The sequence below is a fragment of the Heterodontus francisci genome, chromosome 2 (genome assembly GCF_036365525.1).
Source record: "Heterodontus francisci isolate sHetFra1 chromosome 2, sHetFra1.hap1, whole genome shotgun sequence".
Classification (NCBI taxonomy): Eukaryota; Metazoa; Chordata; class Chondrichthyes; order Heterodontiformes; family Heterodontidae; genus Heterodontus; species Heterodontus francisci.
Window position 1 is genome coordinate 101,820,331 of NC_090372.1, and position 72,089 is coordinate 101,892,419.

The 72,089-nt window shown below is 45.0% G+C and overlaps 1 protein-coding gene across 2 annotated transcripts; it reads left to right on the forward strand.

Moving 5' to 3' along the window:
• The first annotated feature begins 11,950 nt into the window (after window positions 1–11,950).
• On the forward strand, window positions 11,951–37,483 carry LOC137379734 (anterior gradient protein 3-like). 2 transcript variants are annotated; one of them, XM_068051048.1, is made up of 8 exons: window positions 11,951–12,031; window positions 12,109–12,240; window positions 17,521–17,584; window positions 21,465–21,517; window positions 29,275–29,351; window positions 32,293–32,356; window positions 33,974–34,057; window positions 37,180–37,483. In XM_068051048.1, the coding sequence occupies exons 2-8, from the start codon at window positions 12,141–12,143 to the stop codon at window positions 37,227–37,229; spliced, it is 492 nt and encodes a 163-aa protein (XP_067907149.1). In that variant the 5' UTR covers window positions 11,951–12,031; window positions 12,109–12,140; the 3' UTR covers window positions 37,230–37,483. The 2 variants fall into 2 exon arrangements, with proteins under 2 accessions (XP_067907149.1, XP_067907140.1); XM_068051039.1 differs by having other exon boundaries at window positions 12,016–12,240.
• Window positions 37,484–72,089: the final 34,606 nt, after the last annotated feature.

Consider the following 72,089-nt stretch of genomic DNA (forward strand, 5'->3'; position numbering starts at 1 on the left):
TCCTTCATATTTTTTAAACACTGACTCATGCACTTTGTTTTACCATCATGCTTTGCTCTCTTCTCCAAAAACAAAATGCGACCCACCCCAAACCCACACTCAGGTCAATTTTGGACAAGGGATAACTTTCACGTGGGCACACTACCCTATATCATCATAATGAACAAGGGATTGCAGCAGCAGCAGCATGCCGAGGGGAATCATGCAGAATTGCTGAGGATCACAGCTCACCAGTTACGACCCTCCTCAATATCTGTATAGGCCATGCTAGTCCACCAGAACCTCTCCAAGGAGCCACGAATCCAATGGTTGGACCTCTCCAAGGATGTAATTGGGCATCTGTTTCAACTTCATCACGAAGATTTGCAGCCTTTCTCCACTGAGACAACTGTTCTGTCAATGGCAATTAAAGTGACAGTAGCCCTCATCTTTTATGGCCCCGTATCCTTCCGGGCTGCCACACGAGATTTAATGCAGCATTAACCAGGGGTCTGTCAGGGCATTTATCATGCAGGTGATGGGCACCCACTTTCACAAAGCAGCTGAATTCTTCCATGTGAGCAGGTACAGCCACAGAGCCAGGACCTACTATAGGATACTTGGATTCCCCAGGCTGCAAGTTTCCACAGGGCATGCATGTGGCACCAGAGACATGTCAGTGAATAGGGAGGCGTTTCATTCTCTGAAGATCTAGCTCTTCTACGATGTGCATCAGGCCATGTCCTCACTCCTTGCTGCAAGGCGGCAGACTCTACAGGATGTCTTCTTTGATTGGCAGCAGCAGCACCTTGCCCTTCATGATGGTGTCCTCGTGTGCAGACTGTGTTCAAAACAGCTGTTGAATGGACTATTAGGTGCTATGATGTTGGATTCAAAGCTTGTGGGGTTTTTTTGGCAGCCATTCACTGGAAATGAAACTAAAAGCTCCAGAGAGTTCTGGAAGGACAAGGTTGATCCAAACCAGTTTGAAATACACAGTCATATGATCAGACAAATGTAACTGGAGCTCAGGTTTCAGTTTCAGAAGAATTCTCTACAGTGGATGGAAGCAAAAATAGCCAGCTGCTGTTTTAAAGAGACAAGCTGATAGCTGTTGTTTGTTTTAAAAAGACCGGCTGCAGGGCGAGCAGCCTGGACTCTGAGGGCTGACCACTGGTGAATATGGCTTATGGCCTGTTGTCTTCGATGACTAAAAGAATTAGCAGGATGGGTGTGGGTGAGGCTGAGGCTGTTCAAGAAGCAACACGATTGAACTATTAAAGGGAAGGTTGTATTGCTTGCTATTGACGGGATATCATTACATCTGTATCTACATCCTGGAGGACAGAACTCAGAAAACTACCTGAGGACGATCCTGATTTTGATGTACGTTTGGACTTTTTGGCACCCTCATGCTATAAGGGCTGCTCAGAGGATTCATAAGGACTCTGTTTGTTGCATGTGATAATTAACATGTAACCTTTATATATGTATCGACAGTGATTTAGTTCATGTTTAATATATGTTGCTTTTGGTTTGAGTATTAAGGTACAAAAGTGAAAACTTGTTCATTTGGTTTTTTTTTCATAAATTGGGGTCAGTTGGTGGTTTTGATTCTTTTAGTTTGTTGGTTGTCTCCTTTCTTCGACCCACCCTGCCAGGTGACAACACAGCAGATATTTGGGGCCAATAGGGCTTTGTCAAAAAGCATCACCTGAATTTAGTAATCCAAAGAAAAAGAGAGAGAATGCATTTATATAATCCCTTTCGTAACCTCAGAATATCCCAAAGCACTATACAGCCAATTAAATACTTCTGAAGTGTAGTTACTGTTGTAATTTTGGAAAAACAGCAAGCTCAAATAAAAAACAATATGATAATGACCAAATAATCTGTTTTTGTGATGTCAATTAAGGGATAAATATTGGCCAGGACACCAGGGAGAGCTCCCCTGCTCATTGTTGAAATAGTACCATAAGATCTTTTATGCCCATCTGAGAGAGCAATTAGGGCCTCAGGTTAACATCTCATTCAAAAGAGAGGACCTTCAACAGTGCAGCACTCCCTCAGAAGTCCACTGGATTGTCAGCCTAGATGTTTGTGCTAAAAAGCTAGCATGGGACTTGAACCTACAAACCTCTGAGGCAAAGACAAGGAGTGCCACCAAACTGAGCCATGGTTGACATCAAACAAATATTCCCTTTCCTACAAGAGTGACCTGATTATTATAAGTAACAATGTACAAGATAACTGCACAGTATATTTAAACAAAACATTTATTTCAATTACATAAAAACAATATGATGTGTCTAAATTATAGAACTTCCTACTCCTTTTTAGCACTGTGCTTTTCAATCACGTATAAACATGCTTTCCAATGGCCTACCCTAATGCTGTATCGAAGTTCACTCTGGGGACCTGTAGTGCAAGAGATAGCATGCATCCGTAAGGCTGATAGAAGGTCTACCTTAAAAAGGCTTTCCCTGAAATTCGGCTCTCTTCTCTTTGCCAAGTTACTGCTCTTAACTAGCATGGCAGTTCAACACCAGCCACCCCACACCCCGCCCCCACCCCCCAAAACATTCACTTGGTGATTAACTGAAGGTTGGCTATTAGTTGTGGAACTATATCTCAATGTAAGTCTTCAGGAGAGGCAAAGAGAAGAAAATTGGGGAAACTAAAACCATAATTTTGTCAATCAAACTGTTATTTAGGTCATGGCCACTCAAACTATTTCCAGCCCCTCTTGCCATGTCCTTCTGCTCTCTGATTGATTAAATGCACTTGATTTGGGAAGCACTGAGTCCCATCAGCGGCACTGCAGAACTGCTTCACTTGCAAAGTGGCTTTGCCATTCAGCCAGGGTACAAAGGATTGTGTCTGTGCTGAAACAGGGCATACATTTTATTGTTCATTTGCAGTTCAATTTTGTACTTTTTGAGGCAAATAGTCCAGCAGACATAGAGTCCAGTACTTTATGATGTGCTTGTGCTGTACATCGATATGAATGAATGTGTCTCAGACGTGTTACGACCTCAGTGAGATCATTAACACGAAAAATTACAAGATATGAACCCCCAGACCAATGAAAAGAATTACATGACAAGATTTCACTTTTTAAGACTCTTATTACAACAACTAAACTAAAAGACATCCTCATTAACTAAATAGTACTTTATAAGTAGCTGATAGCCCAGATTACAAAGAAAGGTATTTTCTTTACTTATTAAAATACTTGCAAACCTCCCACCATACTTATACAGTCCTCTTTGATGGTGAAATCCTTTGCAGTTACAAGTCCCAAACTCCACCCAATACCAATGGGTTGGATCTCCCAAACCTTTACAAAAATCAATGTCCTTTTCGCTCACTTCGCCGAGCACTTTTAACCTGGACGTCCGTGAATAAGGCGATTCCAGGTGATCTTGCTGGTCGTCTATTTCTCTGAAAGCTTCAACTTTCAAAACAGGTTCAACTCTTCACAGCCTTTTACTGTGTTAGGCTTCCGAGAGTAGGTGTCTCCTCTCTCTCTCTCGAGGCTGTACCCACTAGTTTCATCTCTTACAGTCTGCCTTGAGGTTGTAACCGCTGGTTTCTTCTCTTACAGCCTGTCTGCCTTCAGAAAATCTATTAAACTTATCTGGACTCAAAAGTCAATAGCTTATTATTCTGTTCCAATATACAAAGTCCAGAAGTCTGGTTTCACACAGCCACCTGAGCCTTCCATTGTTCCCAGGCATTAACATCTGCTTGGTAAATTTGCATCTTCTGAATCACTGACTCCTTGTTTTACAACCTAAAAGTCTGGGACGGTAGAACACATTGTTCTTCACATGTTACCCCTGCAGTCCCTTCTTTTCAAATTTGTCTTTGATCTGTCTTGTCCTTTAGCAGAATGGATGTGGGGTCACCTTACCTTCCAGACTCCATCTTCAACTTAAAATAAACAATCATGTTACAAAGTACAAAGCATTCATAACACAAGTTAATTATAATAGTATTCATAATCCCAAAGAACAAAAGATTAAGTTTATCATTGTGATTTTGTTGATGAATATGGCTGGAAATTTACATTGGGCAGGAGGCCCATCCACTGGCTGAAAAGTCGGTGGCGAGCCCGCCTCTGCCGGGTCTGGAGAGCCAGACCGGGATTTTTCGCTCCCCGGGCCCTTAATTAGCCTTGGGTGGGACTTCCACCTCCTTGAGGCTGGAAGTCCCACCTAATGGAGCTGCCGGCCAATCAGCGGGCTGGCAGCTCTTAGTCCCAGCAGCGCCACTGGGAGCAGTGGCCACTGCTGGGACTACACGCAGCCATTGGCAGCAAGAGGAAGGACAGCCCCAGAACTAAGGTAAGTTTTCAGGGCCTTTCCATGGACAATCGGGCCAGCCCCGGCAAGGCAAGTGGGGTTGATTAAGGGGGCGGGGGGAGTGTTGTGCATTGGAAGCAGTTGGGGCTTCGGGGACAGCCCTCTGTGGGACACAAGATGCCCGATCAGGTGGGCTCCACCCCCCTCAGCCCGCAAGAAGGCTGCCTAGTGTTTTTGAAGCCACAGCCGGCCACGAGCCAAGGGTAAAATACCTGCAGCAGCGGGTGGAGGCCCTTAAGTGCTAGTTAATTGGCGACTTAAGGGCTTTGATTGGCCTGGAGCGTAAAATTGCAGTGGGGGGGGTAAAGGTGTTGGGAACGGCACCCCCTCTCCCCAACTGCTCCCCAACCCTCCCCCACTCCCAGTCAATTCTACGCACCACCACCTCCCCCCACCCCACCCCACCCCCGCAGCCAGGCTGCTCATTTGGGGGGCATAAAATTCCAGCCGATATATTTACTTGCCAACCACCTATCCCAACCCCTCTACCTCCAAACTCCCACTCATTGAGGCATAGGGCTTCAAAGTTTTTGACACAGTTTTGGATGTCTAAAAATATACAGTAAATGTGAAAACATATTTGGGGTCTGTTACAGCAGAGGGCACTCTTCTTCAATTTTTAGACACAAATTTAACTCATGGGAGGGTGTTTCACTGCCAAGCTATAATTCACTTTGTAAGTTGTGAGATATAAGAATTTTTAAGCACCAAAAGGACACTGCCCTCAAATTGTAGTCTCATATCCATACCCTAATTTCATTTAAAAAAATGTTCTTCTACCTAATGTGATACAACAGCAGAAGGTGGCTGGAGACACTCATCAAGGTCTCATAAATTGACTATTATCATGGTTGACAGCACAGAAACATTTAGGGAACTTATACTGGGATGCAATCGGACATGCTGCAAATTTCCATAAGCTCATGGTTTTGGATAGCACTGAGGGCAGGAACATAGCAATATGAATAGGTCATTCATTCCCTTGAGCTTGTTTTGGCATTCAGTTAGCTCCTGATTGATCTGTATCTTAACTCCATCCACCTGTCTGCATTCCATACCTTTAATACCCTGATCTAAGAGAATAATTATACTTGCTTTATCGATGGTGGCCACTGGCCAGCAAACACCTTGAACAAGTGTTTGGCACCTCATTAGCATATACAATGGGCCTTATGCCTGCTTTCGGCAGCCGCCCTGGACGCCTGAAAAATGGCCCAGCCGAATTTTGGATCAGGCTTATTTTCAAGCAGGGCGTTACACCAGAAATTGGTCCTTTTTGTGCCCGTTTTATGCCCGTAAAATACACATGATGTGGTCAAATTTTTACCCTTACCTTTCTCTGCTGTCTGAGAAAAGTAAAATGATCTTAAAAAAAGTAGCAAAAAAAATCAACGGGCATAATTTATGAAGCTAAGAACTGGTTCTAATTCCACCTGAGCACTAATATGCTAATAGCACTCAATTTTCCCAGGTCATCTCATTTGTATCCTGTGTGCCTGGGCTAGTCTAAGGAACATGTTAGTGGTGGGAGCAGCAAGTTGCAAGTAAGTAAAATTTAAAAGTATGGAGACAACTAAAAGGGTTAGTCATAGTGGGAGGACAAAAATCTAGAAAATTCTTCAGAAGGGTCAAGGATTAACAGGCTTTGCAAATCTGAAGAAAAAGTGATTAAGAAATGACAAACACAAATGAAGAGCAAAGTATTCCTATGTGTAGGCTTGAGGCTGCAAATGACCAGTTATATCATTGACCATTCCATCTCTATGATGCCTGTAAATGCCTCATGTACAGCAGGAGGCATAGTTGTGCATTTAGCTTTCTGTTGATCCAAACCCAAGGAGGATGCTTATTTATTCCTGTTGCTGGCTAATCAAAACAAAAGCCTCCAAATATGGTTGGTGGCATGTTGGAAGGTGCAACCAATCAAGTTTTCTGTCTGATGATCCTCTGGCATGTCTTCTTTCATGCCATACCATGTAAAGAATAAATGCTGTTACAACAAGTGTGAGGGGCTAATAAAAACAAGAAATGCTGGAAATACTCAGCAGGCCTGGCAGCATCAGTGGAGAGAGAAGCAGAGTTAATGTTTCAGGTCTGTGACCCTTCTTCAGAACTGGTGTAAAGCGGGGGTGGGGCAAGAGATAACAAAGGAGAAGGTGTAGATAGGACAAGGTCACAGAGAATAACCAACCAGAAGGTCATGGAGCAAAGGCAAACAATATGTTAATGGTGTGTTGAAAGACAAAGCATTAGTACAGATAGTTCCGAGGAAGGGTCACTGACCTGAAACGTTAACTCTGCTTCTCTTTTCACAGATGCTGCCAGACCTGCTGAGTGGTTCCAGCATTTCTTGTTTTTATTTCAGATTTCCAGCATCCGCAGTATTTTGCTTTTATTTTAGTACAGATAGGGTGTTAACGGACTGAAAACTGAACAGCCGCAAATACAAACATGAAAAAAAACAGTGGGTAAGCAAACTGAACAAACTAAGATAAAGTAAATTAACACAAGAAGATATGTAAAAAAGAAAAAAGAAAAAATAACTAAAAATAAAAGTAAAATGGGGGGCCCGTCATGCTCTGAAATTATTGAACTCAATGTTCTGTCCGGCAGACTGTAGTATGCCTAATCGGTAAATGAGATGCTGTTCCTCGAGCTTGTGTTGATGTTCACTGGAACACTGCAGCAATCCCAGGACAGAGATGTGAGCATGAGAGCAGGGGGGAGTGTTGAAATGGCAAGCAACCGGAAGCTCAGGGTCCTGTTTACGGACTGATCGGAGGTGTTCCACAAAGCAGTCACCCAATCTGCGTTTGGTCTCCCCAATGTAGCGGAGACCACATTGTGAGCAGCGAATACAGCATACGACATTGAAAGAAGTACAAGTAACTTGCTGCTTCACCTGAAAGGAGCATTTGGGGCCTGGGATAGTGAGGAGAGAGGAGGTAAATAGGCAGGTATTACACCTCCTGCGATTGCAGGGGAAGATGCCGTGAGGAGTGGACCAGGGTGTCGCGGAGGGAATGATCCCTTCGGAATGCTGACGGGGAAGGGAGGGGAAGATGCCTTTGGTAGTGGCATCACGCTGGAGGTGGCGGAAATGGCGGAGGATGATCCTTTGGATATGGAGGCTGATGGGGTGGAAAGTGAAGACAAGGGGAACCCTGTTGTGGTTCTGGGAGGGAGGGGAAGGGATGAGGGTAGAGGTGCGGGAAATGGGCCGGACACGGTTGAGGGCCCTGTCAACCACAGTGGGGGCGAATCCTCGGCTGAGGAAAAAGGAAGACATATCAGAAGCGCTGTCATGGAAGGTAGCATCATCAGAGCAGATGCGTCAGAGACGGAGAAACTGGGAGAATGGAATGGAGTCCTTACAGGAGGCAGGGTGTGAAGAAGTGTAGTCGAGGTAGCTGTGGGAGTCGGTGGGCTTATAATGGATATTAGTAGACAGCCTATTCCCAGAGATGGAGATAGAGAAGTCGAGGAAGGGAAGGGAAGTGTCGGAGATGGACCATGTAAAGGTGAGAGAAGGGTGGAAATTAGAAGCAAAGTTGATAACGTTTTCCAGTTTGGGGCAGGAGCAGGAAACAGCACCGATACAGTCATCAATGTACCGGAAAAAGAGTTGGGGGAGGGGGCCTGAGTAGGACTGGAACAAGGAATGTTCGCGTATTCCACAAAAAGACAGGCATAACTAGGACCCAATCAGGTACCCATAACAACACCTTTTACTTGAAGGAAGTGAGTGAAGTTGAAGGAGAAGTTGTTCAATGTGAGAACAAGTTCAGCCAGGCAGAGGAGGGTGGCGGTGGATGGGGACTGGTTGGGCCTCTGCTCAAGGAAGAAGCGGAGAGCCCTTTGACTGTCCTGGTGGGGGATGGAGTGTGAGGGGCTCATGTACTTCTTTATCACCAAAATAAAGACCATCCATTTAGCAGCCTCTGCTGCTTCCTCACTCATTCCCTTGCCAATCAAGCCAAACCTCCCCTCAGGGCCTACCCCACCTTTCTATTTGTAAGCTCTCTTCCCTTTCTAAATTGTAGTCATCATCAATCACTCCACCTTTTCAAAGAACCCACCATCGTCCTCTATATTCTTGTAAACTGCCACCCCCAACTCTAACTTCCCTTTCCACTCAAAAGGTTTGTGATTGTATTGTCACCTCCCAAATCCATGCCCAGTTCTTTTGCAACTCCAAGTTTGAATCTCTCCAGTCAGGTTTCCACCCTTACCACAGTCCCAAAGTGGCCCTAACCAATGTCACAAATAACCATCATGCATTATCCCCTCTCAGCCTCTTTGACCTCTCTGCTGCTTTTGGCATGGTTAATCACATTATCCTCTTCCAACACCTCTCTTCCATTATCCAGTCCACATTTATAACCTTTGCCAGTTCTGATGAAAGGTCACAGACCTGAAACATTGACTTTGTGTCTCTCTCCACAGATGCTGCCAGACCTGCTGATTATTTCCAGCACTTAGTTTTTATTTCAGATTTCCAGCATTTGCAGTGTTTTGCTTTTATTTCTCTCGGATTGCCCTTGCTTGGATCTGCTCATACCAATCGAATCATTGCCAGAGCATCTCCAGCAAAAAGTTTTCTTCCAATCATTGTACCATTGCCTCTAGATCCATCCATGGCCCTTTCTTCTTCTTCAACAAGATGCTGCTATTTGGTGACATCATCCACAGACATGTGATCACCTTCCACATGTATACTGACAACAATCAACTGTTGTTCTCTACCACCTCTCTCAACTCTTCCACCATCTATATGCTATCAGACTGCTTCTCTAACCAAAAAACAATCTTGCACATGGTGCAATTTTCTCCAGATAAACTCTAGAAGACTGAAACTATTTTCTTCAACTCCATACACTTGTCCGCAACTCCAATGCCTCAAATTTAAAATTCTTATCCTTATGTTTAAACCCTCTATGGTTTCACCTCTCTTTAGCTCTGTAACTTCCTCTAAAGGTATGACCAACCAGTCCTCTCCACTCATCAGACACTGACCTCTTGTGCATCGTTTCCTTTCCCCAGTCTTCAGCAGTCTTGATCCATGGTTCTGGAATTCTCCCCTAAACACTTTTATGTCCCCACCTACCTCTCCTCCTTTAGAACCTCCTTCTTTGACTAAGATTTCGTTCACCCCTTATAACATTGCCTTCTTTGGCTCAGTGATTTTTTTTGCTTATGCCTCTACAGCTTGTAATTTTTACTGCATTAAAGATACCAAAGAACTGAAAGTTGTTGTTGTTGTTACTGCTATTTTTCAACTTTAGCACCCAGCAATAGCCTTAAGTAGTTGTATGCCAGGTACAGCGTTGGCCAGAAGTATAGTAAAGGTCCCTTCCTCTATTCTGTCCCAATAACATTCTCTACCTCATCCATAGAATAGTCCTGTTGCACCAGTGTGAATTTTGTCAATGGCATTATCATCACTGAACCTGTTACTGTCAACATCCTGGGGGTTGCCATTGGCCAAAAATGTAACTGAATCAGCCATATAAATACTGTGGCTACAAGAGCAGGTCAGAGGCAGGGAATTCTGTGGTGAGTAACTCACCTCCTGACTCCCCAATGCCTGTCCACCATCTACAAGACACATGTCAGGAGTGTGATGAAATACTCTCCACTTGCCTGGATGAGTGCAGCTCCAACAACACTCAACACCATCCAGCACCCCACTTGATCCAACACTGCATCAACCATCTTAAACATTCACTCCCTCCACCACCGGCGAACCATGGCAGCAGTGTGTACCATAAACAAGATGCACTGCAGCAACGCACCAAGGCTCCTTCGACAGCACCTTTCAAACCCATGCATCTACTACCACCTAGAGAACAAGGGCAGTAGATGCACGGGAACACCACCACATGCAAGTTCCCCTTCAAATCACACACCATTTTGACTTTGAAATATATCACTATTCCTTCATAGTTGCTGGGTCAAAAACCTGGAACTCCCTTCCTAATAGCACTATGAGTATAGCTACACCATGCGGACTGCAGCGGTTCAAGAAGGCAGCTCACCACCACCTTCTCAAGGGAAATTAGGGATGGGCAATAAATGCTGGCCTAGCCAGCAATACTCACGTCCACAAATGAATAAAAAATAAACTTTTACACCAACTAAATCCTCTCTGAATGTGATTTTCAATTTCTGTTCAGTTGTGACTAGTTTTAGGCTGTGGCCCACATTCACTAAGAACTAAATTGAGTTGGCGTAGGATATTTTTGGCCAGTAGTGTGCAGACTTTCATATGCTAATGAAGCTGGGTTTAGAGACTGATCCTAAAAGTTAAATGACAGGTGTGTTAACTCCTTTGTGTTACACAATCCTCTGAAGCTTTCTTTGAGCAAATTTACATTTTAAAATAACTGCCTGAACTCTTTGTGCAGTGAACTGCTGCATACTTAGATACAGCAACTCACCTGCTCCTTTTTTTCTCATATCCATCTCATCTTTCTCCGGGAATACATCTACTTGTCTTTATGTCATTTGCGCCAATGGTCTTCTCCATTAGTTAATTCAGTTGGTCCACTATCCTTTGTATGAATAGTTTTGTCTCATTTCTCTATTTACTTCTAAGCTAACATGGTAGGGGTTTTGATCTGCTTATCAGATTATGGAATTCTTCTACATCATCTTTATCAGTTCATTTATAATTAAAAAGTGCTTCTATTAAGTCACTTTGAATGATATTTGATTGAAGCGTGAAGGAAAAAATCTAACTAATAGCACATGCCACATGATGCTCCACTCCAGCAAGATCTGGCCCATGATTTTACATGGTCTTTCCCCTCTCCTACAACATGAAGGATTTTGAAACCTTAATTTGGTATCACTTAACCGCAAATTCCTGATTAGTCTCTGCACCTCTCTCGTGCTTTTCCGATTAATGGTGCTATAAGTAAAATAAAATATATTGTTAGTCTCATTTTCTACTGTCTGTGACCATAAAAGGCATAAACATGGATTGAATCTGTGACATAAAAAACATTATTCTTAGTTTTAAAATATTTGGCCAGGCAAGAATATCACCATCACCATCAATCATCACTTTTACAGTAACAGTATTGAAGATGTTGTACACAATGTAATATTTATCTTGGAGAAGTTATAGAAAAGATAATAATAAAAAGAAATGCATGGAGAGACATAGGACATTTTCAATTTAAAAGCCAACACCAGTAGTGGATAAAATAAAGTCCTTTGCTCCACAGAATGAATCAAAAAACAATTATTGGCCTTAATCCAGTACAAATAGGATTGAGCTCAGTCATCTCTGTGAAGTTTAGCATGACGGTACTGGTTTTTATTGGTAGTTTCTCTTTCTGTGAATTACACCCAGTTCTGATTTGCACTCACCTAGTATACAATTTAACACAAAATGTCAAAGCTGTTTGATGAAAGTGTACTCCCCTTTCCCTATTTCTACTTCAACTTGGCATCCATATTTCAATAAAATTTCATTTTGCATCTTTGCAAGATATATTAAAAGAAAGTAAGATCGTCAGAGCTCCATGAACTTATTCAAATGAATGAATATGCTCCAGCTGACATCACACAGTTGCCATGGGTACTGCTAATTGAGGAGGTGATTACATATCCACCTTGCTTAAATAAACCATTGTCTTCAGAAACTTTTTCCAAACAGGGACTCGCCTCAATAGTGGGTAAGACAGATTCTTCTCATACTGAATTGACGCAGAAAGAGTTGGTGCTAATAACTGTGTTTGACCTGTTCTTCCAGTTTGAATTCAAATCAAGGGTATAATTACAACAATGCTGCAGTTATTTGTTCCTCTATTTTTGCTTCTGGTTGCTGCCACAACCAACCTATCCACGGCAATCAGGAAAAGGCCACCTCAAACACTGTCAAGAGGTATGTGATAATTACTTAATAGATTTTGTGATGAAGTATTGCTTTTCTTGCATTTCCCCTAAGTTGGTCTTGAAGTTATATCAAAGAGTGGACTATGCATAACTGCAAAAACAACCTATTGTAGCAGAAAGAATCTGACTTTGCACGCATTGGAGATCAAAGCCATGTTTTAATTTCCTCTCACTGACTCCGGACTAAAGCCAGTGGGAATGATGTAGAGGCTACCTGCGGGAGCAGGAAACTATGCACCTGTAGACCGCCACCAGGGACCCAGTCACTGGCAAAGTCAGTGAGAAGGGAGGGATCTGGGGCAATCATAGCCAGTGAGTGGGGGGCATGGGGGTGTGGCCAGCTCTCCTGCTTCTCCTAGCCCACAACTTTACAAAAGATGTTTTAAATCAAAACTTCCCTCTGGCCCTATACTGCTTGCTGTTATCTTTTTCTGGTAACTCTGAGATTGTGTGCGATTCAAACATTTGATGGTTAAAATTGCGTCAGAATTACATCATCAAACCTCGAGCCTTCAGATGTTGCCAAGTGGCCTCCTCCAAGAACCCAGGAAGTAAAATTGCAGTGGGCAAGAATGCTGCAGGAGCACAGCAAGTAGTGCCTGACTGCCAGTTTAACCCCCTGCTAACACTGTTCCTACCAAGCAGGCAGGGTTGAAATCGTATAACTTGATTCCATGCCAGCTACTGCAGGCATACTGCCTGGGTGAATCATTACTTTTTCTCAAAGCTGATTATATCATTAAAATGATTGAAGGAACGTTCAAATTTTCTCCAGACAATAGTGAGAGCAAGTTGTTCAAAAGGCAGTGCTCATTTTTGTCATTGTATATCTTCAAAGTAGGAAGTGAATACTTGCACAGTAGCTAGCAATCGTCACTTGCATAGTGACAAACGATCTTTCGAGAGATACTTGGGATTGTTTTCAAGTTTCGCACGGTTATACTGACCATATTTCTTTTCAATGTTATCTAAAATGTATTACTGTATTCACCTACTAACAGTTTTCTCTTCTCCCTTTCAAAATGGGCTCTAGCACTCAAAGACCACTTGTATCCTATTTCTTCTTTGGCCTCCTTGTCTCGAGAGACAATGGGTAAGTGCCTGGTGGTCGGTGGTTTGTGAAGCAGCGCCTGGAGTAGCTATAAAGGCCAATTCTCAAGTGACAGACTCTTCCACAGGCGCTGCAGATAAAATTGGTTGTCGGGCTGTTACACAGTTGGCTCTCTCCTTGCGCTTCTGTCTCTTTTCCTGCCAACTAAGTCTCTTCGACTCGCCACTCTTTAGCCCCGCCTTTATGGCTGTCCGCCAGCTCTGGCGATCACTGGCAACTGACTCCCACGACTTGTGGTCAATGTCAAAGGACTTCATGTCGCATTTTCAGACATCTTTGAAGCGGAGACATGGACGGCTGGTGGGTCTGATACCAGTGACAAGTTTGCTGGACAATGCATCCTTGGGGATCCTGCCATCTTCCACGCGGTTCACATGGCCAAGCCATCTCAAGTGCTGCTGGCTCAGTAGGGTGTATATGCTGGGGATGTTGGCCGCCTCAAGGACTTCTGCGTTGGAGATACGGTCCAGCCACCTGATGCCAAGGATTCTCCAGAGGCAGCGAAGATGGAATGAGTTGAGACGTCGCTCATGGCTGTTGTCCAGGCCTCGCTGCCGTAGAGCAAGGTACTGAGGACACAGGCTTGATAGACTCGGACTTTTGTGTTCCACATCAGTCCGCCATTTTCCCACACTCTCCTGGCCAGTCTGGACATAGCAGCGGAGGCCTTTCCCATGCGCTTGTTGATTTCTGCATAGAGACACAGGATACTGCTGATAGTTGAGCCTAGGTAGGTGAACTCTTGAACCACTTCCAGAGCGTGGTTGCCAATATTGATGGATGGAGCATTTCTGACGTCCTGTCCCATGATGTTCGTTTTCTTGAGGCTGATGGTTAGGCCAAATTCATTGCAAGCAGCCGCAATCCTGTCGATGAGTCTCTGCAGACACTCTTCTGTGTGGGATGTTAATGCAGCATCGTCAGCAAAGAGGAGTTCCCTGATGAGGACCTTCCCCGTACTTTGGTCTTCGATCTAAGACAGGCAAGGATGAACAACCTGCCATCTGATCTTGTGTGGAGGAAAATTCCTTCTTCAGGGAGAAGAAGATCCCAAACAGTGTATGTGTGAGAACACAGCCCTGTTTCACACCACTCAGGATAGGAAAGGGGTCTGATGAGGCACCGCTATGCTGAACTGTGCCTTTCATATTGTCATGGAATGAGGTGATGATATGTAGTAGCTTTGGTGGACATCAGATCTTTGCTAGTAGTCTGAAGAGACCACGTCTGCTGACGAGGTCAAAGGCTTTGGTGAGATCAATGAAAACAACGTAGAGGGGCACCTATTGTTCGCGGCATTTCTCCTGTCGCTGGCAAACGGAGAACAGCATGTCAATGGTGGATCTCTCTGCTCGAAAGCCACACTGTGCCTCAGGGTAGACACACTCAGCCAGCTTCTGGAGTCTGTTTAAAACAATATGAGCGAAGACTTTCCCCACTATGCTGAGCAGACAGATTAACAACTATTCTATTTATGCTATAATAAAGTAAATCAATTTCTTTGTCCTCTTAATGTTGAAAGTTCAAGCTATTGTTACTTGTAGTTCAGTGCATTGTACATATTGCTGGACTCCAAAGGTAACTCTGAGCTGATAAATTAATAAAAGTGACAACAACGTACCAACTCTCCCACTGCTGACTGACTACCCTTTGAATTGTAGTCGACTTCCCATGGTTGTAAACAAGTGCTAAAAAAAATTTGCCGTTTCAAAGCATGGGATGGATGCACAGTTTTATTTCACTTTGATTGATAAAGCCACTGGAAGAGGAAACACAGTCCTGTGGAGCTCCCTGAAAACTGCTTGCAATAGAGTCAGAAGGACAGGAAGTAGTGGTAAGGTGCAGAGAAAGCTCTGCCCACACCCATGGGGAGAATTTTTACTCCCATATGAGGGCAAGTATGGAGTCAGGCGGGCACAGAAATTTGCACCGCTGGCCGCGTGCCAGTTTATTGGCACCATCCCACCCCAGGACATTTTTCCGGAGGTGGGATGGGGGTCGGAAAAGCTACCCACCTGTAAGCCTGGAGGCAGTCTCCTGGCAGCAGAACGGGGGCAGCCAGTGCTCCAGGCCTTCCCTGCCTGCCTGGCCACAGCTGCAGCCGCAGTCCATCCTTTGGAGGGCTATCCCACCACACACCCTAACCATGGATTTCTGGCTGCTGAGGCTATTTTTTAATTTAATACTTTTAAAATGTGCAGAGAGGGTGCTTCAACATGGAGGGCCTCTCTCATACCTGACCTGCAGGCTGCTGCTTCTTCCATGCTGGAAGGCCTCCTATTGGCCCTCCAGCTTCGAGAGCCTGCCCTCTGGCCACTAATTGGCCAATTCGGGGACAATCAGTACCAGGTACTTTTGCACTCAGTTGACTGGATTTTACCGAGCTCCTCAGGTCGGGCTCCATGGCGGGGGCTGTGGGGGGTGGGGGGTGTGCTGGAAGATCGTTCCAGCAGAGACCCGGCATGGAGCCCAACATTGGGAGGGCTGGGCCCAATTCTCCCGGTGGCGGCGAGGTTCCGTGGTGGTCCCCTCGTCGCCAGGCAACAGGACTTGCATCTACATATGTAAATTAATAAAATGAACAAATTTAAATACACTCACCTTGATTTTTCCATGCCTGCCACGATGTCCAGTGCTGTGGCAGGCACTCCCGCCCCTTCACTTCCTCATTTGGGAAAAGCAGGCGCACATGACACAGGTGGGGGGGGGAGTTAAGATTTTCAGTGTGGGGAGAGGGGGACAGGGTCAAATAATCATACTGAGTGTAACAATGTAGGGGATGGTGGGAAGGGGTGAACTTTAAACTTTGTACAATCTGGGGGGAATGTCACATTTCAAAGGTAAGTGTTTTGTGGGGGAAGGGCAAATACCTAATATAATTGTTACTGGGGGTGGGAAAGGGGTGTTACAATTTGATTTGGTACATTTTGGGGGGCAATATTTCTTTAAAAATTCAAATTGACTGGCAGGGCTGGCTGCCCTTTAAAAATGGTGCCAGTGGCTGTGCACAGGCAACTGACACTCTTGCAGGCCTCAGACAGCCCGTCCCTTCCACTTGATTGGTGGCGGGCGGGGGCAGGTGCAGGCTGACACGGCTATTTAAATGAGCCGCAGTGAGGCAGATTGCGGCGTGCGGCCCACACATGCGGGCCACCCCCAGCAGCGGGTTCTTAAAATCCAGGCCAGTGCGGGGGTTGTGACCACCATTTGACCCCAATGTCGGGATCCCAACCCAAAAGCCAAAATCCTACCACAAGTTTTTCTGCTACCATGGTCATACATTCTCCTCTTGGTAAAAACACTCAGACTTATAAATAGCACCGATTCACCGACAGGCATGAGTTTCTGTAAATCCTCACTGCTGCTTCCCAAAACATCATTGCATCTTAAATAAGCCAGATTTTCCTGTCTAACTAACGGTGAGGCTATTGTTGTCTGCCTCATCATTGAAATGCAATGCATGGCATGAAGTTGCTGTATTTGTAAGTTAGGTATGAATTAAACACCCCACAGAATATTAAATCGAGGCATTGCAAGTCCAAGTACTATTTTAATGACTAGATAAGTGTTAATTACTGCCAATCAACCTCTCTGACACTGAAAATTAACTATTACAAGGGCGGAGTCTCATTCTCTTAGGTTGTTGGAGGTTTTATAGATGTAAATTTTTTAAATTTTTCTTTCCATTTTTTCTCACTCCTAACCTGTTTTTCTTTCTCTCTATTTCTCCTTCTGTATCTGATTTGACATTGAATTCACACATTCTAACTTACATTGCCTTCTCAGTCCTTGTGCTGTTTATTTTGCTTTCCTTCAATCAGATTGGTTATGCAAAAACACAATTGCTTGCCCTGTTCATTCAGATCCCAAATACCCTGTTTCCCTTGTTGCAGTTTTCAACTTGCACTTTCAGCAACTTGCCACACAAAACATTTGTGAAATTAAACATATAGGGTCAATTCTATCTATCAGAAGACACCGTTAGATGCCCTGCTACAGCAAAACTGGGCCAATCTTAGAGCCTGAATTAACTCTACAGCTCTGAAATTAAATAGTACCTACTTTTGTATGATGGCCCATTTCAATTAGTCAAACCATAGTAGATTAAATTGATTATGAAACATTTGCATGCTAATATTCTTATGTGAATTGTTTTAGGTTGGGGGGATGATTTAACGTGGGTTCAAACCTATGAAGAAGGGCTTTACAAAGCAAAGAAAAGGTAAGAAAATTTGACAGTGTTAATGTCTTGCATCGAAATGCAATACTGAAGGATTCAAAATTAATAAATGCTACAGCAGATAAAATAAATCTACCGGCTAAAAAATTGTATCTGGTCAGGGCTGGTATTTCATCCCTCCCCCAACTCTTTTTCTGGTACATTGACGACTGTTTCGGTGCCGTTTCCTACTCCCGCCCGGAACTAGAAAACTTTATCAACTTTGCTTCTAATTTCCACCCTTCTCTCACCTTTACATGGTCCATCTCCGACACTTCCCTTCCCTTCCTCAACTTCTCTGTCTCCATCTCCGGGGATAGGCTGTCTACTAATATCCATTATAAGCCGACCGACTCCCACAGCTACCTCGACTACACTTCTTCACACCCTCCCTCCTGAAAGGACTCCATTCCATTCTCCCAGTTTCTCCGTCTCCGACGCATCTGCTCTGATGATGCAACCTTCCACGACAGTGCTTCTGATATGTCTCCCTTTTTCCTCAACCAAGGATTCCAAGCCCCCACCCACACCCCCATGGTTGACAGGACCCTCAACTGTGTACGGCCCATTTCCCGCACCTCTACCCTCATCCCTTCCCCTCCCTCCCAGAACTGCGACAGGGTTCCCCTTGTCCTCACTTTCCACCCTACCAGCCTCCAGATCCAAAGGATCATCCTCCGCCACTTCCGCCACATGCAGCGTGATGCCACTACCAAATGCATCTTCCCCTCCCTTCCCCTGTCAGCATTCCGAAGGGATCATTCCCTTTGCAAAACCCTTGTCCACTCCTCCATTACCCCCACCACCTCATCCCCTTCCCACGTCACCTTTCCCTGCAATCACAGGAGGTGTAATAGCTGCTCATTTACCTCCTCTCTCCTCACAATCCCAGGCCCCAAACACTCCTTTCAGGTGAAGCAATGATTTACTTGTACTTCCTTCAATTTAGTATACTGTATTCGCTGCTCACAATGTGGTCTCCTATACACTGGGGAGACCAAACGCAGATTGGGTGACCGTTTTGCGGAACACCTCTGCTCAGTCCGTAAGCATGACCCCGAGCTTCCGGTTGCTGGCCATTTCAACAACCCCCTTCTCTCATGGTCACATCTCTGTCCTGGAATTGCTGCAGTGTTCCAATGCAAGCTTGAGGAACAGCATCTCATTTACCGATTAGCCACGCTACAGCCTGCCAGACTGAACATTGAATTCAATAATTTCAGAGCATGACGGGCCCCCCCTTTTTTATTTTTATTTTGTTTTAGAGATACAGCACTGAAACAGGCCCTTCGGCCCACCGAGTCTGTGCTAACCATCAACCACCCATTTATACTAATCCTACATTAATCCCATATTCCTACCCCATTCCCACCTTTCCTCAATTCCTCTACACCTACCTATACTATGGTCAATTTACAATGGCCAATTTACCTATCAACCTGCAAGTCTTTGGCTGTGGGAGGAAACTGGAGCACCCGGCGAAAACCCACGCAGTCACAGGGAGAACTTGCAAAATCCGCACAGGCAGTACCCAGAATTGAACCCGGGTCGCTGGAGCTGTGAGGCTGCAGAGCTAACCATTGCGCCACTTTTATGTTTAGTTATTTTTTCTTTTTTTCTTTTTTCCTTTTTAATTGTTTATTTTATTTTAGTTTTTTTAGTTTGGTTAGTTTATTTCTACTGTGCCTACCCACTGTTCCTGTTTTTTTTTAAATTACTGTTTGTGCTTGGAGTGCTTTGTGCTTTACAGTCAAGTAACACCCCTTCTGAACTAACGCTTTTTCTTTCAGCACACCATTAACATACCATTTGCCTTTGTTCCATGACCTGTGACCTTGTCCTATCCACACCTCTTTTGTTATCTCTTGCCCCACCCCCGCTTTACCTTTTACATTTCTAATATTTGTCAGTTCTGAAGAAGGGTCACTGACCTGAAACGTTAACTCTGCTTCTCTTTCCACAGAAGCTGCAAGACCTGTTGAGTATTTCCAGTATTTCTTGTTTTTATTTCAGATTTCCAGCATCTGCAGCATTTTTCTTTTATTATATTGTGGTATTTCATAGTCCTGTTTGGAAGTTGCAAACAAAAACAATCTCTTGTTTATAGACAAAGTAGTTTTGAAATCCTGGAGTTGTGGTTAGATTATTTCATGATGAAGTGTAACCACTAAAGCACTGCAGAGATGTAACTACCATGTCAGCTCCCTGCAAGCTGGTGTTTGGGCTCTATAACAAGAGGGAGATGGTGGTGTAGCGTCACTGAATGTAATGTCACTGAACTAGTCATCCAGAGGCCCAGGCTAACACCATGGGGAGAAGGGTTCAAATTCCACCATGGCAGCTGGTGGAATTCAAATTCAATTAATTATTGCAAACCTGAAATTGAAAGCTAGTCTCAGTAATGGCACCATGAAACTATAATTAATTGTCATATATAAACCCATCTGGTTCACAAATGTCCTTTAGGGAAAGCAATCTGATATCCTTACCCAGTCTGGTCTACGTGAGACTCCAGGCCCTCTGATATGGCCCAGCAAACCACTCAATTGTCAGGGGAATTAGCGATGGGCACAAATGCTGGCCTTTCCAGTGATGCAATGCCCACATTCCATGAAAGAATAAAACAAGTTTATCCTTAACCTAGACCTCCATCTTGATGTGAGGATCGCAAGAGCTGCTGGAGTTCTAAACACTTTGGCCTAAATTTTTCTATGTGGTAAATTTAGCACGACTGGGTGCACTTCCACTGGCAACTGTATTTCCCCCCAGAATCAGCCCAATTTTCCTCAGTGGAACTTTGGGGAAATTTTAACCCCAAAAAACAGGTGGGAGGTTAAATTTGAATCCCAACCCCAACCCTCCTCCAACCCACCCACTTTCAATATTAATGAAGCCGGGCAGCCAATCCACTCCTAGGAGGCGAGTTGGCAATTTAAATATCATAGTGAAGCTGGCAGCCTCCTATTTATGCACCATTTTAAATTTAAACTCAGGTAATTTAACCTCAGGAAACCTGCAGCTACAGGAAGCTGAGAACTACTAGATCCAGGAGGCAAGTGCCTTTCCACTTACCTGCTTGATCAAACAGTACCTGCCTCACCAATCATCATGCAATTGGGCACCTCCCTGTCCCGACCCTTCTGAACTCCCCTAATCTCCCTCTTGAGACCTCCAACCCACCTCCACCCCACCCTGCCAGAGGCCTCCAACCTCTCCACTCTGCCCCCAAGGCCTGTGACTTCTCCCCCACACCCCTGAGGATTCCAATCTCCCCCTAAAGCCTCTGATCCAGCTTGTAGGCCTGAGGAAAGGATGCCATTTAAAGACATGATTCAGCCTGCAGAAAGTGAAGACTTTGGCCCCATTAAAGAATGGCTTCTGAAATCTGGGTTGCATTCCATATGATGGCGGGGAGAGATTCTGACCATCTAAAAGTCAATCCCACCAAGGTTCCTGCCCACCAGTCAACCAACTCAAAGACAAAATTTTTAAATTAAAATATCACTAAACTGGTATTTTGGTGTTGAATGCCTCTGACTCCCCAGGAAACAGACCCTAATGTCTTTTTGGCAAAGGCATCCTTCTCTGTTGGTAGTCACTGGACGGAAGGAACTATACCTCCCCTCATCACAGTGACCATCAGCACCCCACCACCCCCCCCCCCCCCTCCACAACTCATCATCATTCACATGTGGCAGGGAAAGGATCCTCTTGCCAGAAAAACCCACCCAAAGTACACGGATGTAGGGGTGGTGTTGAGGGGTAGGAAATTCACTGAAGCACTTCTATAGAATGCTGATTCAGCAGTAGGCACATGGACCATGCTATAACATGATCATTTGCTGAACATCTCTTCTGATTTACACAATATTTATTGTTTTAGCAACAAGCCATTAATGATCATCCATCACTTGGAAGATTGCAAGTACTGTACTGGTAAATCATCGGTTCCATACAATTCTTTCAGCTTCATTGTTAGAAATACTATTTAATGTCATTTTCTACACATTTAGCATAATACAAATGTTCTGTTTTTTTTTTTTTAAATTCCTTAGATCAGTGATAAGAAGTTATTTATTTTAAATCTTTACTAATATTAGTCATTCTGCATCCTACATCTAGTCGACTTGTTCTTGACACAAGATTATCCTAAATTTTATGAAGGATAAGGGGCATAATTCCACCTTTGTAACATCACCCACCTCCACCTCTACCTCAGCTAATATCTTGCTGAATCATAGAATCATAGAAAGTTTAAGGCACAGAAAGAGGCCACTTGGCCCATCGTGTCTGTGCCGGCTGAAAATCGATCTACCTATTCTGATCCCACCTTCCAGCATTTGGTCCATAGCCTGCAGATTACGGCAGTTGAGGTGCATATCCAGACCCCTTTTGAATGAGTTGAGGATCTCTGCCTCAACTACCCTTTCAGGCAGTGTGTTCTGGACCCCCATCACCCTCTGGGTGCAAATGTTTTTCTTCATCTCCCCTCTAATTTTTCTATCAATCACTTTAAATCTATGCCCCCTTGTCACTGACCTCTCTGCTAAGGTGAATAGACCCCCCCATCTCTGCTCTATCCAAGCCCTTCAGAATTTTGTACATTTCAATCAGATCTCCCCCCAGCCTTCTCTGTTCCAAGGAGAACAACCCCAGCCTATCCAATCTTTCCTCATAGCTGCATTTTTTCAGTCCTGGCAACATCCTCGTAAATTTCCTGTGTAGCCTCTCTAGTGCAATTACATCCTTTCTGTAATGAGGTGACCAGAACTGCACACAGTACTCAAGTTGTGGCCTAACCAATGAGTTATACAGTTTCAGCATAACCTCCCTGCTTTTATATTCTATACCTCGACTAATAAAGGAAAGGTTTCCATACACCTTCTTAACTACCCTATCAACCTGTCCTGCCACCTTCGGGGAACTGTGGACATTCGCTCCAAGATCCCTCACTTCCTCTACACTTCTCAGTATTTTCCCATTTATCATGTATTCCTTTGCCTTGTTTGACCTCCCCAAATGCATCAGCTCACACTTTTCCAGTTTGAATTCAATTTGCCACTTTTCTGCCCATTTGACCAGAACCATCAATATCTTCCTGCAGCGTACAGCTATCCTCCTCACTATCTACCACACGGCCAATCTTTGTGTCGTCTGCAAACTTCTTGATCATGCCCCCTACATTTACATCCAAATTGTTAATATGTACCACAAAATACAGACGACCCAGTACTGTGCCCTGTGGAACGCCACTGGAAACAGCCCTCTAGTTGCTAAAACATCTGTCAACAATTACCCTGTGTTTCCCGCCACTGAGCCAATTTTGTATCCACCTTGCTGCATTTCCCTAGATCCCATGGGATTTTTTTTTAACCAGGCTGCCATGTGGGACCTTGTCAAAAGCCTTGCTAAAATCCATGTAGACCACATCAACTGCACTGTCTTCATCTATCTTCCTTGTTATTTCTTCAAAAAATTCAATCAAATTGGTCAAATAAGATCTTCCCTTAACAAATCCATGCTGACTTTCCTTGATTAACCTGTGCCTTTCTAAGTGACAGTTTATCCTGTCTCTCAGAATAGATTCCAATAATTTTCCCACGACTGAGGTTAGATTGACTGGCCTGTAATTATTCGATCTATCCTTCGCTCCCTTTTTATACAGAGGTACAATGGTAGCAGTTCTCCAATCCTCTGGCACCACACCTGTATCCAGTGAGGACTGGAAAATGATGGTCAGACCTTCTGCTATTTCCTCTCTTGCTTCTTTTAACAGCCTAGGGTACATTTCGTCTGGCCTCATGACTTATAAACTTTCTAGGATGCTAATCCATTAATACTTCCTCTCTCCCTTTGTTTATCACATTCAATACTTCACACGCCTCCTCCTTAATTACAATATCTGCATCGTCCCCCTCTTTTATGATGATAGACACAAAGTATTTTATTAAGAACCATACCAACATCTTCCACCCCTACACATAGGTTAACTTTTAGGTCTTTTATGGGCCCCACTCTTTCGTTAGTTATCCACTTACTCTTAATGTATTGATAAAACATCTTTGGGTTCATCTTGGTTTCGCTAGTCAATATTCTTTCACACCTTCTCTTTGCTTTCCTAATTCCCTTTTTGACTTCACCCTTCCACTTTCTATAATCCTCTCGGCTTTCTGTAGTATTGAGTTCTCCGTGTCGGACATAAGCTTTCCCTTTTCTGCCTTATCTTACCCTGTAGGCTCCTTGATATCCATGGGGCTATAGATTTGACCATCTCACCCTTTTTCTTTGTGGGAACATGTTTACTCTGAACACCTTGAATCTTCCCTTTGAATGCCTCCCACTGTTGACACTGATTTACCTTCAAGTTGCTGTTTCCAGTCCACTTATGCTAAATCACTCCTCAGTTTAGTAAAATTGGCGTTGCCCAATTGAGAACTCTAACACCTGTTCTATCTCTGTCCTTTTCCATAATTATGTTAAAACTGACTGAATTATAATCACTACCACTCTCATCCATGTCTTTGTTGCCTCCGGACTCAAACTATAACAATGATGTGTTAGCTGAACACACATCCCTTCCTTCTGTAAACTTCAAATTCTCCAAACTCTGCTAATAGCTGCAGGGTTATCCTGGTGAATGGTAGGCCAAAGAATAGGCAGTTTGGTGCTTGAGAATATGTTTGTAAGTAACTTCAGGGGTGGATATAGAGGTCAGTGGGATTGAAAACGGGTAAGTCAATGTCAGTGCTGAGAGACATAAGGAAGTGAGCAGAGGTTATTTTGTCTGTGATGGAGACTTGGAAGTAAAAATCATAGAATCATAGCCCTGAATGAGGCCATTTGGCCCATCATGTCCATGTCGGCCGACAAGGAACCATCCAGCTTAATCCGACTTTCCAGTTCCTGGTCTGTAGACTTGTAGGTTACAGCACTTCAAGTGCATATCCAAGTACATTTTAAATGTTATGAGGGATTCTGCCTCTACCACCCTTTCAGTCAGTGAGTTCCAAATCTCCACCCCCTCTGGGTGAAAAAATTTCATCTCGAATCCCCTCTAAACCTCCTACCTCTTATCCTAAATCTATGCTCCCTGGTTATGGACCCCTCAACCAAGGGGAATAGAGCCTTCCTATCCATTCTATCTAGACTCCATTTACCTTACTTTGACAGAGCATGTCCGCTGATGTGCCCTTGTCCTCCAAGTGCAGCCCCGCTACTGGTGGCACTGCTGAGGCTGCTTTGCTGCCAACCCTCTGATTGGGCCAGCAGCTCTTGGAGGTGGGCTGCCGTCCTTAATTGCCTGTAAAATGTGGCCCTGGGTCTCACCACCCATTGAAACGGGGTCACCCCACACTCTTAGCCCCTTTGGCCGGACCCATGCCGTCTGTGAAAAATCCCGGCCCACATCTCAGCTTAGTAATATTAACCTTTCTCATATTAAAAACTTTTATTCCGAGTCTATCTTTGTCCTTTTCCATAATTACCCTAAATCTAACTGAATTATGATCACTTCCAGTCAAGTGCTCCCCAACTGATATCCCTTCATCCTGCATAGCTTCATTCCCTAAAACTAAACTCAGAACCAACTCCTGTCTAGTTGGACAGGCTAAAAAAGTTCTCCTGAATGCACTTTAAGAATTCTGCTCCCTCTGTGACTTTCACACTAATTCTATACCAGTTAATATTAGGGTACTTGAAATACCCTACTATTACTGCTCTATTGTTTTTGCACTTCTCAGAGATTTGCTTGCATATTTTCTTTCCTATCTCCCTCTAAGTGTTTGGGGGTCTTCACTACACTCCCAGTCGTCTATCTGCCCCTTTTTTGTTCTTCAGTTCAACCCATATGGCCTCTTATGATGATCAGTCTACCAGATCATCCCTCCTCACAGCTATAATTGTTTCCTTAATCAATATTGCGAGCTCCCCCTTTTTTTTATCCCCCTCTCTATCTCGTCTGAAAACCCTGTAACCAGGAATATTGAGCTGCCATTCCTGCCCTTCTTTCAGCTGTGTCTCAGTAATAGCTATAATATCATATTCTCACTTGTCAATCTGTGCTCTCAGCTCATCTGCCTTATTCCCTAGACTTCTTGCCTTGAAATATATACAATTTATCACTGCCAAACTCCCTTGTTGTTTATTTTCTTGCCTTTGTTTCCTCTGCCTTCCAAGTATGCTTGTTAATTTTTTGCCTTCTGTTTCCAACTTTTTTCTCTCCTTTCTGAATCTACACTCAGGTTCCCATCCCCTGCCAAGCTAGATTAAAAGCTCCCCAACAGCACTAACAAAAGTCCCTGTGAGGATATTGGTCCCGGCCCTGTTGAGGTACAAAACATCCTGCTAGTACAGGTCCCACCTTCCCCAGAAGCATTCCCAATGCCTCAGGCATCATCTCTCCAACTACATATTCATCAGCTCTATCTTCCTACTTCTGTACTTACTGGCACCTGGCATCAGAAGGAACCCAGAGAATGCTACCTTTGAGGTCGTGCTTTTTAATCTCTCTTCTAGCTCCCTAAACTCTGCATGCAGGACCTCATCCCTCTTTCTGCCTATGTCATTGTTGCCGATATGGATCATGACCTCTGGCTGTTCATCCTCCCCCTTCAGAATGTACTTGCCCGCTCAGTGACATTCTTGACCCTGATCAGATCTAAGCTCTGCAGTCCTGCCACACCCATTCATGAATGGTGGTGGACAATTAAACAACTAACAGGAGGAGGAGGCTCCACAAATATCCCCATCCTCAATGATGGGAGAGCCCAGCACATCACTACAAAAGACAAGGCTGAAGCATTTGCATCCATCTTCAGCCAGAATTGCCAAGTGGATGATCCATCTCAACCTCCTCCTGAGGTCCCCAGCATCACAGATGCCAGTCTTCAGCCAATCCAATTCACTCCATGCCAAAAACAAATTTTTTCTCTCAGAGGGTCGTGAGTCTTTGGAATTCTCTTCCTCAAAAGGGAGTGGAACCAGAGTCTTTGAATATTTTTAAGGTACAGGTAGATAGATTCTTGATAAGCAAGCGGGTGGAAGGTTATCGAGGGTAGGTGGAAATGTGGAGTAATCAGTTCAGCCATGAACCTATTGAATGGCGGAACAGGCTCGAAGCACCGAGTGGCCTACTGCTGCTCCTAATTCGTTTGGTCGGATGTAAAACTCGTGCTCCAGAACTAGCCATTCCCCTAGCCAAGCTCGAACACTGGCATCTGCCAGGCAATGTGAAATATTGCCCAGGTATATCCTGCACGCAAAAAGCAGGACAAATCCAACCTGGCCAATTACCACCCTATCAGTCTACTCTCAATCATCAAAAAAGTGGTGGAGGGATCATCAACAATGCTATCAAGTGGGACTTGCTCAACAATAACCTGCTCACTGACGCTCAGTTTGGGTTCCGTCAGGGCCACTCAGCTGTGACCTCATTACAGCCTTGGTCCAAGCATGGACAAAAGAACTGACTGCCCTTGACATCAAGGCAGCATTTGACTGAGTACAGCATCAAAGGGCCTAGCAAAACTGGAGTCAATGGGAATTGGGATAAACTCTCCACTTGTTGTCATACCTAGCACAAAGGAAGATGGTTGTGGTTGTTGGACATCAATCATCTCAGTCCCAGGGCATCATAGAGAGATACAGCACTGAAACAGGCCCTTCAGCCCACTGAGTCTGTGCCGACCAACAACCACACATTTATACTAATCCAACGTTAATCCTATATTCCCTATCACATCCCCACAATTCTCCTACCACCTACCTACACTAGGGTCAATTTACAATGGCCAATTTACCTATCAACCTGCAAGTCTTTGGCTGTGGGAGGAAACCGGAGCACCCAGCAGAAACCCACACGGTCACAGGGAGAACTTGCAAACTCCACACAGGCAGTGCCCAGAACCAAACCCAGGTCGCTGGAGCTGTGAGGCTGCAGTGCTAACCACTGCGCCACTGTGCAGGAATTCCTCAGGGCAGTGTCCTAGGCTCAACCATCTTCTGCTGCTTCCCTTCATCATAAGGTCAGAAGTGGGGATGTTCGCTGATGATTGCACAATGTTCAGCACCATTCATGACTCCTCAGATAGAGAAACAGCCCACTTCCAGATGCAACAAGATCTGGCATTCAGGCCTGGGCTGATAAGTGACAAATAACATTTGCGTCACACAAGTGCCAGGTAAAGACCATCTCAAACAAGAGAGAATCTAACCATCTCCGCTTAACGTTCCATAGCATTACCATCGCCAAATCCCCCACTATCAACATTCTGGAGGTTACCATTGACTAGAAACTGAACTGGAGCAGCCACATAAATACCGTGGCTACAAGAACAGGTCAGAGGCTGGAGTAACTCACTTCCTGACTCCCCAATGCCTGTCCATCATCTACAAGGCACAAGTCAGGAGTGTGATGGGATACTCTCCACTTGCCTGGATGGGTGCAGTTCCAACAACACTCAAGGAGCTCGACTCCAACCAGGACAAAGCAACCCACTTGATTGGCACCCCATCCACCAACTTCAACATTCACTCCCTTCATCACCAATGCACAGTGGCAGCAGTGTGTCCCATCTACAAGATGCACTACAGCAACTCACCAAGGCTCCTTTGACAGCACCTTCCAAACCCGCGACCTCTACCATCGAGAAGGACAAGGGCAACAGGCACATGGGACATGAACATGGCCACAAACCATCCTGACTTGGAACTATATTGTCGTTCCTTCACTGGCGCTGGATAAAAATCCTGGAACTCCCTTCCTAACTGCACTGTTGGTGTACCTGCACTCCTAGGACTGCAGTGATTCAAGAAGGCAGCTCACCACCACCTTCTCAAGGGCAATTAGGGATGGGCAATAAATGCTGGCCTAGCCAGCGAGCCCACATCCCATGAAAGAATAAAAATAAAAGCAGGGAGGCAACATACCGTACTGGAGTCAAATTTGCAGCCACATAAGTGCCTTACTATCAAATCCCTAGCACTATTGCTCTTCCACTCTTCTTCCTCCTATTCTGTGCAGCTGAGCCATCCATGGTGCCATGGACTTGGCTTTACCTGCACTCCCCAGTGGAATCATCACTCTCACTAGGATTCAGAACTGAAAGAGTCAATGGGAGACTGTGAAGTCAAGGAAATGGCCATGAATGTTGGCAAGAGAGTTTATGTGGAAGGAGTGCTTTGGGAGAGGTTGCACTTACTGACACAACATTCAGTTATCTAACTTTATAACATTAGTGGGAGGTTTCCAATTGTCTTCATTGTCTCTTCTTGAAACCACCTTACTACAGAAATGTAATCCCCATTGTTGGAAACTCACCAGTTCTCTAGTATATAGGAGGGATTCAAGAGATTATATAGAAATGTCCATGTACTGCTAAAAAATTGCTAGATTAATTCAAAGCCCTATCTGCCTCTCAGTTGCATGTAAATGATCCCATGGCACTATATTAAGAGCATTGGAGATCAATAGCCAACATTTATCCCTCACCCATGACCAACCAAACTTTTTGACTGCTTTTTCATCTTGTTCCTGTTTGTGATGAAGTCACACAGCAACAGCGATTATACTTCAATATAATTTGTTGGCTGTAAAGTATTTCGGGACATCTTCAGGAAAGAGGCTGTATGAATGCAAGTTATTTCTTCTTGTTACTACAAAACAGTCAAAATCTAACATTATCAATCTTTTTCAGCACTGAAGAAATTTTTTGCTGAAAATGAAGAAATCCAGGCTATGGCTGACAAAGATTTCATTATGTTAAATCTAATGGTAAGCATTACTCTGTTTTACTTTCCCCACTTATCAAACTTGCACTTTGGACTTGCAGTTTTGCCTACATGGAGTGCACATTGGGAATTTGGACGTGTACTTCCAGCAATATGCTGTTGATTAAAATTAGTCATCCAAAAATTGAGGGGACCACTTTAATACACCAAAAATTGAGTCCCGCATCACGTCGGTGCATTTGGGAAACTGGAAAGTCATCTGCCCGGATTTCTGTGTTCAGATCGAGGTGGGTAAGACACAACATTGGTCTACCCACCTCATCTGAATGATTTCAGCGCAGGACTGGTTTTCTATTCATAATGCTGCCTCGGCTGTTCAGGGGACCAAACCGCCCCCCACTGCCATATTTTTCGGCACTCAGGCAATTAAGTGTCTGGAGCCGGGGCTCCCGTCCCTTTAAAAGACAGGAGCCCGCCTCCAAGAGCTTTCAGCCAATCGGAGTGCTGGCAGCTCTTCAGTCTCAGTAGCATCACCAGGAGCAGTGGCCAGTGCAGGGACTGCAGCAGGCCCAAACCAGCCAGCATGGAGGAGGTCTGGCGAGATGGTTGGAGGGTGGGGGTGGTCTTGAGGGCAGAGGGGGAGGGGGTCTTCCCAAGAGTAGCGGCCTTACCACCAGGGGGCCCTCCGTGGGCCACAGGGGGCCCAATCAGGAGGGCCCACACTGCCACTGGTAAAATAGCCAGCAGCGGCTGGAAGAGGCCCTTAAGTGGTCCTTAAGGGCCTCAATTGGCCTCTGGACAGGAAAGCCATCCTCGGCCTTCTCTGCCCCTGGTAATATTCTATGGGGTCGGGAAGGTGATGGGCACTCTACCCCTGCCTTCCCTCACCATTTTACTGTTGCCCTCCACCCCCACCGCCACTGCCTCCCAGCCCGTTCCTCAAGGGCTAGTAAAATCCAGCCCTGTAGGTGACCCAGGCTGTATTGTTTCCTGATCACGTGATACAGGCAGCCTGCTTTTTCCCAAAAGCAGACTGCCTCTTAAAAACAAATTGGAAAAAAAGTTTGCCAAAAAGGAAAATCTTGAAAAATGAATACCACAGCACATATGACGGATGCATGCTGGAGGCATTAATGCAGCAGGTGGGCAGAAGGAGAGATGGGTAATGAGCCTTCTCAACTCCCAGCTCACCCTCATCCTGCTATCTGGAATGACAAGAAAGTTTCAGATGGTGTCACCATGAGCCTTTGTTTTCTACCCCACCCCCGCTTCCTCTTCTGATCTGCTTTCAGACAGCCAATAACTGCCACCTGCTCAACCACAGCAGCCCAGAAGGAGAGAGAACAACAGCTCAGCACTGGTGAAGAGCCCCCGTCCCTTAATCTGACACTCGCAGTCACCAGCTCAGATGCTGGCACTACACATACCTTAGAGGGTGGCATAGAGTTGGGGTCTGCACGTGGTGAGTCACCAGATATGAGTGGGCTGCAGCAGGCCAGGAGGAAAGGACAGTTTGTCTGCCAGATCACCAGAGAGGTTGATCGCAGATGAGTGCTACTGCAGAGGACTCAGATGAGGACCTTGATTGGGCTGCATGCAGGACTATATTGATGAGCATGCACACCGAAAATGCTGGATGCATTGACTGGCCTGCCAGACAGCCTCCTATCACTGTCAAGGAGCATGGAGGAGTCCAGCTCCAACTTGGCAGAGAGGGCACTGTGCAGAGCTTCCCTTCTCTGCAACCTCTGTTCCACCTCCCTGTTGTATTGCAGCCCAGAGGCACTGCAATTGCAGTCCCCATACCTGTTACAGCCTTTGTGTGGACAGGTCATCTAATCCTCTGCCTCCCTGTGAGAATGCAGCATCACTTCCTGACAACTCTAGAAAGTCACCACAGCACAGTACCTCCAGACACAGAAGTTATTCAAAATCACCTTACTGCAAGTTGGTTGCCTGGCCCTTTCCATAGCACGAGTTCTGGGCTCCTCTCGCAGCTGAACACTTGATCTTTGGTTAGTGACATGCAAATTCGTTGAATGGACCTATGTGGCCCAATTTTGGAAAATGAGCGCCACATCAAGCATTTAGGTTGTGTGATGTCATGATAGCACCACTTCACCTGCAGTGCATTCAGTGGACAACCACGTAGCCGCTTAGGCCATAATCCTTGAGTGGATTGTTCACCTGTTAAAGAACCTAATGCAATCAATGGATAATAATGGGGATGTAATTAGCTCTGAGAGATTACCACCAGGTGGTGATGTGGAAAAGGGTCAGGGACCCAACTTAACTGGGCCCCACTCCAAACCTTGCCCATGCCTGCCCAGATTTAGACTTCTCTGCTCCACTACACCTCAAGAATTTTAAACTCATATGTATGGGCATACACCCTTATGAGAAGCACAGAATAGGAAAAAAAACTGCTGCTTAATCCACCTCCCTCAAGATAAGAATTGTATTCTATTTCTTTTCACCCTTTTCCCCATACCAGCATTATTAGGGACCCAAGTTGTAGCAAACACATTGGATCTTAGTTGAGGTGGTGTGTCTTCTGATACAGTTCAGTTTTCAACCAATTGAACAGTGGCGCAGTGGTTAGCACCGCAGCCTCACAGCTCCAGCGACCCGGGTTCAATTCCGGGTACTGCCTGTGTGGAGTTTGCAAGTTCTCCCTGTGTCTGCGTGGGTTTCCTCCGGGTGCTCCGGTTTCCTCCCACATGCCAAAGACTTGCAGGTTGGTAGGTAAATTGGCCATTATAAATTGCCCCTAGTATAGGTAGGTGGTAGGGAAAATATAGGGACAGGTGGGGATGTGGTAGGAATATGGGATTAGTGTAGGATTAGTATAAGTGGGTGGTTGATGGTCGGCACAGACTCGGTGGGCCGAAGGGCCTGTTTCAGTGCTGTATCTCTAAATAGAAAAAAAAAAAAAATAGATTTCACTCCACGAGTTTCATAATCTTACTCTTTTTCTTTACAAGCATGAAATCAATGACAAGAACATTGCACCTGATGGTAACTATGTGCCCCGTATAATATTTGTAGGTAAGTGTCTGATCTTTTTGTAGATTCATCACTTAATGCTGAATAATCCATCACATGCAGTTCTATAATGGAAATATTCCATATTACTTATTTCATTATGTGAACAGATGTTTTGGTGTGGTCTAATTTCTGTCATTTATAATTTGCAGTGAAATGAATGTACATACAATAACATCTGCTCCAGCTCAAGTATAATCAGGGCAAATGGTTGGCAAATGCTGTGCTGGCTCTCAAGCTGAGGGCAGATGTTGATTTACATATTGGAATAGGACATCTGTGACTTGGATATTGAATCAGAAATGAGCTAATTCTCACCAAGTGCCCTAAAGTTTCCAAAAATGAGCCTGTGGCAGACTTGTTGGTTGCAGGACAAAGTCCATGAGATGGTGAAATTAATCACTGTTTCCTTAGTGAAGTTATATTTCTCACCCCTTTCTTCTGGGTAAGATTATAGTAGATCTATTGTCAGTAGTAAGCATGCTGTCTGCAAGTAGTCGATTATGGTGATTCTCCCATGGCATCAGATATTACTGGCTTTCTCTACTGATAAATGAATTCCTTCTCCTCTTCCAACCTGCGCAGTGAAGTGAGACTTGCTATTCCACTCATGCTTATTTATATGTGGCTAGAACTATTCTTTACAATATTGCCAGCTCTACTCTACACTGGACCTTCCCCTTATTCTCAATACTACCTTTATAATAAGTGTTATCTATGCAACAAGGACTAGAAGGCAAGCATGAATAAATTTGAATAGTTGCCTTTGATTGATGCTTAAAAAGCTCTTGGCAAGCCAAAAAATATTATGCAATGATATTTAGTTAGCATTCATTGCTCTGTTGCTGCCGCTGTAGCAAATGACTACACATTAACTAAGTCAGAACAGACGTTGGCTCTTTTGCATAGAGTAATTTAACCCCCATTGTATCTTCAGTGATATATGGCTTACTTGCAGAATTTTTCAACTTTCAGGTAGAAATTCCACTGTGTTGCACCTGGCACATGCCGAGAGATCATATCAGGAAACCGCACACTCCCAGCCTGTGATCTTACATCCATTAAAGTTAATGGATGAGAAACCATGGGCTGGAATGAACAATTTCCTGAAATGCATTCTCTGCATGCATTTGAGGCAACACAGCAGAAGTTTTATGCCTTAGTGCCTGGAATGATCTTCAACTGACCTGTTCACCTTCAAACTCATTCTCTGATCCAGTTTCTTATTTAAACAAATTGGAAATCTAGCAGGAAAGTCACTGAGGATTAGCAGTAAAAATTGATACACCCAGAAAGAATAAAAACAGGAATAAAGTGGCAATACAGCCATGCATTGACCAGAGTTATGTATAATGGAATAATGCACAAAGTTTTTTTTCACAAAGATTTTGTCCAATTGCAATATTCATAGGGAGCCATTTCTATGAAATTTTCATTATTTTCTGTTTAACATGTCCCTCATAGGAACAAATCAGCAATGTTTGTACATTTCTTGCTGTTTAATTTTTAACCAAAGCTAATCTCTTGCTTTAGTGGCACCAAATATACGCAACATAGTAAAACAGTTCAGGACTAAGAAGGTTGCCTGTTTTCATTGCTCTGTATTTTGCTTTGCTGCAGATCCAACTTGGGCTGTGAGGGCAGATATCGTAGGGAGGTACTCAAACCGTCTCTACACATATGAACCGCAAGATATTCAGCTCTGTAAGTGTGAAGCACCTTGGTGGGAATTTCTGAACTTATTGAATCTTCTTGTCTCAATTCAAGAACATTTTGCAAATTTTCTGACATACTGGGCTGAATTTTACCAGCCCCCTGACACAGGGGTCATGCGAGGGGTCCCGGAAAATACCTCTGGAGGTGGCTGGCCATAGACCTCGATGCTGGGAAGGACCCGCCCCACTTACCGGTGACAGTGAGGCCTCAAGGCGGCCACCCCACCACTCGGCGAAATAAACTTAATTAACATATTTAAATCAATGCTAATAAATGAATAATTACTCACCTCGCCACGACGGCCATCCCATGCCGATATTCCGGCTGGTTGCTGGAAGTCCCGCACCATCAAATCTCCGTTCAAAAATCCAAGGTGGCGCACTGGTGGGGAGGGGGCAGAGTGAAGTTTTCAGGGCGAAAGTGGGGGAAAACAGCAAAAACAAACGTAATTGGTTGAGGAAAAGGGGTTGAAGGTTAAACGAAAGAAAGTTCGTGGGGGGGGAAAGTTGTGATCGAAAATTTACTTTTTTAGAGGGGAGAGGACAAATAGTAAACTGATAATTCATGGTGGGGTAGGAGAGGGGACTAGAAGTATAAATAACTTTTTATTTTAATATTTTTACCAACCTGTTACTTTAAACAGTAAAATGAAACGGAAGGGCCTGAAGCAGCGAAATGTTAAATTTTAGGCCACTATTTTCTGCAATTGGTCACAAAAGATTATCTGCAAACTTTTTGCAAAATGGTTCTGGGTTTTTCAAATAAACTGAAGAAAATTTCAGATTTGCCTAGTCACAAGAGGAGAGATTGAGTAGACTAGATCTATATTCCACAAAGTTTAGAAGAATGAGAGAGGATCTCACTCAAACATATAAAATTCTTAAGGGGCTTGACAGTGTAAATACTGGGCGAAAGTTTCCCCAGGCTTTAAAGTCTAGAATTAGGGGTCACAATCTCAGACGAAGGAGTCGGCCATTTAGGACTAAGATGAGGAGAAATTTCTTCACTCAAAAGGTTGTGAATCATTGAAATTCTCTAGCGCAGAGGCCAGTGGATACTTAGTTGTTGAGTATATTCAAGACAAAGGATTGATAGATTTTTGGAGACTAAAGGAATCAAGGGAGAGGGGGACAGGGCAGAAAAGTAGAGTTGAGCTGGAAGATCAGCCATGATCTTATAAAATGTGTTATGACCAAAGTGGGAGGAGTGCACAGGGTCATAAATAGGAACAGCCATGATTTTATTGAATGGCGGGGCAGGCTTGAGGGGCTCAATGGCCTACTCCTGCTCCTACTTCTTATGTTCTTATGTTCTTAATTCAGTCCCACTTCTCCACAGGTCACAGCATATCAATAACTTTTCCCACTTGCCGAAACAGCCAATTATTCTATTTGTCCCTGAATAAAGCACACCAACTAGAGTTTCTTTAATTAACAACAAAAATAGCTGTTTATTACAAAACCAAGTCTTAACCTATAGTGAAGTAAATATATATACAAATTGAGATATTAAAGCTGCTTATTTTCCCCAGCCCTCATGCACACGCACATACATCCAAAACAAACTGTTAAAGGGGGGTACAAGGATTTTGTTTACAGCTGTTTCATAGGAATGAAAGGACTAATAAAGAAACTTAGTCTGTCACGATCTGGTAGGAAATCCTTCGGCTTGGTGAGGTTGCCCAAAGTCGAATAGTTGGATGCCACTCAAAGTCCTTCCAGGCGAGTTTGATGAACAGTCTGTGATGGGTAGGCGTTCAAAGAATGTCAACGGTAGAAGTCTTCCATCAGGGTATAGCAGCATGTCTTCTTGGGTCTTACAGCAGCAGTATCACAGTAGAAGCTTTTTTCAAATTTCAGGATTTCTTAAAACACAGGAGGCAATAGGAACCATACTTCATGCAGGGATTCTTCAGAGACAGGAGGCAATAGGAATCTGCCACATTTGAAATACAGGGTTTCTTCTCAAAAGATGCAGGATTCCTTTACAGAGAGGTAATACTTTTTCTGGATCTTCTTCTGATCTCCAGGCAGGTCAAAATCAAATTTCAAAATGCCTGCTTTTTGTCCAAACTCACAGGCTTTTTATAGTTCCAAACTGAAAGCAAAACCTTCCTGAAACAAGTCATATGCCCAGTCATAAAGTCTCTCTTGTCACTCAAAGAGTAGCTCTGAAGTCAAACCCCTTGCTGGTTTCCTTGAAATTACCTGCTTTCCTGTCCTTGTTTACAAATTCAGCTTTCGTTGAACGTCTTTTCAAAACATCCATTACGTTCAGATGTCTCAATGTACAGTGAAAATCCTTTTTATAGAATCCTAAGTTTTTAATACAAAAAAATCCTTGTAACAAATGGGGGAGTAGGCTCGAAGGGCCACATGTCCTCTGCTGTTCCTATTTATGTTCTTATAAGAGCTTGTAAATCTGCATCCACTGCAGGGTAGACATTGCATATTATTGTTTGATGTTTCTATTAAGTACATCAGATACATCCCCTGAAAATGTTCCAGTTGGAGTTAACTAATAAAAATGATAGAACAGTTTCATTCTGTGTCTACTTGCTTAATGCCTTCATTAAAATAACAAACAGGAATGTAATAACAACAGTAAACATTTTTCACAATAACATCATCTACAGTAATCTTTATCTTTGTGAGGTATACAAATTTACTTTATCACAGTCCATTTTGCTAACAAATATTGTACAATTTGCCAAAACTAAATTTATTTGGAATTATCCCAATTTACTCAGGTAGCCTATTATAGAGGCTAGACTCTAAAGGTTAAATGAGCAGTAAACAGACTAACACTTGTCATAGTGAGAAAGGAATGTAAACCGCAAAACTTCAACCCCTTAAAAAATATTTTTTTGTAATTGTGGTTAAGGGCCACAGTTAATAAGAAATAGACTTGAAAAACTCAGGATTTATTCATTTCAGGTTTAATATTGAGGACATGACTGGGATCAGATCTATCACTATACTGCAAAATGGAAATGTCACATCACATGAAAATAATTTCTGTACGGTTATAGAGAAATAATTTAACATCTTGCTGTAAGATTCCTATGATTGAATTGACAGAAATCACTTGACGTCTTTTTCTTTTTCCAGTGATTGAAAACATGAAGAAAGCAAAACGTTTGTTGCCAGCTGAGCTATAACGAAGTGCAGCAACCTTACTTGGCTTTACTTGAGGGAGAGGCATTGGGATTTTATTTCTTTCTTTTTACACTTTCCATTTAATTGCTTAATCCACATCCTTTACTTCCCAAAATCAATATGCAAGAAATATCTAAACCATACACAGTGCCATAATTGTTTTCTTGATTCAATCTATAGTCAATTACATGGTGGATTAATAAATGAATAAATTTTTTGAATAATCACATTTTGAGCATTTTTGAATGTATTTACCTATTCAATGTACAACAATAAGATACTAGAAATGTTATCGTTTTTTTCTATGGATTGAATTACTGTATTCCTACTACACATTTTTAATATTTTAAGTAAACCAAATTTCTTGCTCATGTTGCAAAGATCATTATGAAATGTGTACAAATTATTGGGTTGTTTCGCAGTAATTTAAGTGTTTGCACTATGAGTTTAATGTATGTCTCTCCATATAGCTCAGGTATATTGCCTAAAGATTTCCTGTTAGAATTATCAATAAAAAAAGAGTTTTATGAAGTGCTACTGTTTTTATTATCTTATGGAAACTACCTAATATTTACTAGTACTTTTTTAAAAAATAAAATGTCAGGAAAAAGGATGAAAAATCTCTTGGAACCATGGCTGCGAATTTCCCCAGAGCTACTCTTGCTGTGTGCTGCAGTAAGTTCTCTGGAAATATGACAGAAACCCTATTTTCCTGGGCCTTGACAATAATGCTGCTGTTAAATGTTCAATGGGGTTACTTTCACATTTCATTGTACCTCATTCTCAATACAAAAATGTCATGTAAAGGGGAGGAGGTAACTCTATTGCAGGCCAACATTTTCCATTCACCAATCAAACAAAATGACCTGTTGTGAATATTAAAAACTGAGAAAGTACAAAACCTCAGAATACTTATACTCTTTCCCCAATTACTTCACTTTGTTAATCAAGCATGCTGCTGCAGTTATATGAATGAATTCTATCCATATTCGACTTTCATGATTCAAATATCATGTGCATGAAATTAATTTATTTTTAAGTCTCTCTTTGCAGCCTTTTCCCCCTATTTTGCATCAGTTCTATTTCATGATTTACATTTGTCACTGGCCGACTTTACAGGCAGGCTAACAGTGGAATAAAAATGAATATAAGCCTATTCCTTGAATACACTCATTCAAATATCATTTCAGAGCAAACAAGATGCTTTCAAATGTCCCCCCTCGTCCAGCAGTACTGTGAGAAAATAAATCAGGGATATCAGTTTCTTTTCAGTGGCTGGATTCCCACAAGTGTACAGTGTCATTGATGGCACCATGTGGCTACAAAGGCTCCATCTAATCTGCAATACCTCTAATATCGTCTCTGGGAGAGGATGATTAAACTATTAACCACCATGTAAGAGGGATAACAGAAGGCCTCCCTACAAAAGAAAACAAATATTCCAAATGATCAGAAATGTATATTTAATACCACCTTGTCCCTGCACTGTGCCCTACTTCTCCCCTTAGCTCTTATCACTCTAACTACCCCTGTGCCTAAATATTTTCATGAGTGATCCAAACCTCTTACCCTTATGTGGTGCTACCTCAGTATCAAGAAGTTGTGAGATTTGTGTGTGGATTGTACTGATGAAGCACTCGAGGAAAGAGATGGCAATCATCTCAGATGTGCTTATGTGGGTCCATTACAAGCGGAGTCTGGAGAATTTATAATGGGGAATAAGGAAATGACAGAGAAACAACAGAGGAAAAACCTCCCAGAAATAATGGAGAATCAATGGACTCGTGTAAATGAGGAACTGCAAGATATTAATAACTAGTTAAAAAGTACTAAAGAAGTTAATGGGACTTAAAGTAGATAAATCCCTTGGAACTGATGACCTACATCCCAGAATGTTGAAAGAGGTGACTGTAGATATAGTAGATGCATTGGTGGTCATCTTTCAAAATTCTATAGAATCTGGAATGGTTCCTGCAGATTGGAAGGTGGCAAATGTAATTCCATTATTTCAGAGAGAAAACGGGGAACTACAGACCTGTTAGCCTAACATCAGTCATTGGGAAAATGTTAGAATCAACAATAAAGGATGTGATAACAGGGCACTTAGAAAATAATGGTAGGATTGGGCAGAATCAATATGGATTTATAAAAGGGAAATCATGTTTAATAAACCTGTCGGAGTTTTTTTGAGGATGTATCTAGCAGAATAGATAAGAGGGAACCTGTGGATGTGGTATATTTAGATTTTCAGAAAGCTTTTGATAAGGTCCCACACAAGGGGCTGAATTTTATTCAAATGCTGCACTTCGCGGCAGCGCCCTTTGAACTCGGCGGTTGGCCCGCATTCAGCGGCCACCTCAGAGCCCCACCAATATTTCGTATGGGGCTCATGTAAATAGTGGGGGCAGAGTGCCTGCCCCCGGTGACATGTAGAGGCGGCTTCCGCGTCCCTGACAACAACGTCCAGCACCACCGCGCAGGCACTGGTGCCATTTTTAATGGGCTTTAAGCCCTTAGAATTACTTCAAATTTTTAAACGGGCAGCAGTAATAAATTTTTATCAAACAGTAAAAGATATGTGGATGGCCATGCCTGAAATAACCAACACATTCCTTTTTCCCTACCTGAACTTTACCCCCTAAGAACAAAGAACAGTACAGCACAGGAACAGGCCATTCGGTCCTCCAAGCCTGCGCCGATCTTGATGCCTGTCTAAACTAAAACCTTCTGCACTTCCGGGGTCCGTATCCCTCTATTCCCATCCTATTCATGTATTTGTCAAGATGCCTCTTAAATGTCGCTATCGTACCTGCTTCCACCACCTCCCCCGGCAGCAAGTTCCAGGCACTCACCACCCTCTGTGTAAAGAACTTGCCTCACACATCCCCTCTGAACTTTGCCCCTCGCACCTTAAACCTATGTCCCCTAGTAACTGACTCTTCCACCCTGGGAAAAAGCTTCTTCCTATCCATTCTGTCCATGCCACTCATAACTTTGTAAACCTCTATCATGTCGCCCCTCCACCTCCGTCGTTCCAGTGAAAACAATCCGGGTTTATCCAACCTCTCCTCATAGCTAATACTCTCCAGACCAGGCAACATCCTGGTAAACCTCTTCTGTACCCTCTCCAAAGCCTCCACATTCTTCTGGTAGTGTGGCGACCAGAATTGCACGCAATATTCCAAGTGTGGCCTAACTAAAGTTCTGTACAGCTGCAGCATGACTTGCCAATTTTTATACTCTATGCCCCTAACGATGAAGGCAAGAATGCCATATGCCTTCTTGACTACCTTATCCACCTGCGTTGCCACTTTCAGTGATCTGTGGACCTGTACGCCCAGATCTCTCTGCCTGTCAATACTCCTAAGGGTTCTGCCATTTACTGTATATTTCCCACCTGTATTATATCTTCCAAAATGCATTACCTCACATTTGTCCGGATTAAACTCCATCTGCCATTTCTCCGCCCAAGTCTCCAACCGATCTATATCCTGCTGTATCCTCTGACAATCCTCATCATTATCCGCAACTCCACCAACCTTTATGTCGTCCGCAAACTTACGAATCAGACCAGCTACATTTTCCTCCAAATCATTTATATATACTACAAACAGCAAAGGTCCCAGCACTGATCCCTGCGGAACACCACTCGTCACAGCCCTCCATTCAGAAAAGCACCCTTCCACTGCTACCCTCTGTCTTCTATGACCAAGCCAGTTCTGTATCCATCTTGCCAGCTCACCTCTGATCCCGTGTGACTTCACCTTTTGTTCCCATCTGCCATGAGGGACCTTGTCAAAGGCTTTACTGAAGTCCATATAGACAACATCACTGCCCTTCCTTCATCAATCATCTTCGTCACTTCCTCAAAAAACTCGATCAGGTTAGTGAGACACGACCTCCCCTTCACAAAACCATGCTGCCACTCGCTAATAAGTTCATTTGTTTCCAAATGGGAGTAAATCCTGTCTCGAAGAATCCTCTCTAATAATTTCCCTACCACTGATGTAAGGCTCACCGGCATATAATTTCCTGGTTTATCCTTGCTACCCTTCTTAAACAAAGGAACAACATTGGCTATTCTCCAGTCCTCTGGGACCTCACCTGTAGCCAATGAGGATACAAAGATTTCTGTCAAGGCCCCAGCAATTTCCTCCCTCAGTATTCTGGGGTAGATCCCATCAAGCCCTGGGGACTTATCTACCTTAATGTTTTTCAAGCCGCCCAACACATCCTCCTTTTTGATATCGACATGACCCAGACTATCTGCACTCCCTTCCCTCATCCTCCATCATCCACCAAGTCCTTCTCTTTGGTGAATACTGATGCAAAGTATTCATTTAGTACCTCGCCCATTTATAACATTTGGCCTATAACCCCTTCCCACCATCCGCACATCCAATAAAAATTGATTTCCCTGCTTCTCCACCCCTCCTCCCCTGAAAGTTTTATGACTCGCCCCTCCCCACCAGGTTCTTGCCTTGGAGCTCGATGCAGAGTTTCGAAGGAGCATGACGGCTGAACGGAGACCATAAAATTGGCATGGAACGGCAGGTAAGTTCATTTAAATATCCTTACTGTCAATTTAAATATGCAGATGAAGGGCCTGCCACTAGGCGGCGAGGGGCGGGGCCACACCAAACTCCCCCCACCACTGGTAAAATGCGGTGGGCCCTTCTCGACGTTGCGGGTCAAGGCAGGCCTCTCCCCGCAATACTTCACTGGCCCCGCACCGCAACCGGCAACGACGAGGGACCGGTAAAATTCAGCCCAAGAGGTTAGTAAACAAAATTAGAGCACATGGGCTTGGGGGGATATACTGGCATGGATTGAGAACTGATTAATGGACAGAAAACAGAGAGTAGGAATAAATATGTCATTTTCAGGTTGGCAGGCTGTGACTAGTGGGGTACGATAAGGATCAGTGCTTGGGCCCCAGCTATTCACAATCTATATCAATGACTTGGATGAGGGGATTAAATGTAATATTTCCAAGTTTTCAGATGACACAAAACTAGTGGAAGTGTACGTAGTGAGGAGGATGCAAAGACACTTCAAGGGGATTTGGAGAGGCTAAGCAAGTGGGCAAAAATTTGGCAGATGGAATACAATGTGGAGAAATGTGAGGTTATCCATTTTGGCAGGAAAAACAGAAATACAGAGTATTTCTTAAATGGTGAGAGGCTGGGAAGTGTTGTACTTCAAAGGGACTTGGGTGTTCTTGTTCATGAGCCACTGAAAGCTAACATGCAGGTACAGCAAGAAATTAAGAAGGCAAGTGACATCTTGGCCTTTATTTCAAGGGGATTTGAGTACACGAGTGAAGATGTCGTGCTACAATCATATGGAGCCTTGGTGAGACCACAGCTGGAGTTGTGTGCAGTTTTGGTCTCCTTACCTAAGGAAATATATACTTGCCATAGAGGGAGTGCAACAAAGTTTCACCAAACTAATTTCTGGGATGGAGGGATTGTCCTCTGAGGAAAGATTATATAGACTGGACCTTTATTCTCTGGAGTTTATAAGAATGAGAGGTGATCTCATTCAAACATACAAAATTCTTGCAGGGCTCAACAGGGTTGATACAGGAAGGAAGTTTCCCTTGGCAAAGGAGTCTAGAACCAGGGGACACAGTCTCAGAATAAGTGACAGGCCATTTAGGACTGAGATGAGGAGGAATTTCTTCACTTAGAGGGTGGTGAATCTTTGGAATTCTCTGCCCCAGAGGGCTGTGGAGGCTCAGTCATTAAGTATGTTCAAGACTGAGATCGATAGATTTCTGCATATTTAAAACATCAAGGGATACGGGGATAGTGCAGGAAAATGCTGTTGAAGTAGAAGATCAGCCATGATCTAGTTGAATGGCGATCAGGCTTGAAGGGCTGAATGGCCTACTCCTCTCCTATTTTTTATGTTCTTATGTTCTTGAAGCAGCTGCTTCAGATGTCATATTGCTTGTGTATCTATAGCTCACTGAACCCAGATCAGAAGCTCCATCCTGTGTTGGTTTTGGAGGGGGCTTCACTGCTACAGGTGCTTGTCATGATCACAAGAAACTCTGACATCATAACCATCAGCTATCCTTGGCTTTCGTAATACTTCATTCCTGCAAGCAGGGAGCAAAACCATTTACCATGATGCTGTTCTCTGCCTCTAGAGGCATTTACACTGACTTGATTATGTTACCTAATAATAAACCTCCAAAAGTTGGCGATTTTGTCAATGACACCATTTATGTAAAGACAATTGTGTATTAAGAGTCATCTTGTCAACAAAGCATAATTTTTCACTCGTTTGCATGTAACAATATAACAAGTTTCATTTATATAGTGCTTCTAATGTAGCGAAATGTCCAAAAAACTTCACAGAGATGTAGAAGGGAAGTTGTATGGTCAGCCGTTTAGTGAGAATGGATTTAAGGGAGTAGGAGGTGACTCTCATGGACAAGAGTAAGGGCTCATGTTTTGATAAATTCAATGTCTTTCTTCCTTCCTCTCCAGCAGACACGAAGGGCTGGATTTTCAATCACCCATGGAGGCAAGGTTGGCCACAGACGCGCATTGAAAGTTCCCATCTCGGTGCTACTGGCTATCGATGCTTACAGAACACGATGCGATTTTCAAAGGGGTGTGGGGGGCAGTGGGGAGCCAGCAACGGGCACACCTCCAATTAACAGCTTGTTGACCTTATTGTGGAGCTCATTATGTGTCTCTGGAGCAACAGTTTGTAATTTTCAATTGAGAAGCATAGGTAAAACAAAGGGTCTGGGACACGTTCAGGTCTAGCTATCGGGAACACAGCAGGGAGCCATGACTGCTAATGAATGCAGTGTTCAAAAGTTGCGTGAAACAGGAGATTTAAACTCAGATTCTCATCCAGGGGTACAGAGTTTCCATCTTTGGTGCTGAGAGGCTTGTATTTGTGAGGAGTGTGTGGCTGGACTCTAGAGAGGGACTTAAGGCTGCTGGCACTCCTTGGGCATCAGAGGTGGTTAGAGGAGGCCCTTGTAAACGAACAAGCAGCAGGTGAGGGTCTTGAGATGGGAGCAGGCTAGTCTGACAGTGGACAGAGCAGCAAAGAGAAGCTTCAACAAATGCATTCTCCTGGTCAGGAGGAAGTCAGAGGAGCAGAACGAGGGGCCGCAAGGGGAAGAAGGTGCCAACCACAACAGTGGTATACCAGCTAAGAGTCAGCTACCTGAAAATGAGACAGCATCAATGCATTAGGAGACTGCATCTATCCAAGCAGTTGGTCTCTGACATCTCTGCTCTGGTGTACATTGACGTGAGACCTCGTAGTCCCCATGGCATTCCCCTACCTGCAGCCATCAAGGTCACTGAATTTTTATGCCTGTAGGTCATTCCAGGGATCAGCTGCAGACCAGGGTGGTATCTCACAGTCAGCAGCTTATCATGCCATCAGGCAAGCCATAGATGCCCTATTCCAGAGGGCAGGGATTACATCCATTTTGAGGCAGATGGGCCAGTGTTGGCACAGAGGGCTTTGGGGTTGGCTGTCATTGATGGATTTCCCAACGTCCAGGGAGTCATTGCTTGTACCCAGTAGCCATTGGGGCACCAAGAGACCAGCCAGCTAGATTCCTCAACAGAAATGGTTTCCACTTAATGAATGTTCAGCTGGCCTGTGACCACAGGAAGCACATCCTGCAGCTGTGTACTCAGATCCCGGGCAGCTGTCATGATATCTTCATCCTCTGTGAGTCCCAGGTACCAGACATCTTCAGATCAGCATCCAGACTTTGTCGGTGGCAGCTGGAGGACAAGGGTTATCCCCTGAAGAGATGGCTCCTGACACCCGGCGGGTACCCAGCCATGGATACAGAGAGGCGCTACAACCAAAGCCATCTACTAACGCAAACATGCACTGAACAGACTATTGGCACCTTTAATATGCACTTCCATTGCCTTGACTGGCTGGGTGGTGCTCTCCAGTACGAGCCAGCCAGTGTGTCTCGTATTGTGGTTGTCTGCTGTGCACTGCACAACATAACAATACAAAAATGTCTGGAGCTAGATGCAGAGGAGGATCTGGACTGCCACTCTTCCTTGGAGGAGGATGGGGAGGAAGAAGAAGAGGAGAAAGAGGAGGATGAAGGGGGCACTCCAGAGGAGCCTGGTGCCCGGGCATTTGAGGAAGTCCACCAAGGTCATTCCAGGGCCCACAGCGATGGGTAGGCTGGCATAGCCACAAGTGTTACACTATATCAGTAACATTTCACCTGAGTGGCTCCCAGCCTTCATCACATATGACTGTCACTCACTTTCTATCAGAAAGAAAAAAATATCCACTTAGCACATACATCAGAATGATCCCATTGTCACTCACATTGAACGAAACTCAGGTCTCTACCGCCAACATTCTCCCCAACACAGACCTTGGCACCACATGAAACCCAGCACACACCCCGCCCAGGTCCCACACTGTACCCCACCGGCCCCCACCCCACCGGCCTTTCACGCTATGGCCCTCTTTCAACAGACAATGACAATGAGTCCACTCATTGATGTCATCAATAATATAATAAAGGATAAGTCAATGAACAAACAAACTCAAAAAGCATCAACTAAATGACCCATAAAATGCATTAACAACATGGCGCCTTGCGCTCATGACTGATCCTTCGGGCTGCTGCCCTGTGGCTGAGGCTGAGGTGGAGACAGCCTGCTCCTGTCTCTCCTTGCGGCTGAGATGCGGCTGAAATTTCCTTAAAAAAATATAAATTCAGATCTCCAGTCAGTGGATTAAAGAAAATTATCAGTCAACAAAGCACGTTGGCGTGACACTGCATGGATGATTCCTCAGTCAGAGAGGCCAAGAAGGAAAAGGATGATGCTGGTGCTACCCGAGGGGCAGCCTCCTGATCGGCCTCTTCAACTGCCTCAGCCCATTCAGGGCACCCATGCACATTGCATGAGGCCACCAGCTACAATGCAGCTGGCATCCACTCGATGCACCTCTGTGGCATCAGTGACCCTAAGCGGTCAATGCTACAGAGCGTGTTGCTCTTTCTATCCATTTCAGCACCCTGTTCCTGCATCCACTCACAGTGCTGCTGCATGTGGCTCTCCAGGAGGTTGGCTATTCTTTCAGTGGAGGAGTTCATGCACTCAAAGCCCCAAGATATGATGCAGCACATGTGCTGCATGGACTCCTTCATTGTCTGTGTCTCAGGGATCTCCGACATGCAGGAACTCATCTGCCTCTGATGCTCCAGAAAGACCCTCCTTGCGTGTGGCACCCGAGGTCAAGAATCTCCACCCAGCGGAACATGGCTGTGTTTGTCCTCCGTTCTCTGAGAGAGATTCTCCATAGCTGGCTCTGCCTCACTCTCCTCCTCCTTCTCACTTCTGAGGTCTGGTTCACCCAGTGATTCCTGTTCTAAGCTAGGTTGAGACCCAGCCAAGGTGAGTGTGTCTATGCTGGAAGAAGGTGCAGAGGAATGATGTGATGGTGCAGTCTCAGGAACATATCACCCCACTGAAGAGTGTGGCGATGACTGAGCTGCTACATCAAACTGACCTTGTGGGAAACACAGGAAGACCATGAGAACTCAGCCTACTCCAGCAAGTGCCTCTGCACAACCAACCCAATAGATGACAGCGGTTGCATAGCCACAGTACATATTGGGCAGGAGTGACCTCCATGCCTTTCACCTGTAGATTGGGCTATCAAATGACCAGGTTCTCATCTGGTCAATGCCAGTGTTGTAGCTATACTGAAACAGCTTAACTCTGGGCTAGTTTGTGAGCACAAATCTTCAGTACTATAGCCGGGGTGAAGTTGGGGCCCATAGTATGTATCCAGCACCTTCAGCTGTTTCCTGATATCATGTGGAATGAACTGAATTGGCTGAAGACTGGCATCTGTGCACTTGGCACTTCTGGCTGAAGATGGTTGCAAATGCTTCAGCTTCGTCTTTTGCACTGATGTGCTGGGCTCCGCCATCATTGAGGATAAGGAAGATTGTGGGGCCTCCTCAGAATGTTGTTTAATTGTCCACCACCATCCACAACTGGATGTGGTAGGACTGCAGAGCTTTGATGTAATCCATTGGTTGTGGAATCACTTAGCTCTGCCTATTACATGCTGCTTCTGCTGTTTAGCATGCATGTAGTCCTGTTTTGTAGCTTCACCAGGTTGGCACCTCATTTTTAGGTGTGCTTGGTGCTGCTCCTGTTATGTTCACCTGCACTCTTAATTGAACTAGGGTTGGTCCCATGGTTTGATGGTAGAGTGAGGAATATGCCAGGTCATGAGATTACAGATTGTGGTTGAATACAATTCTGCTGCTGATGATGGCCACAGCGCATCATGGATGCCCAGTTTGAGTTGCTAGATCTGTTCAAAATCTATCCCATTTAGCACAGTGGTAGTGCCACACAACACAATGGAGGGTATCCTCAATGTGAAGCCGGAACGTCATCTCCAGAAGGACTGTGTGGTGGTCACTCCTACCAATACTGTCATGGAGAGATGCATCTGCATCTGAGGACAAGGTCAAGTATGTTTTTCCCTCTTGCTGATTCTCTCACCACCTGCAGCAGGCCCAATCTGGCAGATATGTCCTTTAGGACTTGGCCAGCTTGTCGGTAGAGGTGGCTACCAAGCCACTCTTGGTGATGGACATTGAAGACCCCTCCCAGGGTACATTCTGTGCCCTTGCTACACTCAGTTGAGGGTAGGCAGTAGGTGTTAATCAGCAGGAGGTTTTGGGGTCTGGAATAAATGTTGAGGACTCCTAGCGCCACTCCCTCCCGCTGTAAACCATCTGCCGGTGGAACAGGATGTAGACAGGGACGGTGAAGGAGCTGCCTGAGATATTGTCTTTAAGGTATGAATCGGTGAATATGACTATGTCCAGCTGTTGCTTGACTAGTCTGTGGGACCGCTGTCCCAATTTTGGCACAAGCCCCCAGATGCTAGTGAGGAGGACTCGCAGGATCGACTGGGCAGGGTGTGCCTTTGTCATTTCCAGTGCCGAGGACGATGCAGAGTTTTATTCTTATTTAACTTTTCTGTAGCAGTTTAATACAACTGAGTGGCTTGCTAGACCATTACAGAGGGAAGTTCAGACATTGCTGTGGGTCTGGCGTCACATATAGGCCCGACCAGGTCAAGGCCAGGTCAAAGACAGAGAGAAAAAAACCACGGTGGGAGCAGAGCCTTAAAAAGCGCGCCAAGAGCTCGGAGACTGGAAAGAGAGAGAGAGAAAAAACACGGCGGGAGCAGAGCCAGGGGAAAAATTCAAAAAGTGACATCAGAGTGACGTCACATTCAACAGTGAGAGCAGGGAAACAGAAAGCAGCAGGGGTGAGTATTCAGCTAAGATTTTAATTTAATTGAAATTAAGTATAGAGTAAGACTTGATCGATTTATTAGTATATAAACTAAAAACTAAAGCGGATTAAAAAACTAAAGACCAGTCGGAAATTTAGAAAACAAATTAAAATCTAATTAAATAAAATAGAGATGCAGGTCCAGGCGATGTGTTGTACCTGCATGATGTGGGAGCTGGTGGACCCCATTGAGGTTCCTAGTGACCACATCTGTAGCAAGTGTTGGTTGCTTGAGGAACTCCGGCTCAGAGTTGATGAGCTGGAGTCTGAGCTTCGGACACTGCGACACTTCAAGGAGGGGGAGAGTTACCTGGACGCTGTGTTTCAGGAGACAGTCACACCCCTTAGATTAACTACCTTGAATTCGGCCAGTGGTCAGGGACAGGAGGGTGTAACTATGAATGAGGCAGGTAGAGGGATCCAGGAGGTAGTGTTGCAGGAGCCTCAGCCCTTGTCCTTGTCCAACAGGTTCGGGATTCTAGCTCCCTGTGTTTACGAGAGCAGGGACTGTAGGGAGGATGAGCAAACTGACCACAGCACCGTGGTACAGGCAGCCATTCAAGTGGGGGGAGAAAAGAAAAATGTAGTCATAATTGGGGATACTATAGTTAGGGGCATAGACACTGTTCTCTGTGGTCAGGATCGAGAGTCCCGAAGGCTGTGTTGCCTACCTGGTGCCGGGGTTCAGGATATCTCATCTGGGCTGCAGAGGAACTTGGAGTGGGAGGGGTAAAGATCCAGTTGTCGTGGTCCACGTAGGTACCAATGCTATAGGTAGAACGAGGATAGAGGTTCTGCTGAGGGAATATGAGCAGCTCGGGGCTAAATTATAAAGCACAACCAAAAAGGTAATAATCTCTGGATTACTACCTGAGCCACAAGCTAATTGACACAGTGTCAGTAAGATTAAAGAGGTAAATGCGTGGCTCAAAGATTGGTGTGGGAGAAATGGGTTCGAATTCATGGGATATTGGCACCAGTACTGGGGAAGGAGGGAGCTGTTCCGATGGGACGGGCGCCACTTGAATCACGCTGGGACCAGAGTCCTGGTGAATCACATAACTAGGGCTGTAGATAGGGCTTTAAACTAAATAGTGGGGGGGAGGGTTCAGTTGCATGGAAAATTAGGAAGTCAAAGTTAAAGGGGAAGGTAGGAGTGCAGGCTGATTGTTACCAGAAAATAAAAGGAAGGGACAGAACGTGTGAACGTCATATTGCACCAAGGAATCTTACAAGAGTAGGGAAATTTGATAATAGAGCAAACTTAAAGGCTTTGTATCTGAATGCACAAAGCATTCGGAATAAAATAAATGAGTTATCAGCGCAAATAGAGACGAATGGGTATGATGTATTGACAATTACTGAGACGTGGTTGCAGGGAAACCAGGTTTGGGAATTGAATATCCAAGTGTACCAGTATTTCGTAAGGATAGGCAGGAAGGAAAAGGAGGTGGTGTAGCTTTGTTAGTAAAGGAAGAGATCAGTGCTGTAGTGAGAAATGATATAGGCACTGGAGATCAAGACGGAGAATCAGTCTGGGTAGAAATAGAAAATAGCAAGGGAAAGAAGTCGCTGGTGGAAGTAATCTATAGGTCCCCAAACAGTAGTTCTGCAGCGGGGCATAGTATAAACCAGGAAATACGGGGGGCTTGTAAGAAAGGTACGGCAATAATCATAGGTGATTTTAATATGCATATAGGCTGGATTAATCAAATTGGCAAGGGTAGCCTCGAGAAGAGTTTATTGAATGTATTCAAGATTGTTTTTTGGAGCAATATGTTGTGGAACCAACCAGGGAGCAGGCTATTCTAGATTTGGTATTGTGTAATGAGGTGGGATTCATTAATGATCTCATAGTTAAGGATCCTCTAGGGAAGAGTGATCATAGTATGTTAGAATTTCAAATTCAGTTTGAGGGCGATAAACTGGAGTCCCACACTAGCGTTCTGGAGTTCAACAAAGGTAATTATATAGGCATAAGGACAGATTTGGCCCTAGTGAACTGGGCAGGAAGAATAAAAGGTAGGACAGTTGATGAACAGTGGCAGATGTTTAAGGAGATATTCAATTCCTCCCAACTAAAATATATTCCAGAGAGGAAAAAAGATTGTAAGAGGGGAAAAAACATCCATGGCTAAGCAAGGATGTTAAGAATAACATGAAGACAAAAACTAAGGCATACCATAATGCAAAGGCCAGTGGTAGGCTGGAAGATTGCGAAACTTTTAAAGATCAACAAAGGGTTACTAAAAAAGTAATCAAAAGAGCAAAGGTAAATTATGAAAGAAAACTAACGCAAAATATAAAAACGGATAGCAAAAGCTTCTATAAGTACATAAAAGGGAAGAGAGCAGCTAAAGTGAATGTTGGTCCCTTGGAGGATGAGACTGGGGAGTTAATAGAGGGGAAAACTGAAATGGCAGAGACACTAAATCAGTATCTTGCCTCAGTTTTCACAGTGGACGACACTAGTACCATGCCAATAGTAACAGGTAATGCAGAGGTTATAGAAAGGGAGGTAATTTGAACAATCATTATCACTAGGGAAAAAGTACAGAGCAAACTATTGGGATTGAAGGCAAACAAGTCCCCAGGGCCTGATGGCCTACATCCTAGGATCTTAAAGGCAGTGGCAGCGGAGATAGTGGATCCATTGGTTATAATATTCCAAAATTTCCTGGATGCAGGAAAGGTTCCAGTGGATTGGAAAAATGCTAATATAACACCCTTATTCAAAAAGAGAGGGAGGCAGAAAGTAGGAAACTATAGTTAGTTTAACATCTGTCGTTGGGAAATTGTTAGAATCCATTATTAAGGAAGTAATAACAGGGCATTTAGAAAGTCAAAATGCAATCCATCAGAGTCAGCATGGTTTTATGAAGGGCGTGTTTGACTAATTTGCTAGAGTTCTTCGAAAATGTAACAAGCAAAGTGGATAATGGGGATCCTGTAGATGTAGTATATCTGGACTTCCAGAAGGCATTTGATAAGGTGCCGCACAAAAGGTTAATACACAAAGTAAGAACACATGGGGTGAGGGGCAATTTATTAGCTTGGATAGAGGATTGGCTAACCAACAGAAAACAGAGAGTCAGGATAAATGGGTCCTTTTCTGGCTGTCAAGATGTAACTAGTGGGGTGCCACAGGATTTGGTCCTCGGGCCCCCAACTATTTACAATCTATATTAATGTCCTGGAAGCAGGGATAGAAGGTACTATAGCCAAATTTGCAGATGACACTAAAATAAGTGGGATAGTAAGTTGCAATAAAGAAATAAGAAATTTACAAATGGATATGGATAGGTTAGGTGAATGGGCCAAAATCTGGCAGATGGAGTTTAACGTGGATAAGTGTGAGGTTATCCATTTTGGTCAGAAGAATAGAAAGGCAAATTATTATCTAAATGGAGAGAAACTTCAGAGTGCTTTGGTGCAGAGGGATCGTACATGAATCGCAGAAAACTAGTATGCAGGTACAGCAGGTAATAAGGAAGGCAAATGGAATTTTGGCATTTATTGCTAAAGGAATAGAGTATAAAAGTAGGGAAGTGTTGCTGCAACTGTACAAGGCACTAGTGAGACCGCCCCTGGGGCATTGTGTACAGTTTTGGTCTCCTTACTTGAGGAGGGATGTAATTGCATTGGAGGCAATTCAGAGGAGGTTCACTAGATTGATTCCAGAGATGAGGGGTTTGTCTTATGACAAGAGATTGAGCAGTTTAGGCCTTTACTCTCTGCAGTTTAGAAGAATGAGAGATCTAATTGAGATATATAAGATGATTGAGGGGATTGACAAAGTAGATGTAGACAGGATGTTTCCTCTTGTGGGGCAACCTAGAACGAGAGGTCTTAGATTTAGAATAAGGAGTAGCAGGTTTAAAACAGAGATGAGGAGAAATTATTTCTCTCAAAGGGTCGTGAATCTGTGGAATTCACTACCCCAGAGCGCGGTGGATGCCAGGACATTGAGTATATTTAAGGAGGGGATAGACAGATTTTTAATTAGTAATGGGTTGAAGGGTTATGGAGAATAGGCAGGAAAGTGGAGTTGAGGCCGAGATGAGATCAGCCATAATCGTATTGAATGGCGGAGCAGGCTCGAGGGGCTGAATTGCCTACTTCTGCTCTTAGTTCTTATGTTCTAAGACGTCAGATTTCCTTCCCTGAAGGACATTAGTGAACCAGATGGGTTTTTAACGACAATCCAGTAGTTTCATGATTATCATTACTGAGACTAACTTTGTATTCCAGATTTATTAATTAATTAAATTTAAACTACCCCAGCCCCACAACCACCCCCCCCCCCCCCCCCCAGCTGCCATGGTGGGATTTGAACTCATGTCTCTGCAGCTTTAGTCCAGGCCTCTGGTTCACTAATCCAGCAATGTTACCACTTTTATTTAGAGATACAGCACTGAAACAGGACCTTCAGACCACTGAGTCTGTGCCGACCATCACCACATTAATTCCATATTCCTACCACATCCCCACCTTCCCTCAATTCCCCTACCTATACTAGGGGCAATTTATAATGGACAATTTACCTATTAACCTGCAAGGTTTTGGCTGTGGGAGGAAACTGGAGCACCTGGCAAAAACCCACACAGTCACAGGGAGAACTTGCAAACGCCATACAGTGCAATACCCAGAATCTAACCCGGGTAGCTGGAGCTGTGAGGCTGCAGTGCTAACCACTGCACCACTGTGCTGCGCTTGCAAGAGATTTCAGTTGCAGGGATAGATTGATGGAACTAGGGCTGTTTTCCTTCCAGAAGAGAGGGTTAAGTGGATATTTGATTGGGTGTTCAAAATGATGAGGGGCCTGGACAAAGCAGATCGGAATAAACTGTTCCCATTGGCAGAAGGGTTGAGAACCAGAGGGCACCAGTTTAAGGTGATTGGCAAAAGAACCAGAGGTGGCATGAGGAATATCCTTTTACTCAGCAAGTTGTTAAGATCTGGAATGTAGTACCTGAGTGTGTGGTGGAGGCAGATTTAATCATGGCTTTCAAAAGGTAACTGGAAATTATCTAAAGAGAAAAATTTGCAGGACTATGGGGAAAAGGCAAGGGAATGGGACGAGCTGAGTAGCTCTTACAGAGAGCTGGCCTGGACAAGACAGGCTGAATGGCCTCCTTCTGGGCTGTAATCATTCTACGATTCTATGTTACCATCCCCTTACATATTATATAGTATTTACAGCAAAGAAACAGACCATTTGGCCCAACAGGTCTATGTCAGTGTTTATGCTCCACAAAACCTCCTCCTAATCTTCCTCATCTAACTGCATCAACATATCCCTCTATTCCTTTCTCCCTGATGTGTTTATCCAACTTCCCCTTATATTCATCGATACTAGTTGCCTCAACTACTCCTTGTGGTAGTGAGTTCCACATTCTATTCTGGGTAAAGAGATTTCTCCTGACTTCCCTATTGGATTTATCAAAGACTATCTTATATTTATGGCCCGTAATTCTGGTCTCCCCTGCAAGTGGAAACATGTTCTCTTTGTCTAATCTTTCAAACCCTTTCATAATCTTAAAAATCTCTGTCAGAACTCCCCTCAGTCTGCTCTTTTCTAAAGTAAAGAGCTCCAGACTGTTCAATCTTTCCTGATAGGTCGAACCTCTCATTCTATGTTATCATTCTAGTTTTTTTTGCACCTTCTCCAGTGCCTCAATATCCTTTTTATAAAATGGAGACCAGAACTGTTCGCAGTATCCCAAGTGTGGTCTAGCTAAGGTTCTATATAAGTTTAGTATATCTTCTCTCATTTTGAATCCTATCCCGCTAGAAATGAACCCCAGTACTTTATTTGCTTTTCTTATGGCCTTATTAACCTCTGTCACTACTTCTGGAAGTGCTGTGGAGTGTCTTTGAAGTTGTTGTTCCTGAATTTGGCGGGGAGTATTGCTGCATCCCTCACTGGGAGGGCAGAGAATTTGGTGACCTGTCCACACAGGTATGGAGCTGTAGTTGCAGTGCCTCTGGGCAGCACGACAGAATATGGAGCAGAGGCTGTGGAGAGGGAAAGCTCTGTGTGATGCCCTCAGCCAATTTGGAGCTGGACTCCTCCATGCTCCTTGACAGTGACATGAAGCTGTCAGGCAAGCCTGTCAATGCAATCAATATCTCAGTGTGCATTCGCATCAGCGTTCTCCTGTATGCCAACCAATCAAAGTCTTCTCTTGAGTCCCCTGTAGCAGAACTCGTCAGCGACCGTCCCCTCCAGTGGCCTGGAAGACAAACTATCCTTTCCCCCGGCCTGGCTGTAGCTCACTCATCCCCAGTGACTGACAACATGCAAATCCCAACTCTACACTAGCTTTTAAGGAATGTGCAGTGCCAGTGTCTCAGCTGGTGGCTGCGAGTGTCAGATCAAGTGATGGGGCCCTTTCATCAGTGCTGAGCTGTTGCTCTCTCTTCTCCTCCTTGAACTGCTGTAGCTGGGCAGGCCGCAATTCTTGGCCATCTGAAAACAGAAAATCAGAAATGAGAGTGTCGGGGTGAGGAAAGTGGGGTGGGTAGGGCGAAAAGCAAGAGATCCATGGTCACACCTTGCTTGCACATCATGCCAGATAGCAGGATGAGGGCAGGCTGGGATTTAGGAAAGGGCATAAGGCAGGAACATACAATTATCCTCAATGTTCCAATGGTGCAAAGAACCGTCTCTTCTGTCGGAATCAGGAAATGCCAGCATTCTTGTCCCCAACTCATTCTTCTTTGCTCTCGGTGGTTATGGGTGACCTTGTCCTTCAAGAAAGAGGGCAGAATGTCAGTGAGTATGCTGTACTGTGTTTGGGTGATATGCCTGCCACAGCTCAATAACTGGAGGCATGTAGAAGCAGTGGGGCCTGGGGATGAGGCTGACAGCTTTGCAATGTGTGTAAGGATGAGGTGGAGTACCTTGATTTTAGGCATGAGTCCTGAGTGCCAGGGTCTGTGAGTTGAATGGTGCATCCTGGCCCACCCCCCCCCATGGAAATATTGCCTCTTTGCTCCAGTACCACATCCGTGAACCTAGGAGCCCCCCTCTTTCCTAGTGGTCCATTTGTGCAGCTCCTACATGCAGCCAGTGTCAGAACAGGCAACCAGAAGCAGCTCCCTTCTGTTAAGTGCAGCTCTCCTTTAAGAGGAACAGGCTAGCTGCACCACATGAGATGAGTGCACACTACTCGGCTGCCTGCTGAGTGCTCAGGCTGCCAGCAGTACAGGCCTCAAGCAGACCAACCCTACAATCAGGTAAATAATGAGGCAGCAGCATATTTGTGTATTGCCTGCCTCAATGGCAATTAATGCAGGAAGGTCATGAATTGCAACCAACACCCCCCACCGCCCTCTTCACCACACCTGAAAACTGGCCATAAAAATGTTTCAGCCCAGACAGTGTGTTTCTAACTGTGTGGAAGAGGGTAGCTAGAGGCCATCAATATAAAATAGTCACCAAGAACTCAAATAGGGAATTCAGAAGAAACTTTACCCAAAAATGGTGAGAATGTGGAACTTGCTACCACAGGCAGTAGTTTCGGTGAATCGTATAGATGCATTTAAGGGGAAATTAGATACGCAAAAGAGGGAGAAAGGAATCGAGGGTTACGCTGATAGGGTTAGATGAGAAAGTATGGGAGGAGGCTCAAGTGAAGCATTAGTGTCAGAATGTACTGGTTTGTCTATTTCTGTATTTCTGTGCTGTATTTTCAATGCAATTCTATGTGACACCACTTTCTACTTTTTGCTAGTCTGAGTAACTACCTGTAACCCCCTACTCTCTGTTTCCTGTTTTGGAGCCAGCTTGCTAACCATTCTGCTACGTGCCACCTGATTCCTTAATCATGAATCTATGATACGGTACCTTAACAAATGCTTTTTAGAAAACTAATTATATATTATTTCGACTGCATTACTCGTAAGTACCCTTTCTGTTACTTCTTCAAAGAATTCAATAAGGTTGGTCAAGCATGATCTTCCATTTTGAAATCAGGACTGAGTACTCGTTAATATATTTTCAATTCCTAGATGTTGTTCCATTACATTTTAGTGTAAAAATTCCATTATTTTTTCTAACAGAGACGTCAAGCTAACTGATCTATAGTTTCCTGAACTTTTTCTATCTCTCTTTTTAAATATAGGAATTACATTAGCTGTCCGCCAGTCCTCTAGCACTATTCCCTTTTCTAACAATTTTATATATATGTACTAGTGCCTCTGCTATCTCTTCCCTAACTTCTTTTGATATGTGTGGATGCAATCCATCCAGCAAAGTAATTATTTAATATTCTTGCCCTTTGGTGTCACTACCTGTGAATTTATCATGTTTCCCTTGTGCATCTGTAGAATACTTTATTTCTTTTTATATTGCTTGTTAACTTAATAGTTTCTCTTGTATCACACTGCTACACTTCAGTGATTGAAGAAAAAGACCATCATCACTTTCTCAGGGCAACACGGGATGGGCAATAAATGGAAATTTACGTTAGACAGTCACATCCCAAAAATAAAAAGAACGGTCAGAATTTTATGCCCCCCAAAGTGGTGGTGGTGGGGCCTAAAATTGAGTGGGAGGTCAGGGGGCCATTCCTGACCTGCTCCCATCCCCCCTGCAATTTTATGCCGGGCAGCGAGAAATGGCCTACCAGCCCCAGGCCAATAAAGGCCCTTAAGTGGCCAATTAACTTGCGTTTAAAGGCCTCCGCCCGCCGCTGCGGTATTTTACCCAGTTTTCTTGCAAGCTGGTGGGGGGGGCCCTCCTGATAGGGCCTGTCCCCCCCGAAGCCCCAACCGCCCCCAATGCATAACACTCCCCCTGCAACCCCTAACTGATGTCCCTTGCCTCATGGTGGCCTGAGGGATAGTCCCTGGCAAGGCCCTAAAAATTTACCTTTGTTCCGGGGCTGTCCTTCATCTTCCTTCCAATGGCTGGGTGTAGTCTCAGCAGTTGCTACCGCTCCCGGGGGCGCTGCTGGGACTAAGAACTACCAGCCCGCTGATTGGCCGGCAGCTCCATTAGGCAGGATTTCCTACCTCAAGGAGGTGGAAGTCCCGCCTCAGACCAATTAAGGGCCTGGGGAGCGAAAAATCGCAGTCTGGCTCCCCAGGCCAGGTGGAGGCGGGCTCATCACCAACTTTTCAGCCGGTGGACGTGGCCGCACGTCCAACGAAAAATTCCAGCCAACATGTTGTTGGTGGGGACAGCTCCTTGTCATTGGTTCCTTTCAGGAAATTGTAGTGTGCTGCAAACCTTTGTAAACATTAGTGATTAGCAAATTTCAGGCACTGTGGATTTTCAATATGCAGCGGTGACTAGCAAAGTTCCTCATCGCTAGCAAGCATCAGAAAATTAGCCCTAATGTCCGCACACAAGTATTTTCTAGCACTGGCCACTGGAAGGTGATCAACAGCAGAAACCCCAGCTGAATTTTCAACTCCCCAGTCCAGGTTGCAGTAAAAAAAATTGCAAGGAACTAAAGGCACCCGTTTTCATTTTGCTAGCTCTTTTCCATTATTAAAAATTTCCAAAATGGAGAGATCTGTGTATCCTCAGAGCTGTGCTATAATCCATTCATCAATTTTTTATAAACTGACTTGTTTAGGCTTTTGTACACAACCTCAATGTCTACAAGTTGTAACTATTTGCTAAACTTGAATTCACTTTGTTGTAAAACATAATACTTAAAACAGAGCATATTCCCAAATCATTCCCATGAAGAATAAAGTGATCAAAAATCCCAAAATGGGGCACTCGTTTTTTGATGCATAATGCTGATTAATTTGACTCCACTAAAAGAATAAGCATGCTTCAAGTTTTAGAATTTAATACATTTGTATCACATTTTCAAGCTGTACAATTTCACAGTCCCAGAAGACCTTAATATGGAGGTTTAAACATTAATATCCATGGAAACAAATGCAATTCATGTTATGTAATACTTCAAGTAGCATTTTAGTGCACAAAAATACATAGCAAATACAGAATTTTTAATTTATGTTTAAAGTCCTGTGAAATCATTTTGATGTTTGTTGGTTCATACAGTCCTCTTGGTCTGATTTATAATACTGAAAATAAGAATATAAGATAATGAGTATGAGAGGTGCAGCAAATCCTTTTTGCTGTAAAGTTGATGGTCATAAACTAATAGCTTTTGATACTCTAAAGGATAGTCAGCACTAAGTACTAAATGTGGTTTTTCCACATAGTTGAGGAATTCTTCAGCTCTGTCTGCAACAGGGTGTAGCTTAGTATTGTGCAATTACTTCTTTGTTCTGTAAGGATTTACTCCTGAGCTTAGGTACACGTGTACTTTATTCGCTGGTGGAGCATTGCTGGATTTCAAATACAAAACTTTTCTCTGCAATCAGCTAAATTCTAATACCACTATTGAATATGATACGCTTTCTGACACTTATTCCAATATCTGATCAATTATTTATTTTTGCAAGGGTACAGTTATGCACCACATCTGTAGTTTGTCACATTTGTGAGAGTACAGTGGTTTTCCAGCAGTGGTTGTCACTAATATTCATTTTATACATCACACTGACTTCAATTAATTGTCAACTTCTATATCCCCATCCATCCTTTGCCAAAACTGCTTTCTTCTACCTCTGTGATAACTTCTGCCTTGATCCTTACCACCCACCTGCTGCTGTCAAAAACCTAATGCTCAGAGTCAATGTTTCTTCCAGTTATGTCACCTCAAGGATTATTGCCAGAGCAGACTTGATGGGCTGAATGGCCTGTTTTGTGGTGTCACATTCTCATGATTCGACATAGTTTTTTACCATTTATAATTAAATTTTTTGTAAGAAATGTCAATAGTAATTCTATCCAGATCACTGAAATCTCAGCCTTCATCCGTATATAAATGGAAATGACTGATCGGAGTAAATAAAAACAAATAGAGGGAGTAATTTTCTTACTTTGCACTTCTAATGGGCAGCCTCGCCTGCCAGGAACACACATTGCTAACCCAGATGCACTTCACAGAATTATTGATTGGAAAATAGTTGACAGCACCACCTGAATTTTCATTACATGCTTCCAACAGGCAAGAATTCATTGCCATGAGCAGGCCTGAAAATCAACCCGATGTTATCTGAGAAATCTTAAAGTGCCATTTTGGACACTTTAAAGCCTTTTGAACTCAACATTGAGTTCAATAATTTTAGATCATAACCTCTACCCCCATTTTTTCTACTCGCATGTTTTCTTTTTTTGCTGGTTCCACCAAACCCCGCCCCTCCCCCCCCGCCCCCACCACCACCACACTTGTTTCTTTCTGAATGTGTTCTGAATCTTGTGTTTGGACAGCTGCTACTTCGCCATCTACACCTCATCCAGACACATCTTTTGTTTCTTTACCTGACTTTGTACCATGAAACCTTTTGTCATTTAATCTCTCCTGCCCTCCACTCTATCACAGGCCTTCCCTTTTGTTCTTCTTCCCCCCTCCCCCCTTTCACTTGCTCAAAGCCTATTACATTTCTAACCTTTGCCAGTTCTGATGAAAGGTCATCAACCTGAAACGTTAACTCTGTTTCTCCCTCCACAGATGCTGCCTGACCTGCGGAATATTTCCAGCAATTTTCTGTTTGTGTTTCAGATTTTCATCAAAAGCAGTAAGATGCTTTTGTATCCATCACCTGGTGTCAGTTGCCAAGCGCCACAATGAAATCAAACTAGGCCACATTCCAGCCTCAGCCACAAGGCATAACGCTCAACCTCCATTCATTTCAACCCAAAACAGTCAGGTGCAAGTGTACCGAATTCAGAAAATTAATCCCAATATGTCCGACCCACCTTGACGATGAAAACCAATTCAATATCTATTCAAACATCACTAGCCCCAGCCTCAGACTCAACTATTGTCTTCAGTATCTTCTTCCTGCAGCAAGCACTAAGGCACTAATGCAAACCAAAGTATAGCATCGGCCTGGAACATTGCTGGAATTTTACTGGCAAGAGTGAAGACATGACGTCGTGATGAAATGCATGACCCGAGCCCGGGCTGGTGGTCAGTGGGACTGTGGAGACTATTTTACCACAGGCAGCCAATTAAGTGAACACCAAAGGGACCGACATCCAATTTAGTACAGTGGTCTGCTTCTCTGAGTTGCCGGCCCAATCAGAGGGCCAGAAGCTCTGCAGACTTGGCAGAACTACTGGCAGAGGTAGCCGCTGCTGAGGCTGCAGGGAGAGGGAAAGGGCTCCTCCATGTTGAGGTGCCCTCACAAGACTGGAAAGAAATTTTTTTAATGTGAAGTTTTTTAATGTGGTGAACCCCCCAGGAGCGGCATCGAAGCTGTGGGGGTGGGCATTGACACTGGGGCAGGGGGGGTTCTCTCTGTTAGCCGTCAACCATCCAGAAAGGATAACCCCCCCCCCCCCACCCCCGGGAAGCCACTGGGAGGCCGCCTCGATGAAGCCGGCAGACTCCTCATGCAGCGGGGGGGGGGGGCGGGGTGGGGGGGGCGGTGGAGTGTCATCCCGACATTGGTAAAATGCTGACGAGTTCATACTATGGCCATTAACAAGCCAATCAGTGGATTCATTGGGCATTCGCCTCTGGTCAACAGGTGACCGAGCCAGTGCCATTCCTGCTTCTGGGAATTTTACCACCCCTCCTGCCTCCAAGCCTGTCTCTAATAGGCCGGTAATATCCCAGCCATTAACTCTGTTTCACTCTCCACAATTGCTGCCTGATCTGCTGTATATTTCCAGCATTTTCTGTTTTTGCTTCAGCTTTCCAACATACACAGTATTTTGTTTTTATCTGATGACATAATTTACTTCATTTAACAAAATGGTCACTTGGCAACATCACTTACGAGAGATAACTTATTGGGCTGAATTTTTCGGCAAGGCCTGATTCCCACTACTGGTACCTGAAGCGGGAGCCGCTTCCGCTTGGGCAGGGGGTTGGGCTTGGGACCAATATCCTGTGCCGGCCGGCCAATTAACCGCCAGCTGGAGGAGGAGACGACCAGTACGGCGTCTGTGGCAGCTTTAGGTCATGCTGCTGGAAGTGCTGACACCATATTTAAAGGGCTGACAGCACTCTTTTAAATCAATCCAGTCAGAAAGAAGCCTGAGTGGAAGACCTGTGAAAGAATGGCACAGGCAAAGTCTTGGGTAGCCCCATGGTTTAGCGATGCCTCCCTGCAGGATTTCCTCCAGACTGCTCAGGCAAGGTGGGTGATCCTCTTCCCCAGAGATGGGAGGAGTGGACTTGCCCACCAGACCAAGAAAGCCTGAACGGACATTGCAGAGGAGGTCAGCAGTCCCGAGAACCTGGCTGCAGTGTCGCAAGCTGGTGAATGATTTCATGCGATCCATCAAGGTGAATGCAACACACATTGTTTTCCTAAGGGCTGGCATGTGGTTATGCATGAAGGTCAACTTGCTAGAAAAGGAATGCCAACCCAGTCACTGGCAATGGGGCCAGGCAGCAGCATTGCCTGTCATACTGTAAGAATATGAGCTGTCTTCTGATTAATTTATCCATACGCATGTATCAATTAAGTATATTTTATGCCATATTTTATATACCATTTTTTATTGTTATGCATCCTAGTTCTTATATGAACTAACCTTTAGTTTTGCATTAGTTTTGAGATTATGTAATTTATCATCTTACTTATGTCATGGTTGAAAACATTATTCGCCTTTAATAATTTCATTTATAAGGCAACATGAGATGTGCAGACCCTTTTCCTCAGAGTTCAGATTCCTGGAAATCATGTGGTCTCCTCAGTCACAGTGATAAGCAGGATTTCTGGAAATCACACGACCCTAATTCCCGTAAAACATGTGACCCCTTATCTCCAGAGAACAAAGGGAGTGTATAATAGATAGTGCAGCCCGAGTGTATGACACTTTAAGATACCAATGAGAAAGTAATCACACACCTGAAACTCATCAAAAGAACTGGGGAGGTTGTTTGGTTAGGGGTGTAAACCTCCAAGAAAGGGTTAAAAGACTATGCCTTTGGAACACAGCATTACTGAAGAAAAAAGAAGGAAGAAGAGGCCAGAACTATCATTGACCTGTGCCCAAGCGCCCCTGGAGAGTCATGTCCCTGGTGTGCGTGCGCTTGGCTTCCTCCATGAAGAGATTGGTGACTCTCATGGACAGCCGTATCCAGCAAACCACCCAGTGGATGCCAGAGATATCCAGCAAACCACCCAGTGGATGCCAGAGATATCCAGCAAACCACCCAGTGGATGACAGAGATATCCAGCAAACTACCCAGTGGATGCCAGAAATGCACGCAGACCTGCATGTCATCACCAACTCCACGAGCTTTGTGCAACAGTGGCTCGGCAAGTTGGTGGGGGGGGGCTGCAAAATGCCTGGACTCACCACCAGCTCCTTGTACTACTCAGGTAAGCAGGGAGGTACAGGTGTGCCTAGATAGGGCGGAGGAGCAGCTGCCTGAAGCATCTGGGACTCCTCTCAAGGCGCTCCTGGTGTGGACCATGACCCCTTGGCCCCTCTGTCAGTGATACCAGTGCCTCACTTAGCTGCGTTGACAGAGGAGGCTCCTGCACCTGTGCAGGAGGTCCTCAATATGCTGGGGCCCTGCAGGCCTCAGGCAGTCAGAGGTTGACGGCCAAGGTCATCCCAAGCCACAGGGCAGCAAGGTCAGCAGCCTGCCTCCACCTCAGCTGAAAGAGCAGGAGGAGCACCGCATAGAAGCACACATAAGTGATTTCAGAAGAACACCTAGCTGCACTCAGGGTTCACGGGTTCATTTTTTTGAAGCATACAGCGTTGCAATATTTTTGTTCATCAATAAATGTGTGTTGTGGCAAGCCATGAGGTTTCCTTCCATTTCTTGGAGGCTGCTGGGACTTCAGGAGCACCCTGGCTCCATCAAAACATGTGATTAGTGGGATCGCACAGCCATAGGTCAACGCTTTCCCCATGCCAAAGTATAATGTCTTACTGAGTGCAGAGAAATGGCAAGGTCAATGAAGGAGGCAACAACAGGGCTGCAGAGTGCTAAAGGTTTATTGAGTTGCATGAATCTGTCAGTAAAGATCATGTGAACTGTGCCTGCATTAACAAGCCTCTAGTCTCCCTTGTGTGTACCCCATGGTGCCTTACCTGTGGTCCTTGGGGTTCTTCAACATCCTGCACCTGGTCATCATCTTCCTCCACCTCCTCATTGACGGAAGAGGCATCGCGCTCCACAATATCCTTACTGTTTAATTGCTTTCCCCTCTGCAGTGTAAGGTTGTGCAGACCACAGCACACAACAATGATACGGGAGACCCTTGCGGCGGCATATTAGGGCACCACCAGATTGATCTAGGCTACTGAACCGCATCTTCAGAAGCCCTATGGATTGCTCAATGGTCACTCGAGTTGTGCTGTGGCCGCTTTTGTACCTCTCCTCTGCATCAGTGCTTGGGTTCCGCACAGACCTCAGTAGCCACATCGTCAATGGTCACCCAGTACCCACCCTTGAAAACGCAGAGGAGGGGTAAAAAGCTCTGGCATCTGGGATTGCCTTAGCCTGTAGGCATCATGGCTGCTTCCCAGGAACCGTGCATACACCTGCAGGAAACGCTTGCGATGGATGCAGACCAGATGAACGTTGAGTGAGTGGAAGCCTTTCCTGTTGATGAAGGCCACTGGCTGGTCCATGGGAGCTTTGATGGCCACATGTCTGCAGTCAATTACACCGTACAGCTGGAGGAGTCCAGTGATGGCCCCAAATCCTATAACCCTCTCAGCCTGGCTATCCACATCAGTACAAAAGCTATATGTATTGGTTGATCCTTTTGAAGATGGCATTGGTGACCTTCATGATGCAGTAATGAGCCGCAGAATAAGAGATCCCACAGATATCTCCAGTAGATCCCTAGAATGATCCTGAGGCGTAGAAATTCAATGCCACTGGCAATGGGTGCCCACCACTTCCCATAGGGCTCAGCTCATCCTCCATCAAGACACACAGCTCTGTGACCACCTCCCTGGAAAGGCGGAGTCTTCAAAGACAGTGCTGCTCCGACAGTTGAAGGTAGCTAAGCCTCGGATGGTAGACGCTCTGTGGCAGGTAAGCTCTTCCGCGCACATAAAACTTGGGGTGTGCCCCTCTGCGCCCTTCTCCTCATCATCCCCCCCACCACTGAAGTTGGCGCTCGTGCTGTCCCTCTGGTTGCTGCTGTCCCACTGTTCACCGCCTGTGGTTCCAGCTCTCTCCCAGTCTGATGCTCCTCCTCACTGGAGGAACTGAAACCTGAGTGAATAAGGCCCATGGTTTGTAGATTCACTCAGTCTCCAGGGCTTCTTACGACCCCTGCTTTACCCACACAAGTGCCAGCTCCAAGATGGCACTCTGGTGATATGCCCCTGTAGTTCTGGTAATTTTTCCGCTTCTCCTGTCTGGCAGTGCCAATGCCCACACTGCTCCACCCTCCATGCCAAGCCACACTAGGCTTCATGATGACTGCTGTCTGGAGGCAGAACTGACCTCCCACTAGCTCACTACCTTCTTATACCTGGCGAGGCTCTGAAGCCCTGTGGTTACTGTGCACTTCTGGAAAAATCAGAAAACCCTGGTAAAATTGAAGTTAATTGCCTTTTTAACAGGCTTAATTACCTGCCCGCCATATGTAAGCACAAAGTCCTCCCGCCATGCCAGCCACCCTTCAGAATATCCAGATGCGATGCGAAGACCTCAGGCTTCTGTCCCGCGCCTTCCATCCTGATATTCTGCCCCCTTCCAAACTCCCAGCCCAACCCCTATTGGTCATGAAAATTCAGCCCATTATGTTAGCAATCCTTGAATACAATTATACCAAATAGGAACATGATAATGTTATTCTAACAATAATCACATCTGCTGCTATTTTTATAAAATATAATAAAAAGTAATTAAAACAATAAGGTAGGATTTCTCTCCTTAGCTGAAGAAGTTTTAATCCAGTGAGTTGCTGAGCCATACGAATGAGGAAGATTTTAGGTTCTATCTCTAGGCTGTACTTAATCGTAGACCTCAATAGAAATAGAGATTCTACAAGTGGCCTCAGCTCCCCTGGGTTTGGAAGGGGAAAAGAATCGAATCAAGTTTCCCTCTCTTAATCACTATCCATAGGTCCCTGTTGGAAGTGTGTGTGTGTGTGTGTGTGTGTGTGTGTGTGTGTGTGTGTGTGTGTGTGTGTGTGTGTGTGTGTGTGTGTGTGTGTGTGTGTGTGTGTGTGTGTGTGTGTGTGTGTGTGTGTGGAGGTCAGATGCAATCATGCATGAGGTACCCCTGCTGCAATACCCCTTTGCGGTTGAATAGGCTACTAACTGTGCACAAATAGACAACAACTATTCGGGCAAGGTACTTCAGGGCACATGGTGACCCTGGAATTACCCCAGCCAGATATAAGTGCCTTCAAGATGGGGATAGTGAGGAGAGAATTACTGGAGAAAATTAGCAAGACACTTTTAAAAACGAATATAAGGGGAAAAAATCAAGAAATTAAATAGCAAATCAATCTTTAAGAATAAATATTTCCTCTTGAAAAACATGAAGTTTACAGAAAGGTAGTTCTTGCCCTTGGCGTAATCTGAATCTGGTTGGAAATTCCCCTGCAAGTGACAACACTATTTAAGTTTAAGTTAAACAACAAGAAGGATGTATGAACAATACTAACCAATGACATGGTTAGTTAAAGACAGTCATCCTTCACCCACGGAAGTGCTTTATCTGGGTTTTAATAAGTGTCAGTGACAGATGTAAAGCAGGAAGTCTTTGGGTAATGCCCACAAGCATTTTAATTGCATTCGTAAAATTTATGCCACTGCTTGCTTATTCCAACATTAAAAACTAAATCCTTAGTTAAATAAATAATCCTATTAACCCTTCACACACATGGGGCTGGATTTTATAAGCTCACCACCGTCTCAGCAGCAAGCTTCAATAATGTCAGTCCACCCGCACAGACTGCTCATCGCGGAGCCGCCGTCCTATTCAGCGCGGCAGCTCATTAACATGCCCGGGTCGCACTGGCCCCCCTCAAATGGCATGGAGGGGGTGACTTGACGCCTCCGTAATCAGCATCAGGTGACAGGAAGGCAGGTGCTGGCGCCATATTTAAATGGCAACCTTTACTTATAATTGAAAAATGCAACTTTACTGCTTCAGCTGCAAAGGGAAGACTGTTGAGTAACCTGGTGAGACCAAGGTCTGTTGAACATTCCAAAGATGGCAGAGGGGCACTCCAGTGTGGCTCCACGGTTCAACGATGCTTCCCTGCTCAGTCTCCTCCAGGCCGTGCGGGCAAGATGGGAGGTCCTTTTCCCCAGTGATGGTAAGAAAAGGCCCCTTGCCTGACCAAACAAGCCTGGGTGGAGGTGGCAGAGGAGGTTAGTAGCCGTGGGGCCATCCGGTTACTAGGTGCAGTACAGCAAGAGGATGAACGATCTCTTGTGCTCCACAAAATTAAGTGGTACTTTGTTTCTTGGCTCTGTTGAACCTGGGTGTCCCCACACAGAGTGGTATGCGTGAACCACTGCAATGCCAAAGACAGGGAAGTCGGGCAGGGAGAAGTGATGCTACATGAATGGTTTCATGTATGAAAGAGCTCACCTTTGTCTGCTCTCAGAACATGGCACCTATATGACAGGCTCACTCAGTAGTACAGACTAAGCTTCCCCCACCTTTGGGCCCAGCACCCCTGTTGTGACATGTGTCATGTTATTGCTTTGCAATGCTTAATATCTGCCTTCTTGCTCCTCCAGGCAAAGAGGGTCCACAATGCGCATGAGGCAAACAGGACTGGTGGAGGGGTTCCAGACCTATGTCCGCTTACACAGGCTGAGGAGGAGGCCATGGAACTCATGGAAATCCATGTGGACCGTTCTGTTGGTAACATTGAGCTTGGGGTCTGGATGAACAGACAGCCATTTAATATAAAAGCAAAATACTGTGGATGCTGGAAATCTGAAGTAAAAGCAAGAAATGCTGGAAACACTCAACAGGTGTGGCAGCATCTGTGGAGAGAGAAGCAGAGTTAATGTTTCAGGTCAGTGACTCTTCTTCAGAGTTCTCCCAGACCTGCAGATGCTGCTAGACCTGCTGAGTATTTCCAGCATTTCTTGTTTTTATTTCAGCCATTTAATATACACAAGGATCTATGTGAAAATTTTATTGTTTGAGACAATGCTGTCATAATCATTACATGCACACCATAAAGACTGACAGTCTGCTCTTCACATTATATCTTGCAGGTCATCACTCCGGATCTGACCTGCCGGCCCAGGACTCCTCCACACCTCTGAGGAAGAGACATCCTCCAAGGAAGCAGAGTCCCATGATGCTCCTGCACCTTCCACAAGCGCAGAAACACTCACCTCAGTGGGAATCCCATCGGCCTTAGAGTCTGGGTCACAAGCTGGTGAGAGCACTGCACACGCACCTGGGCATCTGACTGTGGCTGAGACAGCCAAGGCCCCTGACAGTCGGAGGACTGTGGGTGTCCAGGCCCATGCTGATCCCCAGACTGCTGATGACCCTCTGTTGTCGACCGCACAGGGCATGCTGGAGCTGCAGCAGCATTCCAGGCAACATCTGGTGGAGATGCCACAGACCATGCGCAGCCTTGAGCGGACAATAAGGGAGTCCATGACAGCTGCCATGGCTCAGGCATTTGAGTGCATGGCTTCATCCATAGAGACGACGGCGGTGCTCTTGGAGAGCCAGATTCCATTGATTCGCATTGACCTGCAATCCCTCGCCATGAGATCCACACAGCAGTGGCAAGGCAAGAGAGGGACCAGGGGCATGGAGACTGTCCCTGCCCCTGGTCCTTCCTGGGAGAGCAGAGAGGTTCAAACGAGCCTTGAGATGCAGGAGGCGAGCCTACATGCCATATCTGGGGTCCCCCCTCAAAGTGATTCCAATGTGGACACCATCCCCTCCGCCGGTGAGTCAAGCTCCAACGGCCACAATGACTGAGGAGAGTTCTGCGCTGACGCAGCATTCCCCCTGCCAGCCGGGGCCCTCCAGGCCTCGTGTGCACAGAGGACAAGTGCCAAAGTCATCCACAACCAAAGGGCATTCTGATCAGCAGCCTTGCCCCCAGTCAGGCTGCTAGCGAAGAAGTTGCACCATGAAGGAGCACCCGCAAACGTCTCAAAAAGACACCGTGACACAAATGGGTCTGCACAGGTGACACTACAATGTAAAAAGTTAATTCACTAAATGTTCTTCACTAACATTTGTGTTGTATTTACTGCGTGAATGATGTGTGCCAGCATGTACCAATCGTGTCTCCTCCCATTACATCATTGGCCTTTCAGAACTGCGAATGAATGGAATAACATCATTGTCATGCTAGTACTACTCATTATCCCCTCCATGCTGGGAAAGCAGAGAGGTTCAAACGAGCCTTGAGATGCAGAAGGCGAGCCTACATGCCATATCTGGGGTCCCCCCTCAAGGTAATTCCAATGTGGACACCATCCCCTCCCTGTACAATGGCTCAGTCAGCTGCTGCCAGCTATGGTGGAGATAAAGATGTTGCAGATGTGGACTGCTGCACAACAGGTGAACATGTGGTTTGCAGAGCACATAGTAGACTTTATGGCGTGGAGAACCTTTGATCAATAAGGCATTGCCATGCATCCCTTGCTTGCTGTTCACCCTGCATGCAGTGCCTGGATGCTCTCCATCCTTCCATGCGCCTTTCCTGCTGCAAGCCCTCTGCGTCCTCATCATCCAAGGTGGAGTCCTGTTCACGTCCGTCCTCATCCTGCAAGGCCTCCCCACTATTTAGTGCGTAGACGTGCAGAGCACAGCAAACAACAATGATATAAGCTATCCTTTCCAGCTCATACTGCAGGGCACCACCCGAGCTATCCAGGCAGTGGAAACGCATTTTCAGCATGCCGATCGCCTGCTCAGTTGTGCCTCTTGTCACGCTGTGGCAGGCATTGTATCTCTCCTCTGCATCACTGGTGGGGTTACTCACCGTATCAAGGGCCACGTCTCCAAGAATCCACCCATCAATGTCAGCCAATTCAGTGGACAGCAACGGTAGCTGGGACTGGCGCAGGATGGCGGCACAGTGGTGCAGTGGTTAGCCTCACAGCTCCAGCGACCCGGGTTCAATTCTGGGTACTGCCTGTGTGGAGTTTGCAAGTTCTCCCTGTGACCGCGTGGGTTTTCTCCGGGTGCTCCGGTTTCCTCCCACCACCAAAAGACTTGCAGGTTGATAGGTAAATTGGCCATTATAAATTGCCCCTCATATAGGTAGGAGAATATAGGGACAGGTGGGGATGTGGTAGGAATATGGGATTAGTGTAGGATTAGTATAAATGGGTGGTTGATGGTCGGCACAGACTCGGTGGGCCGAAGGGCCTGTTTCAGTGCTGTATCTCTAAAAAAAAAGAAACAAAAAAAGGATGAAGGCATCATGGCAGCTGCCTGGAAAGCGGGCACAGATTTGTATAAAGTGCTTATGATGATCGCATACTAGCTGCACGTTGAGCGAGTGGAAGCCCTTTTGGTTTAGATATGCAGCAGGTCGCCCAGCGGGAACCTTGATGACCACATGGGTGCAGTAAATGACCCTTTGCACCGGTCCCTCTGGGACTGGCTCTCAAGATCTGTTCTGAAGCGAATATGGTCACCGGCCCTTCGGTACAGGATCGGTGACCTCCCTGATGCAGCGGTGCATTTCTGACTGTGTCACCCCACATAGGTCGCCGGTGGGTCCCTGAAATAATGCAGAAGCTTAAAAGTTAAGAGCCGCTGTCACTTTGAGGACTACAGGCATAGGATCTCCACCGAAGCCCATCAGCTGCAGATCATCGTTCAGCAGGGCAAAGGGATGTGTCATCATCCCTCTCGACATCCAATGTCGCCTCTGATACTGGCGCTGAGACATCTGCAGGTATGTCATGCGGGACCTGTGGATGCACAGCATTCTATAGTAGCGGGTTCGGCTTGGGGGCTACTGCTGCTCATGACCGGTGGCCTCTATGTTGGTTACACCTGCCTCTTGGTTCTGCCTGTGGTGCATATGGCTCCTAACAACAAGCGGATCAATGAATACAGGGTAAGCCATCCCCATCTCCAAGTTGCAAGTAAACCTTGTTCCTTTACTACTTCAAAGGCACCTAACAGGACAAAGAATGATGTTGATTGGTACATTAGGTGCTTTCATGTATCAGCTATGTGGTGTGGCATGGCATTGTCTGTCTTAGCTTTCACTAAGAGTGGGGCAGCATGACCAGATTCAGATTGTAGAAGTTGTATCGATTGGCCCATCAGCCTGATTATCTTTAAACGCCTACCATTTATCAAATCCAACCCACACAAAGGGTTCCTGGAGTGCCATTGCTCCTTCACTCACACAAACATTCAAGGGTGCAGAGTGCCCTCCTTTACGGAGAGAGGGTCCTTGGTACCTCCATTCATGCCTGCAGTGTTGTGCCCCCAGTCATATCATCCCTCTCCCACCTCCCTAGACCAATGCAGAGTTGTGTCCCCAGTAATACCATACCCTCCCACCTCCATACACACACATGCAGAGTTGAGACCCGTCTCGCAACACGAGACAGGCTCTGAGCACTGCAACTTCTGTCCCGTCAGTTTTTAGCAGTCGGGAACGGGAAGGCATGTGTGAGACGCCCGTTCACCTGAATTAGTCGAAAGTGTTTCCGAAGTGGCAACGGGATGCATAATGTGGCAAGGTAAGTTGCGCTTTGCATATTTAAATTTGGCTCCCGTCGCCGAGCGGTGGGGGGCCACCACCGGCAATAAGGGGCCGGGTCGTCCTGGTGTCGGGGAGCGTGGCGGGCCTCTCCCGGAGGCATTTCCGGTTCCCCCTCACCCGCCACGACGCCCAATGTTGGGGGGGGGGTCAGTAAAAGTCTGCCCATATTGTCCATATATTATTTTTTAAATTAATATAATTAAATTAAATGTATAATATCATTAATTTTCTTCTGAAAGCACAAGAACATATGCAATACTAAATTGAATGCAATTGAGCTGAGTTTTTACTGCATTTCTGTACATGTCAGTACACAAAAAACCAAAGCCCGCATAAGACTGCAGTTTGACTGGCCAAAACTCCACAAAGATGTGGTGGAGTACTGTAGGAGTTGCCACGTGTGCCAGGTTGAGGGGAAACTCCAACATACAGTGAAATCTGCATCCCTAAGTTCTGTATCAGTGTTAGGAGGACCCTCCAGCAGAGGGCTGGTGAACTGTAAGGGACCCCCACCGAAAACAAAAGGGGACAGACAGGCACAAGGCTGGCAAAAGGTTAGAAAGGAAAGGGGATAAAGGGACCAAGAGGACAGATTAAAGGAAGTCCAGGATGAATCCCAAATGAAAATCCCTACTGTCCGGTCAGCCGACCCCGAAATGTTCGAAAAATTAGACCCCACATCCTCCTATGTAAATGCAGACACTAGAAACACCCCACCAGAGTTGCTAACAGCATTTTCAGGAACATGCAGAGACAAAAAAGGTCCTCAAGAGGGCAGAGAAACTGTGA

Coding starts and splice junctions, on each gene's coding strand:
- LOC137379734 (XM_068051048.1), top strand. CDS start 12,141: ATGCTGCAGTTATTTGTTCCTCTATTTTTGCTTCTGGTTGCTGCCACA. Junction 17,585..21,464: donor CTTTACAAAGCAAAGAAAAG/GTAAGAAAATTT, acceptor TTATTGTTTTAG/CAACAAGCCATTAATGATCA. Junction 34,058..37,179: donor ACCGCAAGATATTCAGCTCT/GTAAGTGTGAAG, acceptor TTCTTTTTCCAG/TGATTGAAAACATGAAGAAA.